Source organism: Lepisma saccharinum, chromosome 2 (assembly GCF_977018435.1).
Source record: "Lepisma saccharinum chromosome 2, izLepSacc3.1, whole genome shotgun sequence".
In the NCBI taxonomy this organism is placed as follows: domain Eukaryota; kingdom Metazoa; phylum Arthropoda; class Insecta; order Zygentoma; family Lepismatidae; genus Lepisma; species Lepisma saccharinum.
In genome coordinates this window covers 81,602,048-81,674,136 of record NC_139230.1, presented here as the reverse complement: position 1 = coordinate 81,674,136, position 72,089 = coordinate 81,602,048, and the positions used below count along the sequence as shown (strand labels likewise).

Here is a 72,089-nt window from a genome sequence, read left to right as displayed (position 1 = left end):
GCATGATTTAGTCTGCAGTGCACGTCAATGTGTAATTATCATTACGTTTTGTATGTTAACGTGATTTTATCTTATTACCGGTAAGTTATTTAAATTAATTTTAATTGTATGTATTGTAGAATGTTGTGTTGTTGTTGTTGTTGCATGAAGAACGGAAATGCTAACCTCAAATTTCTGTTTTATGTAATATAGCATATTGCCTCTTCACTCTCTCCTAATTCGTTTAGAAATTGTCATTAAATTAAACGCTTGGACAAAGCTGATCTCATAAATTTTAATAGTAATCACAGTCTCACAAGCTTTTGTTAAGTATTTGTCCTCAGTGGGTGTCATCATGTAACACATGGCAATTTCTAAAGCTTAAGCATTATACTGATTCAAGTAGATAATTAGAACGACATTACATATGCTGTTCGTCGTCTCAGTGCAGGTGAAAACTGGTTGTGAAGTCAAATTTCAGTTTTTTATGGTTTTGTTACTGAATAGAGAAACTGTTTCTTGAACGTACTTATACTCACTTACACCTATACCTAACCTTTTGGTTTATTGGCCCTGGTTCTGATTGTATAATTTCCATATCATTGCCTCATTCTTATATTTTCAACGTGAACAGACTTCTACGCATTTCTACAGGCACATACTGAACATGTTTTGTGTTAACGTACTGTGTTTTTTTCTGTAAGTCCACATTATGTACAGTAAGGCTACCCGGGACTGGACTTACAGTCCAAAGTAGGATCTAAACCACTATGTGAATTTATTATGGTGCACAGGCAATTTTTACATGGCTCGTTTTCTAATTCTGTCTGTTAACACATATTTCGGAGTGTTAGCATTTACTTACTGCATCATAACGGTTTTACCCTTCCATATAGCTAAATCTACATAATTCCTTTTTTGTGAGCAGCCATTCGTTCACTGACATCTTGGATAGGAACTGCTGCTGCCATCTACTTCAATTGCATGCGATGCAAAGGGGCATTTTGTCAGTAAATGCTTCCGTTGTTAGGCAGGTCAGGTTTAGTGCTCCTTGCATTACTATAATATCCCTTGAATCATTTTTTACTTAGATCATTTTCTTGTCATGTTTAGAGCTCTTAGCATTAAAATAAGGCCCCTGAATGCTTTATACACCTTGTACTATCTGATCTTGAGCACAAAACCCTCCTTCGAGTGGAGCCTCACATGAAAATACACAAAATCTAGTGTCCGAGTCAAATGTAAACCAACTTTTGTGCAAGCTACATTTGAAATCATATTTTCTGCAGGAAATAATACTTAGTAAGCTTTAACTATGCTAATTAGTTTCTCCAAGGTTTGAACTTACTCCCACAGTTTTTTCCAGTATTCTAAATCACTTTCTAGTACTTCTATAAAACTTGGAAAAATCATTGAACATTCAGAACCATTCCAAACAATTTTATAAGCTTGTGTGAGTAGCTAGTTGAGCTAAGTTTGGTGAACTTAACATTATATTTACTATCCTTCCATGATCAGGGGTTTATCCAAAACTTTCCATCTGCTCCGTGTGTAAGCACATCTTTAGGGGGATATGTGTTAGAGTCAAAGTGGCCATAAATTGCATCTTTGTGAAAAACTTAACGGGTTGTTGAGAAAATTTTAAGAGGTATTGGGGGTGCATGTAAATGAGTGACCATGCTAACAGGAGTGTTACTTATATGCTCTAGATAAGATAGTTAGATTTGATTGACTTAGTACTTCCACAGTTTCTAGCATCCACTCCACACACATACATCCTTTTCCATGTGAAATGAACAGCTGAGAAAGCAATGAGTTATAAACATGCTGTTGAACAATATATATTTCATGACATAATTACACACAAATCTCACATTTTTTAAAACACAAAAATTCATTTCTTGGAACTTCAAACTTACTTACCATAATCATCTCCCGTATTCCAAATGCAATGTAAGTAGAAGGGTTCATCATCTCGTTGTGCAAGTTGAGCAGGTCTCTTTTTAGTTATACAAATTGTTCAATTAATAAATGTGATTTGCCCATCTTGTTGTACATTTTGCTACACATTTAAGACTGTGAATGGATGCATCATTCCCATGTTGAAAATATGCAATGGGAGATTGAGTAGTATGTAACTTCAAGGCCTCTCGGATAGCGTAGTGGTAATATATAAATTAATACAATCAATCCCAGTATTTTTCCCAGCAATTTTTTAAATAAGTATTTGTACAAATAAAGTAATGAACTCTTATTTTGTGGATGTTCTAAGTATATAATGCTTTCTTCTTTCTTGCATAGGGCATGAGTTTACAATACCGGACCACTCTCCAATTTCTATAAAATTTCGCCTACTTACTAATTTCGGTGTCCTGATGACGTATCTGTAGTTCATATTTGGCGGTCACTTGTTAAAATTGTACATTTACGTGTACAACTTGTAAAATAACCTTGCGATTTACCACGGTGATTGTCCATACACAGCAATTCGGAACCATCTTTCTTTCGCATTTAATTAGCTAATGGTCTTCCTTTATGCACAACAATCTTGTTGACGACAGACGAGGAATGCCTACGAGGTTAGGTTAGGCCTGTTAGGTTAGGTTCCATTAGCATAAATACAAAGAAAAATTAATATTTTAGCTAAGAGAACTATACCTTATCTTGCCTGTTGATTTCTTCATGTTGGGAAAATGGCGTCTTCCGTGGAGCTATTGTTCTTATGGTAGGGTTACGTTACGTTTAGAAAACAGTTTATTTCATTTTTTTCTCGATTTCCATACTTGACCGCCAATTATTACATGCAGATTCGTGATTAGGAGTTCACAATTAGTGAGTAGGCGAAATTTCATAGAAATTGGAGAGTGGTCCGGTATTGTAAACTCGTTCCCTTGCATAGTTTCATTTGCTTCCAGAGAAGATGTGGTTGATGCTTTGGAGTATTGAAATGTGTCAATGCTTCCATACTTTTTTCCCTCATATTTTATTAGATAAAGTGTTATATATCATGACTATTAGTATGCATTTTTTGTTATTGATATGTGTCTTACAAATTATCAGATTACAGATAGATTTTTGTTATTTGTGACTTTTTTTTTCTGTTTCTTGCACTGGTTGTTAAGTTCGGTGTCCCTCTCAAATTTCATCCTATGCTATAAGTAGGTTAGGTAGCTATATGGAAGCTCTCTATAACATTATTTACTATGCTTCATTTGCAATGTTGGTTATATTACATACGGTTTTAAAAGCGAAATAGGTTGGGGCGGAGCCTGTCCATGGTAACCAGCCTATGGCAGGACTGCAAGGTCACCATAAGATGGGGCAAGAGAATCTGACTGTCCAAGTCAGCTGGCGTTATTGTTTCTTGAAGAAACACTGGGAAACAAATGTTTCAACACACACAAAATGACCCTTTCATTTTTCTTCTATCTGTTTTTTTTTTTTTCAAAATGCTGACACAGCTGAATAGTTGTGTCTTGGGAAAACAATGAATGTTAAATTCGTCTCAACTTATACAATGACCCTTCATTGTCGGGGGCGTTCTCCAACATTGCAAGTCTGAGTAAGTTTGAGTTCAGAGTTTTCATAGCAAGTGCGGTGTAAAATTATTTGCTTACTGTTTACTCTTATGCCACAAGGAACAGCTGTGAGATGATTCAATACAGCCCTTATGTTTGATTCTTGTGCAATAGTGTGTGTTCCGTGAGTGATATTTATTAATTCTCTGTCTTTCCCTTCCACTAACAGTTATAGTGGAACCACGAGCAAAACAACCTGCGCAGACCCGCGAGTCATGTGCACCGTACCCCCGCGAGTAGGGGAGGGGGAGAGTTCACCATTCTTTCTTATGGCCCGAGGTGGAGGGAAGAAGGGAAAGTTGCGCGGGGACTTCTCGTCCGAAGGTTTTTTTCCTTGTGGTCGATCTATAGTTTTGCAACAGCACAATGATGCTAGCTGTGTATGCATTGACCTTTATTCACATCTGAAATTCTTATTAATGTATATCTAATTGCTAAACTTCATGTTCTTGACTGTGATGACCAGGGGGTGGGTTACAGGAAAGCTGAGTGTGAGTGAAATAAACTTCTGTTGCTGTGATTTTTCATGATCACAATCAGGATCGTAATCAAAACAAGTCATTAATCTTTCCTGGTGATGAATGGTGAACAGCTATTCACAATTAAAATTACCACCTGAGCGCTAGTGTCGCTTCCAATATGGCCACTCTATGTAGAATATATATCTTTGTTTACATTGAGCAGTATGTACGGAATAGTAGCGTGTTGTCATGGCTGGTATGGTAGAAACGTTTCAATTATGCAATATTTTTAAACATTGCGAATATAATGTGAATTCCCGGAACTCTAATGAGGGTGAAGCTGTACTGAGAATGAAGCATTTAATTATGATAGGCAAAAATAACATGGAAAACACAGACAGAACTAATGTTACAGCACCTTGAATACTAATGTATACACACACTGGTTCTTCAAAGCATTGCTGTATCATTTGCACCTCATGTTGTAACTGGATTTCTCGAAAATTATTTGAAAATAAAGCATTGAGAAGCTGGGGCAGGAGAAAATTGCAAACATATCTTTGCAGTTCTTTCTCGAAAGAGGAAGGCTGGTTTAATAATGATATTCACGATTTCATGACCAGGGCATCCTCACTGAAAAAGGACATCATACTGAATGAAACAGCAACATTAGCATGTCCATTTTCTTTTTTTGGTTCCATTTGACATTAATTCATTCTCAAACTATTTTCATCTTCTCTCTTAATCGACTTGCACCTGTTTCAGATTTCACACATACATAATACATGCATGCATTAGGTAAGATTATACATGACTTTTTGGAGAAAAAAAAGTTTTATTTATAAAGTACAATTTAAAACTTAACTTTCACGGTAATATATATTTATCTCTCGAAAAATAAAGGGAGCAGACTCGTGAATTCTTTGTAATTTCCTTGCCGAATTACAGTGTTATCCCCCATGCCAAATTTCTGTCAATCAATTACATTATCCCTGATTTATTTACAAATTTCACATATTCCCCATGCTTTAAACGACTTCAACACAACGTATCCTACATAGAGTACTTCCTGAGAATCCCACCATATGACATACTGGTTAATTTTATTCACGAATTGGCAAGGCCAGTTCTGGATAGGTTTTGAAGCTTTAGACAGCGTACGGCACTCTCCTCTTCAGGCCAGAAGTGCAGTGCTGAGAGTCAACCCAGCATGGATATGGACCAATCGGGAGTCGTGTCTGCTGGATCTACACTGCTGGTTGATTATTGCTAGCAAGACTGGGCCCAGTTTGAACCCCATGTTGTGATTGCTATTTCCATTCATGGGGAAAAGTAGAGGATGGGCAAGAAGTCCCAGGACATCTGTTGTTCAGAAATGTTTTTTGGCCGCAGACACAGCAAATGAACAAATCGACACAATCGAATACGACACCATGTTATTTTATGCATGTTGTGGAGCATCATCAATGTCAGCCCTTGGAAGTCATCTTGAACAGCCGCATTTAAGGCTTTGTTGGAAACATATAGGCTCTGCCGCACCTTCTCCTTAATGATGCCCCTCAATGCATTATCTGGTATGTGGAGGCCAAGACAATGGTGCAGGTAACTGTTCACTGCCACATCCAATCCAACAGTGTGGAAAAGTTATGTCGAGCCATTGACAGACAACAATGGCAAAGTGTGTGGGTGCACCATTGTGTTGAAACCAGACAGTGTCCATAATGCAGGCTGCTTGCAGGTGTGGAAGTAACCAGGTCTGCAGCATGTGAAGATACAGCACTTGATTCACTGATCCCTCGAAGAAGTAAGGTCCAAACAGATGATCGGCATTCATGCCAGTCCACAGTACCCTGTTCACTGCCACGTCCAATCCAACAGTGTGGAAAAGTTATGTCGAGCCATTGACAGACAACAATGACGAAGTGTGTGGGTGCACCATTGTGTTGAAACCAGACAGTGTCCATAATGCAGGCTGCTTGCAGGTGTGGAAGTAACCAGGTCTGCAGCATGTGAAGATACAGCACTTGATTCACTGATCCCTCGAAGAAGTAAGGTCCAAACAGATGATCGGCATTCATGCCAGCCCACAGCACCACATGCAGAGGATTGGCCTCAATTTCCTGATAAAAATGTGGATTTTCCTTAGCCCAGAAGAAGACATTTCTGCTTCGGAAACTAAAAAAAAAAAAATAATAATAAATTGCACATTCATCGGTAAACAGGACATCCTCTTGCCTTGCTTGTGATGCAAATGTTTTCAGCAATGCTGCACATGCCTGTCCAAATCCGTGTCTGTTAATTCATTCACAGGCAGAGAGGGAAAGGGTTTCACTTGCAGGTCTTTCTTCATGGTTGTTTGCGGCACTTGTAGCTCAGCAGAACGTTTCCTTGTTGACTTCATGGCAATTGAGAAAGTGATTCTGCAACAGCCACGCACATTTCTCTCCGAGTGGATGCTCTCCCACTGTGTGGTGAGTCTTTCGCACTTCGTGTGCTAAAGGCTTCATTTCCCACTTACACAAGTTATTTCTGCTCAGTAGTGCTTTACCAAATTGAGCCACAAAATCCTGAATGATGTTCTTCATGGTTTTACCGGACTGTGCTCACATGGACCCACACGGCAGCTACAAGTCTCTCCTCCACACAGAACACACTAGTGTCCACCATTCTTATGTCTTCACAATGGCTTTGAGATGCTGTTTTGCTCAGCATCCACCAGATGTCTCCTGTTACTCACTTCCAACGTCTCACAATCTCTGATGAAGGTATCACGAGTACAATTTCCATGCATACATTTGTTTGCAGAAAAAAGTCAGCAAGAACACAGGTGTCCTGGGACTTTTCAACCACACTGTACAATCTCAGTTGCAGTATTCTCAATACCTTTCTTATCCTCCTCTAGAACTTGTAAAAAATCATTACTCAATTGGAACCATTACCTACAACAATATTAACAACAAGATCCATTGTTTGCCCCTTTAATTCAGTAATTTTTAAAACTTTTCATGGGAGAAACATAGATTCCCTCATGCACAGTAATAAATTAGTGGAGTTGTTTTTTCCCTTTGAATTTGTTGTTTGCAATAGTTCAGGCCCAAACAGTTCAAAAACACATTTTATTTAAATTTATTTCTGTACTTGAGCACATAGAAGGTGGTGGTGGAATATTCTCAACACTGAGCCTAGAGAGCACAAATATTAAAACACTTTTGGGATTGAAATTGAAAGACTTAAAGTTATAAAAATACTGTGTGCCTGAGAAGTTAGGCAATCGAAATTTTGAACATATGTGACTTTTGTACAAAAAGAGAGAGACGTGAAACTAAAGCTGATATTAACATTGTCTACATGGATATTTTTAAAACATTAAACAAGAAAATCATACTCAACATGAATGCCTAGTCTGAGGACAAATGTACTAAAGATTAAATAAGATTTTGTATGCAGTAAAAACAACAAACATGGATAAAAGGCAGCTGTGGAGTCGTTTGGAAACATTTTTTCATGTGTATTGATGGTCTGTGTGGATATTTATTAAAATGATTAAGGAAGGATGAATTTTTGGGCATTTTATCCATTACCAAAAATTTTATGGGGTTCATTATGAAATATTCACCAAAAAAGTATGTTTTTCAAAATCACAAGGTGCAGTGTCAACATTGAAACATAACCTACCCATCTTTCTGCATCATCTAAGCATTGATTGAATAGCATAGCCAGAGGTTGGGCATACCTGCTACTGCACTCGGACACCACCAATGTTGGTTTCAGGTACCAAATTCTATCACCTATATAGAGTGATAGAGGATTGGTTTCCCTGATTCCCTTTCAATTTCTCCAAGAAACTTTGGGAAACAATTTCAATATTTACACCACAAATTTTACACATTTTGTTTATGTACTTTATTATATATGAAATGAGAAAGTAAGTATTTTGTGTGTGGATGAATTACTGGAAGCAGTCCTTTTTTCTCTAGGAAGCAGTGTAATTATAATAACGTTAGATTCTGGTTTTTGCACACATGGATACAGATAATTAATATTAAGGTTTTGTGCAAAATTTTCACTTGCATGAAATATGTAAATTCTTTCGTTGTATTGAAACAACACTGCAATCAATGCACTTGTATGGGAAGGGGTGGGGGGTGCAATGCTTCAAAGATTACCCATAATCAGTTGCTTGTATTCGGTACCCCAGGTGCTGAGGTTTCTACATGTTATTGGCTGCAATGGTAGGGTTTGAAATTGTACCTGATAGATGAAGCAGTTTCGATTACCCACTTGTTGATAGTTATGGAGGAAAAAATATTTTGCATCGTAAAGCAAAACAATAATAATAATAACACAAATTAAATATTTCTGTTATTTTAACCCCGTTTCACTGGCATATGAGGCCAGCATCATCATTGTCATTACTACCCATGCTCATTATGATGTCCATGTTGTCTTCATCCCCCTCCCCCCTCAACCCAAATGTAATCTACCATGCTCATCTCAATATCCCTTGACGACAAACCTTGTGTTCTGCCCATCTTGGAGGAGAGCCCACGGTACACTGCTGATCTAGCACAATCACCAGCACCACTGCTATATTATGAAACACAGGAATATAAGAACGAATCTCACGCATGTTCCACATGGAAGAAAACAACAGTGGAGTGGTAACTTTGTCTGAAGAACATTTCCTCTTTAGTTCCCTGACTATGAAGAAAGGGGAAGAATGGGTGCCGGCTTTGTTTTTTGACAGGCTGTCAAAATTGCACCGCTTCACACCCTTGGCACCCCACCCGCCACTCTTTTCTCCCTTCCATCTCTTTTCTCAACCAGCTGACAATTGGTGGCTGCGAAAACATTTGACTTTTTTAGCTTTTCTGTTGTAGTAACAGAAATGTGACTTACTCCTTCACCCACCCCCTTTCACTTTGCACTCTTCCAAGAAGTTCAAATGCTAAGCTTTGTGAACATAGAGAAACAGAACATTATGTGGTAGAATTCAAGTACAGAAAACAATTTCCTGAAAATCCATGAGATTATATATATATAAATATATGTACGTGAGTTAGCATTTTATGCAGGACTGAAAATAGCCAGAATGAAACCACAGTTCACGAATTACATACTTGAAGACTCATGTAGCAATCAAGACATGTATATCTGAACATTATCCGATTCACAGTATGTAACAGAAGAAATATACTACGCTATGATGGCGACTGGTACATATATGTACTAGCTGGGCATTTAAGGGTTCCTCATACATAATCTAAGGTAAGAATTATATTAAATGTCATAATTGCAAATCTTATTCAGCACAGTGTGTCTTGTCACAGGAATATGCAGTGTGGTCATAATTAAATTTTTCCTACTAAGAGCCCTCTACAGCCTATTTCAAACATCGGATTGTGGCAAAACTTGATATAAAGACTATGGAGAGCATGAGGAAGCAGATGCTGATGAGAAAAAAAGTTCAGGTAGAAATGTGGCACTGAAATAGCAACGACTAGCAGTCAGTCAGGCAAAACTTTATTTTTAGAAATGTCACTATGCATGCTGCCAACATGAATAGCCCTTTGGAAGTGTAAGGCAGTGTTATTTATGGTCGCACAGAGCATTTCCCAGGATGTTTTTTTTTTATTGTGTACTAGATATCATCTCTATTTCTACCTGCTGGTGAAAATTTGAACTTTTTTTTTCTTCTTTTTAATCAGCTTTCACTTCCCCATGGTCTCCATAGCCTTTGTACTGAGTTGCACCATAATTAATACTTTGAAAAGGCTTGAGAGGGTTCTGAGTATGGAAAATTTAATCATGACCACCTGGTATATTCTGCAGTGAAAGGGTAGAAACATCTTTTCTGGGAGAAATCACATGGATTGTCTTTTTCATCTCTACACAAGCAATGAATGAGGTACAAGAAAACAGAACTAAGAACCTGATCTGACTAAAGTGGTGGCTCTGTTAATGCACTTGAATACATTTTTCTTTCTTTTAATGGGTGGTTCTACACTTCTGGACCATTGGACCACTTCAGATAAGGTCTGTAAAATTACAGGAAATTTATATAATTCGTGTCTTAATTTAGTTAAATTCATGTTGTTGGTTGGATGAGTCAAAACTTGAAGTGGGATTTTTCCTCTAAGATTTTGAGAGTATTTAATACTTGTGTGTATTTTGGTATGGACATAGATATATACTCCTTAACTCTTTCCCTGCAGAATTCTCTGCCACACAATATCCCTTGGCTGCGTAATTAAATTTGAAAATATTTTTTTTTTATAAACAAATAGTTTTCACAATTACATTGCGTTATATATGAGAGAGAACTTACAAAATTCATTCCTTGCACTGGAAAACCATTCTGTAGTCCCTGGTGGTATGAAATTTTGAAATTTTGAAAAAAACAACAACATTTTTTTAGAAACAATAATTTTACACAATTACATTGCAAAATATGTTATAGAAAACTTACAAAAGTCATTCATTGCACTGGAAAACCATTCTGTAGTCCCTGGTGGTATGATATTTTGAAAAATTTTGAAATTTTGAAATTATGAAATTTTGAAAAAAGACACATTTTTTTAGAAAGAATAATTTTAAAAAATTACATTGCAAAATATGTTATAGAGAAATTACAAAAGTCATTCCTTGCACTGGCAAACCATTCTGTAGTTCCTGATGGTATGGTATTTCTCAAAACACGGGATGACGCAGAGTGGTGGAGCGGCGTGGAAATTCGTAAGTAGTATCAAGATACTGGGTGGCAAAAACTTCAGTTTGTTCTGCTGTGTGTTCAAATACTGAGCGGGGGAGATATTTGATAATACAAGAAAATGGTGTGCTAAATACTGTACTGTCACCAAGTAACTTAGCACTTGCCTGCGTCGAACTTCCCGCACCTATATCAATGCTGTTTTGCACTCTGCTCCATGATGTTACGGACGGCGGTACAAATTCTTCATCAGACACTACACAATCACTGTCACCACTTGAAGTCTCATAAAAACTGTCGCTATTATCGTCACAACTTAATTCACCTTCTGATTCTAAGTCGGCAAATAACAGTTGAGTAACATCATTATCAGACAAGTGTTGACGACTTGACGAAGCCATGTTGTTTACATTCGAACATGCATTTGAAACTGACATGTCAGAGCACTCAACACTCGTATGTCAAAGAATTCTAAACGGAGGCGTAATTAGCAACATCATATGGATAAAAACAAAACTACAAGTTCAAATAGTTCCAAATAGTATCAACAGATGTCAGAAGGCTACTAAAAGCGACATACTGCGGAAATGTGACACCCGCAGTGAGTGGAAGTATGAACTCGCAATAATGCGACTTCCGCGGAGCAAGGCACCTGGCGTGCTGTGCATAAATGCGACGACCGCAGCGAAAGAGTTAAGCATAACTTTACTTTCTCCCCCCACCTGCATGTAGAATTCAGTATCACATTTTGAGCTGCCTTGGTGGGTATGTTGAGTTTGCAACTCAACTCTCACCTACCAAATATTTGGGTTTGTGTCCTGAATTGGGCATGGATGGGTGAGTGATCATTCATGAATTTCATCTGATAGTTACAATAGCCAAAACTTTCAGAAAGGAAAGATGAAAGAAAAAATCCACACCACAAGGAGAGAAATAAATGGTCATACATAACTTTATCTAATAAGTAATGTGATTTTTATTCATGCAACAGCATACCTTTGTGATGAATGGGGTGTACACTTTGCCCATGTCTCATATGAAGGCTGCTGCTTCTTTGATAGTAATAGTCCAAAACCCTATAAGTCAGCAAATATGGCACCTTTTCCACAAAATATAAATAGTGGAGTGGTAAAAAATTCCAGAGGATGCTGTGGAGTAGGTAGTTAGTGCAGGGGATTTGTAGAAAAATCATGGGTTTGTAACAGGTTCGATCCCCACCACTGGCAGGAAGATATTTGTTCCCCTCAAGATGAGAGAGGAGGAGCTCTCTTGAAACATAGTGTTTGAATAAGTATAGGTAAAAGCACTAGATAATGGATAATGTCCAAATAATATTGTATGCTAATAAAGAACAATTGTCATTAACATTCAACTTTCACTAAGTAGTACACTGTTAAGGATAATCTATTGTGTGTTTGGTGTTTCTTCATCATTTTTGTGATTGCCAAAAGTGAACCAAAAATAAGAAAAATGTGACAGAATACAAAAGTCAAGTTAATAAGTAGAGGAGAAGTTCTAAATATGGACGAAGGTTTAAATATGGGTTTTGGAGTTATCAGCACTCCCAGGTGCTGCAGCCTAGCACAGGCTATTTATTGGAACTGGTTATCTGTCAATAACAAAGGTTGTGCCACCAATTCACAAGATAATGTCGTGGTTAGTTTCGACCTTGGATGCTGTTATAGAATTGCAACCTCCGAGAACATTTTGCAGGTATTTTTTAACTCAACGTTTTCTGAATTTTCATCTGCTTTGTATAGGTTATGATATTAGTGGTACATAAAACAAATGTGGGCTTTCATAGTGCCATGATTTGTTTGTAAAATATGTACCACAGAGAGTGAAAATAAATTGAAGAAGAAAAATAGTGTGATGGTCTAAATATGGGCTATGACATGAGGTCTAATGTTGAGATCACATTTTCAACAAATATTTGGATGTTTTTCTTAATTTCGATTTTACCCATTCCACGTGATTTTCAAAACAACAGATTATTCATAAATATGAATTTTATAATGTTTTAGCTATGATGACTGTTTTTTAAAATTTTAATTGCTTTTTGTGATATTGCTACTAGTAGCCTAAATTTAGACCACAATTTTGAAATACATCATTTTGTCATTTTTTTGGAAATTGCTTTTTTTTAAAAAAAGAGACCTTCTTTTCTTTAACGTGCTATTACATTTAAGCATATATTTCATAGATATGCATTTTAAAGGCAGGTGCTTCATATATTAAATTTTTCCCTCTGAAAATGGCCTTTGAACTACCTATTTCATCATTTTCTCCCTATTTGCCTGCCTATTTATAAATTTTTAGAGCTACAAATCTGCACTTTTAATATTAACTCTTAAAGGGAGAATATACATATGTCTCTAGATACATATAATATAGGCCTCTATATAGCCAGCATATTGAGATCTCTCACTGGAGTGGCAATGGGTCTTACAAGATACTTGAATAGTTTCATACTGGTCAGTGGTGCCATCTTTTGAGTTTTTGTAGAAAATACAAGGAAGTATGAAATACTATTTGCTGCAAGATGGTGTACAACAATAAGGCATGCTGCAGCATGCATGTAGGTTTATTTCATTTGTAATTTCCAAATAATATTTTCATGTATTTTTTTATTGAATATTTAACAGAAATGTGCTATAAAACATAAAAGATAAAAAATATAGCCGCATCTATTATATTTGGCTAAATTCAGGTAATGAAAATTGAATGTATCTGAGAAGATACAATTCCCATTTTAGCACAATTTGATTTTAGGATGAGATTGTAATGCATATATGTGATATTGTACACATACAATATTATGTTTTTACTATCTTTCAATAAGAGTTACTTCAAAACTCTATTTTTTGGTTCGGGACTATATTATATGCTTAAATTCAATTATGTTATAAGATTTATAAGCTTTTCTGTATTACTAAAAACATTAGATATTTATAAAAGGACACTCTTAAAGGATTACATGTGTTTGACTGTGATTCAAATCCAGAACCTTTGATGGTAAGATAGTGAGCTGACCCCTCAATGGACAAGCTTACAGAAATGGCAGATTTTATATTACCCTACAGGCGTACAAAAATACTTTCAAATTCGAATTATTCTTTTTATTTTTTTAGAAAATTCAACTTTGCATGTTTTATGAGACTCTCAGAAGCCAGGAAAAATTTTGAGTATCATTCCACCTGACACAGAATTTCTGGCTTGGGTAGTACTTCAAGTGAAGGTGAAGATACTGCAAATCACTATGATCCTATATTAGTTGTCCCCATGTTTCATTTTTGGAAGTCTCTTGCCATCATCTGCAAAAGATATTTCGACGTAAATTGAACACAGAAAAAAAGTGTCCACCCAGCCTTTGTAGGTGTTCCATCACCATCAACTACAATATGAACCACAACCACCGTTGTTGTGGGACCACTTGGTCACTGGCTCATATCGATAGGATGATATCTAGATCATGGGGGGGGGGGGGAATTGGGCACGAAGGATAGATACAAAAACTGCCACAAATGACAAAATAGGGCACTGAGGTAGAGACTGCCCCAAAGGACAAACATACTGTGTGGGCACCGGAGCCACTTGAACAGGTGGAAAGAAAACTGGTTCTCCCTGACAGGGGTTTGAACCCAGGTCTCTTGCATGGTAGTTAGACACCATACTGACTGAGGTACCGTGGCTATAATTTTTATTACAATAGCATATAATAATAAAATAATTTCTAAATTTTCATTGTGAATAAATAAAAACAAATATATGTTCTTTTTTGTATTTCCCACAAAGGAATTTTGTATCTATCAGGATACAAGAAAATTGGCAACATTGGAACATGAATTTACAAATTTTATGGAACTTTCTGTCATATTTGAGTTTCAAGTAGTATGATTGTGTCATAATTTTTTGGAAATTGGAACATGTCTTGCTCCTTTAACGGTTAATGTAAAATAATTTTTATTTCTAATTTCAGTGTGCCGAGTTAATTGATTATATTTCAATAAGTTAATCCCAGCTACAATGTACCAAAGAATGAGTGCAGAAGAATTCCTAGAAAGGCAAAAGCACCCTGAACCAGCTCTTAGGTGAGTTCTTGGATTCCTTAATGGTTAAATGTTAAAATACTTACAAAATTTGCACTTTCATTGCAGAATAAAATGTACTATCTAGGTTCTCATGTCTGGAGAATTGCTTTTAGGTACATAATCAATGACTGGAATCATTAGAGTTAGTTAGTGGAAAACAGGCCACCATGTATAACTATGAAACTATGTGACCACCTTTCCTCATATGCATTGAGGCATTTGTCGCACAGTCCTGGCAGTAGCTCAATGGCAGCCCTGTAGAAGGTGAGCGGTTGCTGCAACAACCAATCACTCACTGCATGTTTCAACTCAGTATCTAAGTTAAACTGGTGACAATACAGTTCTGTTTCAGCTCATCAAAGATGGCATAATCTGAGGGGGGCATGTCCAGGCTATAAGATGGGTGCTGGAATGTTTCCCACTGAAATCTGTGTAACAGGTCATGGACAACATTGACTGTATGCAGACATGTATTGTCATCCAACACCACCAACCTGGATGACAGCAAACCTATTATCCTTTATTTCATGGTCTGATGCAGATGCATCAAAGTTTCTGTATACCTCACACCAGTAATGGTTGCACCTTTCTCACAAATTCGATAAGCAGGGGCCAGCCCCCTGTGGTTGAAGCACAATGTGAGAAGCATGTGACCACAGGAACTCTGCATAGCCTTCAGTGGTGGTGAGTGAGGGTGCTTTCACTGCTGACTTTGCCCCTTGGTTTCCGGTTGATGCAGATGGCACACAGATTCATCCCCCATGACAATTCAACAGAGGAAATCACTGCCTTCCTGGTTGTATAAATGGAACATCTCTAGTTCCATTTCCATACAAAGCAGCTTTTGTTCTGTGTTTGGATTGTGGGAAACCCACTGTGTGCACACCTTACAATACTGGAGGGGGTGTTTCATGATGTTAAACACCATGCCGTGAATTGCCCCTGTGGTCTGTGCAACATGCTTCACTGTACACGATCGATCCATCCTGTTGGATGAGGTCATCATTTCCGACAGTGACAGATTGTCCAGGTCATGGATCGTCCTGCAGTGATGTTCTTCCTTTGCGAAACCTCTGACTCCACTCCTTCACCTGCAACAGAAATAAACAATGTTCCATTTACACTCCCATCATTCGACCGTGAATGTCTCACATACTAGTGCCTTTCACCACCAGGAAAAACACCACTATCATCTGTTGGACGTCAATGGAACTCCCTTCCAATGGCAGGAGTTTCATGGAGCCTTTGCATCTACATATAGAGATATATATGAGGTTGTCTGTTTTTCACTCACTGACTTTTTATAAATAAAGCTTCATGCAAATAATTTACTTTTTTGTAGTAGTAGTAGTGCATGCACTTTGTCTGGCTGATGAATGATACTTTTGTAACTATGAAAAAAAGAGGGGGAAGTTACTCTTTTACATTTTAATTGCCTTTACAAGCATTTGGTATGTCACCAGGGACAACCTTGAGTATTGAAACACATATATTATGCCACTGATGTGCATTTTCAGCATTTAATTCCAGGATTTTGTGCTGTATCAAGGTTTTCACTGATCTGGAAAAGTTAGGCAAAATCATCTCAAGTGAAAAAAGAAGACACTAAATTTTGTAAATATATTAGAAAAATCTGGGAAATTGGATTTCAGTTATCATGATCAAAATGGAAAATATGTTTTATTCTTTCCACCAACTGGAATGTTTGGAAAAAATATATTTCATTACAACTCTTATTTTATGTCCACTAAACTTTATGCACATGAGAAGCATGCATAATTGATGCACGATAATTACAATTACAGGGTGTTAGTGCCTCCGGACTTCATAGGTGCTTCTTCTTCCACAGCCAGCAGCATTCAAGATGATGAATGGTAAGATTTTTTTTACCCATTTTTATGTACTATATTTGTAATATTGTTTGTAAATGTTTATATATTGTGCATGATTTTCTTCCTGGTCATTCACTAGTTGAGAACTACAGAAAGGATTTAGAAGTGCATAATTTTAATGTAATGTGACAACAAGCTAATAATCTACACATAAAATTAATGTTCAAAATCATTTCAGTTACAGCTCTGATTAAGAGATTGTGGTTTATACAACTTATGGACAGATTTAATATTTTTGCCTGTACTGGGAAAATACAGCTATAAAATTTAGCAATACCAGTAACACATATTTCTATCGATCAGATATAATTTTATACATTTTGCATGATGAACCTGATTGGAACCTTTTTAATGCACAAAACCAGGTTATTGCAATGGAATATGTGAGAAAAAAAGAACTTCATATTTAGTTTACTTTACAAACTTATGTAAATTGTATCTTCAAATTACACCACATTACAGCATACAGTGGAACGTTGGTTATTTTTGCAGGAAATTATTCTGAAAAACAAGCACTAGGTCTATGCATCACACTGTTAAATTTGTATGTAATTTTGCTGTATTTTGCTTGTATTGGCCTGTATTAGTTAATCTGCTCCAACTTGAACACAAGTATATTTTGAAGAATGCTTGTTTTTATATATAGCTTTTGGTAACATATACACCAATTTTATTGGTGGTGTATGATGTTTAATTCAGCACTTGTTGCAAGTTACAATGTTTACTAAAATAGGATAACATGTGAAGGAAGTTCTGAATTATTCCTCTCCTCCTGAAATATCACTTCTATAAATTATAAAACTTAGAACTGACACAAGTGAAAAATTTTCAAACCATAATAAAATGTAGGTTTAATCTCTCCCATTCAACACCGTAATATTCAAATATTGATAAATCTTTTAGTGTGGTGCAGAGTTTTATGTGATTATAGCCAAGGTAAGAAGTATGGAACATTTAGTGTGGCATTTTGCTTTTGTACAGTCCAGGTGTGGCTCATGCATAATTTTCCTTGGGGTTCACCAAAATTATGCAAAGAGGACTTATCTAAACCTTTACAGACACTACACGCTTTGGTTTGGCTGGTGGATTATTGACAAAGTTAATTTGCTTTATGTTAAGATAACAGTGACAGCACCAAGGAGTGCGTGTATAGGGGGAGGCGATCCTTTTTCATATGGTATTGTATTTAGGGGTATCTCAGAGTTCAGATAATATTCTCGCCTCAATTTTGCTTCTTCCACTAATTTTTCCTGATGCCACCACTGTCAAATAGACCATATTATTGGAACTGGATCCTGAACCTGCAGTTAAAAATACAAATCTACCTGCTAAAATGAGTATGCATCGGCAATCGAACCCAAGACCCCTTGATTACAAGATAAGTCTTAGAGAATTATTCAAAAGTATATCGTTAATTAAATGCGATTCTATTCTATGCAATATGTTTCTTTCTTGTGTTTAACAGAATTAAACAAGAATCAAAGCACACAAAAAATATTAAAACAAAATATTTTTTTCACCTACTTGCATTACTGTGCATGCTTGTAGAGAAAGTCCATTCTCCTCTCCTTTCTTATTGCAAATTTATCAATAACAGCCTCATTGAATGCTACCGATGAACTCCTTTTCTATCGAAAGCCAGGCACGTCACCTGATAATGTTTGCATGAGCATGTGAACACTCATGTATATGTTTTAAATTACGTACATATTAAATGCACACACACACACATATATATTTATTCGAAAAAATCCTTCTTTGATGCTCGAGTATATACACACAATTTACTTTTGACACACCGTCTTTCACACGTCTGATAACTTTTTTAGATAGTTGGTAACACTTACTCCCACGTGTTCCACGGATTGCATTGAACACAATTGCTGTGCGTGTTGCATCAAACTAGCAGCTAAGGGGCTGTTGGCCACTATACCCCGAAAATGTTCACTGCGCTGTGCGAACGTGAGCCCTGATGCAAGCGGCAATACTTCTTGCATTCAGCACCAGAGCGCAGCATATACAGGACATGTCTATGGGGACTTGATATGGTCTGTGCTACATAATTGCATATGTAGAATTTAATTTTAATTATTTTTCTTGATATCGTTATTAAGTGCATTGTGCGTCAGTGTGTAGCATTCAATTACTTCACACACAATGAGAATTTTATTTTCTGTGTAATATCTAAAGCTCAATTATAGGCTTCGGCCTGGTCATCCTTCTGGAGCAAGTTTACAAGGAGATGACAGGTAAACATGTTAATGATGACGATGAACAGATGTTAGTTACTATATGCTTTAAATCAGTGGTTCCCAAAGTGTGTTCCCTGGCACCTTGGGGCGCCGGGATTGACTTACAGGGGCGCTGTAAAATGTTCCAATATTTTCACTGAATTGTTAGTCAATGCTATGAATGTTTCAAATATGTGCTTATTTAGTACATTTTTACATATGAAATGTTTTTGAATTTGAAATACATGTTTAATTTTTAACTTAAGGCATGCAATCTTACAAGTAACTGAGCGTTGCAAGTGTTAGAGAAGGCTACATTATGGGCGCCGCGGAAAAATCTTGAAACACTAAGGGCTCCATGAAGCAAAGAAGTTTGGGAAATCTTGCTTTAAATGGTCGAAAATCAATCTCTCTGAACCATGGCAAAATGATGCTAGGAGGAAAAATACGAAACACGAGCGAAGAAGGAATATGAGCAATGTCACATTGACTGACACTTCAATCATAACCATTGCAACCAAGTTATTGTGAGAGGGGGGCATTCTGTATAATACCCAAACATATTAATACACAAAATACATTTTTTACTGAACTGGATGCATCCTCCTCTCTGTCCCGCTAAAGATGCACGTGCTTTCAATACTAAATGAATGTCGTTGGTTAACATATGGTTGGTGTAATAGAAAGTAGATTGCGAAATATGGTAGTCTTGTGTTGTACATACCTGAGATTGCTTGTTATACTGATTAGTTTGCATTAGCCATTACTAATTGTAAATTACATAATTAAAAGGGTGTTAATTGAATAAAAAAATCTTGTTACTTCGAATATAGCGTGATTTTTGGGGGAAATTGTTTCCAGATCAGAAAAGTCTTCTCATGTTTAACAGTGTAGAAACAGCATTCAGCTTCTGCAGTTGTCATGGGAATGATCACAAATATTCTTAGTAACTTAATACACTTACTGAAAGTTGTATATAAATTGTTCCTCATCATGAACTGTAGTAGTGCTAAAGCTCCCGTCACCTCCCGGAAGTCTTGACGCATGTAAAGGGTTTCCAGTTCTGTTCGAATTCGTAAGTGGCAAATTTATTTGAGAGAAAGAAAATTGCTGCAAGATGATGGTTCCTTTCGTGTGGTCAAATATATTTCAATCACCAGCCATGCACTTCAAAACAAACTAACAAGTATGGAGACAATGGCATGTAACAAAGTCAATTGCATGCGTCCCCTCGAACACCCTCTCACACTAGAGTACAACTTTTGGGTCGTCTTCTGACGTAAGTGCTTAAATGCCTTCATTGTTAGGTTAGACTTGATAGGTTTATGAATCTTCGCAGAAATAGTAAGTAAATACTACGTTTTTGGTCAAGCACAGTAATGCCCCAAAAATTGCATTTTTATATTCTAAGAGAACTAAACCTAAAAAGCCTAACATGACAATGAAAGAATTTAGCCTGACGTCAGAAGACCACAAGGTTGTTTAAGTCTTGTCGGATAAGTGTGACCCCTCGCCCTCGCACTATTGTTTTTGACCTTTCAGTTGCTTTCACCTGAAGTGTTTCCATCTTGAAGAAAAACTCCATTGAATGTGTAGACAAGGTGTTTTCTATCATATTTATCTTATTTATCCCATCATCTTTACTTCTTGTTTTCATTCAGTGTCACCTCTATATTTATATTACCCCCTCTCCATTAATCTAATAAGTCTTGTAAAATATAAATAATACAAAGTAAATGCCAAATGAATTCAAATTGCAACACTGAAAGAGAGTAGAGTATGTTCACTTCAGCTCGCTGGTAATCCTATAGCTGTTGATCTGTGCATGTCCATTTTGAAGAGACGATCCTCTTGGAGTATCTGTCTGCATGTATTTTCACCATATGCAACTTTGGAGCTTCTGCTAACAATCCTATTTTTTAGCATGGTAGAGGTTGCCTTGTGGAGGTTCAATGGAGGCTTTGCACCAAATAGAACTAGAGGGGAGCTGAGTGGCTCTGACCCGCGGTTTCTCCTTCTCACTAAGAGAATTTGCCACCCTATGCTTACAAACATCTCAGTTATTTGTAGAATTTTAATTAATTATTGATTAAGTTTAATTAAAAAATTCTACAAGTACATCTGTGTGTGCCTAATTTAAAGAAATCTCAGTTATTGTTTATTGTGTATATTACTGAGGGTTCACTGCACATTTGTGCTATAGAGCAAACCACGCCTGGTACATTCAGAAATAAATTGCTATTATGGAATGATTTAAACACCCTGAATGCTAGCTAATAATTTATATACCTTTCTTGAAAGACAAGCAGGCCCATCGCGTGATAATGTTCGCATGAGCACGTGAACACTCATGTAAATGTTTTAAAATACGTACATATTAAATGCACACACACACATATGTTGTTGTTTTTTTTTAAAAAAAACTTCTTTGATGTTCGAATATATACACACAATTTACTCGGAGTCGACGTCTTTCACGTCTGATAACTTTTTTAGAGAGTTGGTAACACTGACTCCCACTGTGTTCCACGGATTGCGTTGAACACAATTGCTGTGCGTGTCGCATCAGACGGACAGCTAAGGGACTGTTGGCCTCAAAAATGTACACTGGGCTGTGCGAACATATGGTGCTGGGAGCCCTGATTCAAGCGGCAATACTTCTTGCATTCGGCACCAGAGTGCAGCATCTACAAGGCATGTCTAGGGGGACTCGAGACAGTCTGAGCTACATAGTTGCAAACTTTACTGAGAAATAGCTAAATCTGGCGGATTTTAAATTCCAGTGGGCGCTAAAGTTCACGGAATAGTGACGAGCGACTTTTCTTTAGAAACTAGTCTGCAGGAGTTACATATCTTTCAAGGTTTATATGATTTGCACATGTGCGTCTAAGGGCCATTCAGACAATGCAACTTTTTTTTAGTAATCGACATTTTTAATGCAAAAAAATTACTCTCACCAACTTAAATTGCAAAGGAAAGTGCGGACTATATTTACATCAATTGAACGCACTAGAGATGTTGCTACACATAATATTTTCTTCTTTGAAGTTAGAAAATTAAAACGAAATATGCATAAAATTATCTCATTTGAAATTAATAATTTTTCAATCTTGATATAAAAACACAAACATTGAAATTTAATTTATTGGTTGGAATAAACCTGATGTAAGTTGTTCTTTACAGCACTTTTTAAAAATATATTTTGCATTTTTCACCTGTAAATTTGATTCAGCAATTTTTAGCGCATGTTGAAGATTTAGCAACTTCTGCGTTTCAATTGTTGGCAACACTGTTGCTGTAGGAGAACTTCAAGGGAACATGTTATTTTTGGAAAGGTCAAGTTCCGTTCGTTTTGCGGGGCAATAAAAAAGCCTATGCTCTTTGGCAGGAACCGGCAAAACACTGTTAGAGTGGTGTCGACTTTTGAGAGCAAGATATCTATTGGCAAGCGGTTGGGTGAATTTATGTGCATTGGCTTTTAGTCGTGTGCGCGTGTGTGTAGTGTAGTGTTGTGTTTTGTACACTATGAATACTGTTAGGAGTTTGAAAGAAACTTCATTTTCGCGAATGAACGAAGCAGAACGAACGGAAGTAAAAAGGATGGGCCCTCACCAGACAAACCTCTGCATTGTTCAAGAGGTAAGTACTCCCAACCGAGTTATTGTGGGTGGGGGGCGAGGGCATTCTGTATAATACCCAAATATCTTATATACACAAAATATTTTTTTCTGGACTGGACGTGTCCTCCCCTCTGTCCCGCTAATGATGCACGTGCTTTCAACGCTGAATGAATGTCGTTGGTTAACATATGGTCGGTGTAATAGAAAGTAGATTGCGAAGTATGGTAGTCTTGCATTGTACATACCTGAGATTGCATGTTATACTAATTAGTTTGCACTAGCCATTACTAATTGTAAATTGTGTAATCAAAAGAGTGTTAATTGAATGAAAAATCTTGCATTACTTCAAATATAGCGTGATTTTTGTGGGAAATAGTTGAAAATAAGTTGAACTGTTATTCTTACTTTTTCAATTGAATATGAAGTTACAAGGGGAGAGGAGTAAATCTCCAATCAATATAAAAATTTTATTGTGAACACCCGTATGTGAACCGCATGCGACGTCACTGAAGACAAGTGATGAAAACAAAGAAGAAATACCTGATGCAATGTTGTTATTCAGTAAGTCAGTGAAATTATGTTCTCACTACATTTGAACATTCAGTATGTTACCACCATTCCTGATTCTTCTTCTTCTTCTTGTGAAGTAAAGTAAAGTCCTCCCCTTCTGATGGAGGTCCACAACCTTCCTCATGTTTGAGACGACAATGGCCAGTATGGAATTTTTCGAACCACTTATACACTGAATGATAAAAAACGCTTCCCCCACCCCATGCTTTAGTGACATTTTGAATTGCTTCCACATGTCTGTGACCAAGTTTGAACTCATGAAGCAAAATGATGCCCATTTCTTGCTTTTACAGTGTCATGGTAACTAGAATCGAGGTAAATCAAGTGTTAGGAAAAATATTTTAAGGCAGATATAGATTAAGCAATAAATAAGGTTTAAAATGATATATAACATGCATTATAATGAATGAGATGTATTAGGAAAAAATATTTGCAAAACCCACAGCAAAACAATTGGGCCATTATTTTTGCATCAACCTGGCACACACAACACAGAAATAGATAATGAAGATGGCGCCGGTAGTGCAGTGTAGCCAGAAAGAAGTAAGAAGTCTTATTTTATTCAATTTTTTCAGAAACTTGTGTACTTTATCAGTGTGAAGATACATACTTCTACTTTTTCACATAGTTTCCATGAATTTTAAGACACTTACTGCATTGCTTTAGTAGGCTGGAAAAGCCATCAACATAAATCTGTGTCCTGCTCATAGATGAAGGTACAAAGGCCATATACATCTTGTCTCATTGCTGGTGTAGTGGGGCAGAGACAGTGACTCCTTGACAGCTTGAAGGAATGGAGGTCACTGGTAGCAAGATTAGGACTGTAGAGGGTGGATAGTCTGAGAATTGCCAACTAACCTCTCTAGAAGAACTGCTGTTGTTGAACCCACTGCTGTGTGGGATCTTACAGAACACCAAATCTGGTCTGTTTCTTAGCAATGGATTTCAATCTTGTCAGTAGTGGAAATCTGCTTGCTTCACCTTTCATAGACATCCATGTCTGTAACATGCATCTGTTTGATAACATTCATGAACATTCCTCTCTTCCACCTTTCACCCTTCATGGACACTCTTGCCCTCCACCTACTCCACAAGTACACCATATTTTCTGGAGACCACGTGACGCTCAATGAGACAGTACTGTAAATGCAGGCAGTACAGTGTTCCCACAAGTTCAATATATCTGAAAATATCATGACATGAAACTTATTTTCAGAATCTCCCTCATACATTCATAATTCACCTTGTTAAAAATATAAATAACCTGTTGCACAACAGCCTGTGAGGGCCATTGGCTACCAGTGAGGTATTCTGATAATTTGACCTGGTTTACCAAAAAAAGTGGGTTTACTGCTGTTAACTTAATGCAGCATGGTAGAATACACCACTGTGGCCTACTGACCAATGGCCAGCTAATCATCCAACTAGTTGTAGGGTGACATTGGTCAGCATGATGAACCCACAGTCATTGTTGTAGCTCTCCAACTTCATAACAATGGTGATGGCCATTGGTCCCACACACAGGCTGAAATCTCAGAATAAGAGTTATTACGCTTCGCCCAGGAGACTCAAACCTGTGCACGTCCTGTAGCCAGATCACAGAGTAGAGATGCAAAAAAGCTGGCTTTTTTGAATGGATGATGTTTTTCTGATAAAAAGCTAGCTTTTTTTTAAAAAAAAAACAACAAGAAATTTCGGTGTTTTTCAAATTGCAGATAACCTATTTCACTTGTGGTGTCAGTTAAGGGTGTCATATTTTGGAACTAGACTAAAAAAGAATTAGACGACATAGCAGCTAGAAGACAAATATTGGCAATTTCTTCTGCAAGGTGTTCGAAAAGTCACATGGCTGAGACTTGGAATGTGCATATCGTTTGTACAAAAGTGATAGAGCCATGAATCTTGCATTGGGTATTAACTTTGTGCATGTGGATATTTCTAAAACATTAAAAAAGAAAATGACTCTCTGCATTAACATTCAGTATAGAGAAAAAGTTACTAAGGTGTAAAGAAGTCTTTGTACAAAGTGAAGAAAAACATGGATAAAAGTCAAATATGAAGTCACAAAATTTTTTGATGTGTGTCGCTGGTCTCTGTGGGTATCTATGGAATTGCATAAAAAATTATCATACTTTTGACATAATTTATGATGTTATTTATGGAGTTATTTATTGCATATTCATAATAAAGTATGTTCTTTCAAAATTACAAAGAGTACTGGCAACATTTTTCAGAGGACAGTGCTAGGTGTGCCCGACATCTGGCTATGTTATGCCATCAATGTTCAGATGAAAGAAAATATTTGAAATTTATCGTACAAAGAACTAACCTACCTATAGTATAAAATGAGTAAAAATTTATCGTTCCTTTGCCAACATGAGAAATACCTGCGGAGACCATGAACACACACAGAAAATTTTGCAAGTCTTTCTTTTATCCACATTGTTCTTTACTTCATACAAAACCTTTGTACACCTTAGTAACTTTTCTGCACACTGAACACTCTTGCAGAAAATCATTTTCTTCTTTAATGTTTTAAAGAAATGCACATAGTCAAACTCAATACCCTACGCATGGTTCATGTCTATCACTTTTTGCATGAAAGTAATGTACATTCAAATTCTTGGTTGCTTGACCTCTTTGAACACCCTGTATTTATTAATTTGTTTTTGTTGTTCATGAGTTTGTGTATGTGCCTACTCAATACATAAAGGTAAGACTGCTATCTTGCAATCAAAGGATACCAGGAGACATATGGCATAATGATTTGGATTCCATTTTAAAAATGTAGGACCTTCTGATTAGCCTGTCAGAGTATAAAATGAACTGATAGAGGCATAAAGAAATAAATAAATGTTAATATAAGGGGTTTCAGGACAATTAAAACATTATTACTATTCATAATTTGTATGCAGAACTACATATGCATGTACTTCATTAAATAATTAAGATTAGTATGCTATTACAAGGGATATTCAGAGCCCAATGTAACTATTATTACAAATACTGTTGCTGGAAAATGGCCGGATTTTTGGTTGAATGTTGTACGTATATAAGAATCAGCATCCCTGATGGCATAAAGTAATGTTGCCACCTTGTAATCAAGGGGATCTAAGGGCAATCGCCAATGTGGGCAAAGTGGTTCAGGTCCCATTTTAGCTTGTAGGTACAATCAAGATGAGCATATCTGAGCATATAAAGTGGTCTTAAGCAAACAAACTTTTACTGACATCAAGCCAGATTATTTAAAAATAAAAAAATTGTGTCATTTTTGGCCAAAGAATTTGAGTTTCTGCCTCAGTTGTAGGGCCACGGTGTACTAAGGCAATGCTTCTCAACTGCCGGGCTGCAACTTGGCACCAGACTATGAGAATTCATTAGATCCAATGCTTGCCAACTATTTGGTACCCAGTTTTATATTTGTCAAACAGCCTGGACATGTACACTTCTGTTCACAGAAAGTGACCCACTCGTTTGAGTTAAAGTCCAGCTTCGTCACCGGAAGTACAGCCAAAGTAAGTGTTCGGAAAGGAGCACTGTTGCTTACTATCAATCAATTTAACCATATGCAGGGAATTTTGTGTCTGTGAGAGCCAAAGAAAAGGGCTAACAGAAAGATAGCAGCGTAAATATTAATTAACTGGAATTTCCACATCTACAATCAAAGTAATGTAAATGTGAAATATTCCTTAAATTTATTTGAAAAAGAAACGCGTTATTGACGTTCATGACGAAGTAGTTATCACAATTTGTCAGAATGCGAGGGCACCGGGTTCGAATTTGGCGTGAGGATGGGTGTTCTTTTTGAGTCTCTCTTCATTGTGGGGAGTAGCCAAAAATGGAAGAAAGCAACGCTAAATAATGAAAAGCAAAAACATGCAATAAGAATAAGCGAGACAGAAATAGTGCTGTTGCAATTCCTGAAAATTATGCAAAGATTTTTTTTTTTTTTTTTTTTGGAAATAGTGTTATCCTAGTCCAGGAGAAGGCTGGAAGAATAAATATTCCTCATACACTTTGGCAAACAGAATCGCTAAGTTGGCACTGAATATGCGATGGAAAAATAATAGAAATACTAAAGGAAGAAGAGCTTATGTCACTGCCAGGGAGCACATGAGAAGAGGTACTCCCCTACATCAGTCATCCAGGCTATTAAAAATAAGTCAATGGTTGTCCTCTCATTTAACTTTAACAGTAAATCGATTTTTTGTAAAATAAAAATTTTTGGGCTTTACTTTTTTTACACGTGCACGTTGGTTTCGTAATGGAACATGATAATAGAATTGTGACACTCGTAAATCATAAAATTCTTACCGAATGGATGAATGCCTCTTTAGATTCCAGAATAATGACTCTTCATTTTGAAATAAATAGTTTAAAATAATATAATTTATGTGCCATTGGTTAATGAGATTTGTCATCACATAGCAGAATCCGCACAAAATCTTCCACAAAAGCACAATATCCCAACGTCTTCATTAATTTTCATGCACAAGCTTCACTTGTATTTTGTCAGCAATGTGTACAGCATATGCACCCTATCTGATGAAGCGTATTGCTTTCAAATTAATGTAATTAGCGAGAAGCAACATCAAAAGTTTCGAGCTGGACAGGAAAAGATGCAATCGTATGGATAAATTACTCAACTTACTTCACCATGGCTTGTGGCCATGTCAGTTAAGGGCCAGCTTTGTAAGCTGAAATCCTAGGTTCGAATCCCCGTGTCTCCAAAATATTTTTTCTTACCAAGTGAGTGGTGCTACATAATGTATTTTATTCTCGTCACACCAATTACAGCCTGAAACTTTGTTATTGTTTGCGTGCCAATAAGAAAATATGTATTGAATCTAATACCCATTCAGAGAATGTGACTGTTACTCGAGACTACTTGAAATTGAGATTTTTTAGTTGTTGCTAAGCCTCAATATTTACAAGTGCTAAAATTGAAAATTGTTGAGAGATAAAACACACCTTTAATACTCGCAAGAAGAAAACCACTGAAATTAAATGAGTAAGTTGTGAGGAACATCAGTAGATGTATTTTAAGATGTTCCGTCATTCGCGTGTCACTCTTCTTGTTTTATACATAGATAGATATTTACAAGTGACCCACTCGATGAATGCTCACACCTGAAGAGTAATTTTCTGATCGAAAGAAGAAACCCTGGTCCAAATTGTAAAGTCGAGACATGCGCAGATTGTAGATGTTATTATCAGAAACAAACAGAAACAGCTGTTACACATGTGGGAGAAGGGGAAAAGTGAAGAAATTTGAACCCATTACAAGAACACAGTTTGAAAACCACATTATCAACATTTTTGCAAATTCCAATTTAGCATTTTTGTCAGATATCCATAGAGTAGAATTCAGGTATGTTCCATAACTGGTTCACATGGTGCAGCATCTAACTACAACATGAGAGACCTGGGCTGGCCTCCATGGAAGAGTGGGTAGCACATCACGCTATGACACCAGGGATCCCAGCCTGGGGATGGATGTATGTGAGCGTCCATTCATCAATTTCATCATATCATCGCTCATTCCCATCTTCGCAATTAGTCTAAAGTGGCACAAAAGCAAAGTAAAATAAAGCAAATTAATCAATCAAATAAATATGAGAGACCTTGGTTTGATTTCTGGTGTGGATAATCTCTGGCATGAATTTTTCCAACAATGTGGCTCCATAAATAACTTCTGGGACTCTCATGCAGCCTACAATCAATAATAATTTGGGGAAGAGGAGTGGGAGGGTAAAGGTAGTTAAAGTATGCCAATGATCACATCACCACAAATATGACCAATATTAAGAATGCATGGAGGAGCCTTATCTCCACAGATACTCGTGCATTTCTTTGCCTTTCATCTTTCACCCTGAAGAGTAATAGGTCAAAGAGGCAGAAAAGGAAAAATAAATTATTTCCTAGCTGTTAGTGTTTACTTGGATTGATTTGATTTTTTTGTTTATTTCAGGCAGCGTGCATCACGTTCTTGTAACTTGAGGGTGCTGGAAATCAAAGGCACAGAAATTAGTCGGGCAAGACAATGTTCCAGGATTGTGGATTTGCTTAAAAAACGTGCAGAGAATAGGGGTGGAGAGTAAGTGAGCAGATTTTTATAATTTTATCAGAGTTTTCTTCTTTACCTTTAGTAAAAAGAAAAGAACACTTACATTTTTGGTTAGTAGTTGTAGATCCACAGCATACATTCAAAGAATTTTAAAAAATAAACCAAATTGCTTACATGTATAAGATACATCTACATGTACCCACAATTGGCTCTATAATTAATATAAGTATGTACCTGTGCTGTGTCTAACTTATTTCTTTATCCGGTGTTGTAACATCCCTATACCAAGGGCTGTAAATGTCCATTGCAGATAGGTTTTGTTAAGAAAATGTTGTACCATGACTAAAACATTAAAAATGACAATCATTCTTTATAGTTAGTAAAAATTAATCTTGGTGCTAATTTTAATACCTGAATAAAGAAAATATTTATACAATAGATATCTAAAATTAGTATTTTACTGTGTATATTCTTTTTTGAGAATGGTTGTATTCAATGTTTATTATATTATTTTTTTGAATTTTCAGGGCTTTGGGTTTAAAGGTTATCATTCCTGAAGATAAAGTTTGGCCTTTAACAAACATAAAATTGAAGCTCCTGATGAGAAAGACCCGAACAAAAATAATCGTATCGGGGTTAGTACTATATTTCTTTGAAAATCTTTCATTTTTTTAACTGTGTATAGGCAAGAGTATATTTGAAGAAAGTGGTGGCTAAATTTACTTGTTGCATGCAATAAGGTTGAGAGCTGTTAGAGGTGAACAAACATTACTCAGTGGTGTGCAATGGGGAGTAGTGAGTCTAGCATTGATAGATCAATCCATCTCATCTCTTTGAGTATTTTCAAATCAATACATTTGTTGTCTTGTTGAAACCGCAGTTCATATGCGACATGTCCTTCTCACACATTGGTGCCATTGACAGACAGACTGGCAGGAACTACTCTAGGAGCTTTTTTTTACCACCTGACCAGTTTCAGTTAGAGACTACCACCAAAGGAAAATGGAAGATTTCCATTTCCTCACCAACCCAGCAGCTACTTGTAAGGTCAAAAGACTGAAAATTTCAGGTACTCCAGTCTATCACCTGTAGTAACCAATAGAAGATTTATTTCCCTCGATCCCCTTTCATTTTGGTGGATTGAGGCAGTAGCAACTGGTGCTCTGGCTCTATGGATGTGCACTTCAGTCTCGCTTCCAGAAGTGTTATACCACACCTGTCGAATATTCGCACCTGTCTTTGCATACATAGTGCTGCTTAATATATTGGCAACCGAAGTTTTGATCACCTGTCACTGAAAATGAGGCTATGACAGAGTTATATTTCATGATTTTTTTAGCACCTATTTTTTTTACAAATTAAAAATATTTCAGAAGTTATCCAGCCAATCACGATAAAAGCGATGTTATTGTGCAATATGTAATTCACAATTCGATAACCTGACAAATCACTCAAAACATAGAAATACGGATCTATGATATCAATAATATTACCGATTTGCAAAATATTTGCAAAAATTTCGGGTCTGGCCTCATAATACAGCATTTTTATCTCTGGTCTGCGGTTTTTATTTGTTTTTCAAAAAATCATAGAAAAAATATTTTTAATTTCTTTTTATTTACCACGTATTTCTTCAATTTTCTACAAAATTTCCTCTTTTCAATGAACAAACATTTTTTAAATTTTCTTTTCATTTTCAGACATTTTTTAAATTTTTTTCAGCAATGTTTTGTGAAGAAAAAAAGTACAACATTGTAACAAATGTTAATCAGGGCTTTGGGTTTAAAGGTTATCATTCCTGAAGATAAAGTTTGGCCTTTAACAAACATAAAATTGAAGCTCCTGATGAGAAAGACCCGAACAAAAATAATCGTATCGGGGTTAGTACTATATTTCTTTGAAAATCTTTCATTTTTTTAACTGTGTATAGGCAAGAGTATATTTGAAGAAAGTGGTGGCTAAATTTACTTGTTGCATGCAATAAGGTTGAGAGCTGTTAGAGGTGAACAAACATTACTCAGTGGTGTGCAATGGGGAGTAGTGAGTCTAGCATTGATAGATCAATCCATCTCATCTCTTTGAGTATTTTCAAATCAATACATTTGTTGTCTTGTTGAAACCGCAGTTCATATGCGACATGTCCTTCTCACACATTGGTGCCATTGACAGACAGACTGGCAGGAACTACTCTAGGAGCTTTTTTTTACCACCTGACCAGTTTCAGTTAGAGACTACCACCAAAGGAAAATGGAAGATTTCCATTTCCTCACCAACCCAGCAGCTACTTGTAAGGTCAAAAGACTGAAAATTTCAGGTACTCCAGTCTATCACCTGTAGTAACCAATAGAAGATTTATTTCCCTCGATCCCCTTTCATTTTGGTGGATTGAGGCAGTAGCAACTGGTGCTCTGGCTCTATGGATGTGCACTTCAGTCTCGCTTCCAGAAGTGTTATACCACACCTGTCGAATATTCGCACCTGTCTTTGCATACATAGTGCTGCTTAATATATTGGCAACCGAAGTTTTGATCACCTGTCACTGAAAATGAGGCTATGACAGAGTTATATTTCATGATTTTTTTAGCACCTATTTTTTTTACAAATTAAAAATATTTCAGAAGTTATCCAGCCAATCACGAGAAAAGCGATGTTATTGTGCAATATGTAATTCACAATTCGATAACCTGACAAATCACTCAAAACATAGAAATACGGATCTATGATATCAATAATATTACCGATTTGCAAAATATTTGCAAAAATTTCGGGTCTGGCCTCATAATACAGCATTTTTATCTCTGGTCTGCGGTTTTTATTTGTTTTTCAAAAAATCATAGAAAAAATATTTTTAATTTCTTTTTATTTACCACGTATTTCTTCAATTTTCTACAAAATTTCCTCTTTTCAATGAACAAACATTTTTTAAATTTTCTTTTCATTTTCAGACATTTTTTAAATTTTTTTCAGCAATGTTTTGTGAAGAAAAAAAGTACAACATTGTAACAAATGTTAATATAGAGATTTTTAAGTTCGTAATCTGGATATTTCAATAATTAAGTACATAAACTATCAATACATCTTTTGAATCTTGCACAAGACAAATTACAAGTAATTATCTTTTGTATGAAAAAGTGGCTGCAGGACAGGACCAGACGATGTATCAGTTGGTTCTGCATCATCTGTAAAAATTAAACAAATAAATAAACAAACTAAATAAATAAAATAAATCTTCATTTGACATGCACTATACAAAATAATAAATGGAAAAACTAAAAATACATCAGTGCATGTAGGAGAATCAAGCAAGAGGCAAGATGAATAGACCCAAAAAAACTACGTCTTCTCACGTCATTCATAAAATACTAGAGTTTGCAACACTGTTCATATTGTCGACAATATCATTTTGTAGGTTAGTTGCGTGTTACTCACAAATGCAAAATATAAAAAAGAAAGTTAAAAATTGTACTTACGTATGTGAATATATGTTCCTACCGTAGAACGACGTTTCAGAGATAGACTATCTCCTTCCTCAGGTTCATATAAAAAACTAAGTACTTGGCATAGTACTGCGTCACAAATGTAATATGAGAATAGTGGTTAAGGGTTGGTTAAGATACATTTAAAAATATTATGTTTTTGCTATTAAAGGTTAAGAGGATTAAGTTGAATAAGGGTTTAATCAGGATTAGATTCTTAAAACAATGCAGGAAAATGGGGGTTTTACCAAACTTTTTAAAATGGGGGTATAAACCTTTGAGTGTAGGCATGATTGAACAAAAACAAGATATACAGTTTAAAATACTAGGGAAATGTATTAGGGAAGCACATGGACAAGTCGAACGTCTTAATAAGGAATGCTATAAATTACATTTGGAAGTTAGTGGGGAACTAGACGAAGTGACGTGGAACTGCATTGAAGAGAGACACTTTAGGGCTGTGGAAAAAGCCAAATTCAGGGATAGTAATACTATAGAGATAAAATTGATGAAATTAAAATTGATTTTGAAGGATAATCTAGAGAATAGGGAACAAAAAACAGATAAGTTGGGAAATGAGAACATTTTAAATTTAACCACCCATGAACCACCTAAAGAGTTAATTAGGATTATGAACAAAGGGCAGAAATTTTCAATAGGGGTAGAGAAACTTGAAAAAGAGGAATTCATAATAGCAGCAGAAACAATCGTAACAACTATCGACAAAAGGGAGGATAAAACTGAGGTTAGACAAAGGATACGTAATATTGTAGAACAACACTTGCAAAAAGAAATTGAAAAGGAAATGAGTAAAAAAAATGGGAGATAGAACGCAGAAAGAGAAAGTAAACGAAAATCTAAGATGCGATTTAAAAAATGTAAAACAATGGGTGAAGGCGAATAACGTTTTTCTAATTAGGTCTGATAAAGAAAACAAGATGGTTATCATGGACAGGGAGGAATATAACACCATAAATTAGAAGAAAGCTTCAAAGGTAACGATTTTGAGAAAATAGAGAAAGACCCTATTAATAAGATTAGAAGAGAGGTCAAAAAAGGGGTAGAGACAAGCATTACATTGGGCACAAGCGAAAAGAAAATCCTTATCAAGGAAATTAAAGATGGCAACATACCAATAGCTTTCGGAATATCCAAGACACACAAAGATGGCATACCGCTTAGGCCTATTATACCAACATACAAACATCCAGGATATGGGCTAGCAAAAATGCTGGTAAAAAGAATAAGGAAGATAAATGAGAACACCCAATATAGCATTAGGAATGCCGTAGAAGTTAAAGAATGTATAGGAAATCTGGAAATTGATAACGAGGATACAATAAGTAGTTTTGATGTTATTAACTTATACCCAAGTGTACCGAGGGGGCGGGCGGGAGATTGTTTACTAAGGTGGCTGTTAGAAAAAGGAATAGACATCCTAACTGCTTGGGAGTATGTACGATGGTATAACCTTGTAACGGAATATAACTTTTTCTATGTCAATGACAATATTTATAGACAAATAGAAGGCTTAGCGATGGGAAACCCCATTTCCGGTATGGTAGCGAGCATTTTTATGCACTTCATTGAGAAGGCAGCTTTGGAAAAAACGAGAATGCGTATCAAATATTATGGGAGATACGTTGATGATATTTTGATTATAGGAAAGGCGGTAGCACTGAACAAGGTATTTGAAGAATTAGAAAAACAAGACGAAAGAATAAACTTCACTAGGGAAAACTTAAGCGATGCAAAAATCAATTTTCTGGATCTTAGTATTTTGAAAGAAGGGAATAGGATTAGAACAGGAGTACATCATAAACCCCTATCGGGGAACTTATATATTAACAAGGAATAGGCGCACCCCGAAAAAACAAAGAAAAACGTATTCCTAAACTTTTTTATTAGGGCTGGTAGACTATGCAATAATGGAAAAGAAAAAGACAACGAAATCCAATGGATAAGAAAAACAGGATTAAAAAACGGGTATACGAATAGGGAAATGGATAAGATCGCAGGGAAGGCACAGAAAATTATTAGGAAAGAAAACCAAAAGGAGAAAGGGGATCAAAATGGGGGGGGGGGAAATCGAAAACAGGAAGGAAAAGTACGTTGGTATCCTTTACCATCAATTCGTATCGGAAAAATAACGGGAGATTTTGGAATTGTTTGCGGGATGAAAGCACCAAAGAATGTTGAGAAATACTTTACTGATTATAAGAAAGGAAAGATAAATAGGGAAATACCGGAAAAACAGAAAGGGGTTTATCGAATAGAATGTCAATGCAGGAAGGAGTACATAGGACAGACGGGTCGAAACATGGGTAAAAGATGAAGCGAGCATGAAAAGGATATAAGGGAAAAAGTTCCCAAAACGGGTCTCTCAGAACACATTTTGGAAAGTGGGCATAGAATCGCAAAGAAAGAGGTAATTAGAAAAGAAAGGAGGACGTTAGGAAGAAACGTGTATGAAACAGCGAATATTTGTAGGGGGGGGGGAGAATAATCTTAATAGGGATGAAGGAAATTTGGAAGAAGGGTGGATCAATTTCCTCAAAAAATGGGACAAAGCATGGAAGATTGAATCCAATATTGGTTTCCACTTCACTCCGGAAGTTATGCAAGCTGCACGGGAGGAACATGAATTTACGTTGGACTTGTGACGTAATAAGGGGAAACGAGAAAATTAAGGGGAGGGGAGACTTTCGTGGGGAATTGACCTTCATGCGGATTGTGATACACAGTTGGGTAGGAATGGCTAAACCTGCAAGTAGCATAGTGATTTATGCAGGTTTTTTAGATTTTTAACTTTTTTAAATTTTATACCTGTGAATAGGTCTATAGTACAAGTCTTTTTAGGGAACGACACGCTTTATACATACCTTTAATAGCAAAAACATAATATTTTTAAATGTATCTTAACCAACCCTTAACCACTATCCTCATATTACATTTGTGACACAGTAATGCCAAGTACATAGTTTTTTATATGAACCTGAGGAAGGAGATAGTCTATCTCTGAAACGTCGTTCTATGGTAGGAACATATACTCACATACGTAAGTACAATTTTTAACTTTCTTTTTTATATTTTGTCGACAATAATTATTACGAATATAACCTACCTTCCAAATCTTCAATTTCATCTGCATCATCAAAATCGTCGCTAACTTCAAACTCTGAGGTGGAATCCTCATGCAGAATTTCCGCTATGCAGTCTGGATCTAACGACGCCATTCTAAACAATTCACAGTACATCAACCCGACAATAAACAGTCACAGGTGTGAGATAAAAATAGCACATGAGTCTCCTAGCGGTCGGAATTTCAACAGAGGGGCTTGAATGAACAGGCGCATGAGACGAAATACGAGCATAAGCCCGTCGTTCAATCGGCAAAGTGATTACATACCGCAGAACAGGCTATGCCCGTCATTCGTCCAAATTGACTTTAAGTGCACTGCGGGCTATGCCTGCCGTGAGACGCCATTGTGTTAATGAACAAGGAGAATTATCATACACCAAAGAAGCCAATCCAACTACCACATGGAGGAATCTATCTAGCTGTTGTAATCTATCTAGCTGTTGTTTATTTCTAATGACAGACTGATCAAACCAAACAAATCAAGCAAAAGCAAGAGAATAATAAATCTTAAAGAAAATTACAGTACTCACTCAGTCCACAATGCCCTGCTTCATACTTCAGAATTTTTCCTTCCCTTCTACCATGTCCATGTATTGCTGCAGTTGCTACAGACTTTGTAGCTAACTTCCCTCCAAAAATTCAACAATGCTAAATATTAAGTTTCTTCTTTCGCTATGTACATTTTCCTATTCATCATGAAATCAAAACACTTTCCACTGAAACAGGTAGGACCATTTGACAACACTACACAATTGGGCAAAACAGTAAACAGTCACACAATACAAAACAGCTGACTGATTGATGCATGCTCCCTCCATGGTGGTTGATAATTTGCCTACTGTGCCACAGAGACTGTTTATTTTGGCTAAGATGCACTAAGCAAGGGCAATATCAGGAATGTTTAAAACACCTGTTTTACTTTCCGATGTCCTTCTTCCCTTCCCCCTTTTCTTCCCCTGTCATGCTCGGGACAGAATGGGAGGGACAATATACCATCAAAATTTCCCTTTTCTAAAAAATCTCCAATGGAATAGATTTACAACACTACATTTGCTAACACACCGATCGCTGCATTCGTGGCTTTCCTAAATGATGCAACCTCCCCAAGCCAAAGAACCCAACCAGCATCCTCTACATGACTGCTGCAACAGCATCATAGGAAACTAAATTGACATTGTTCAAGCCCTGACGGTGCCTCGGTCTACATGGGTTGATATTACTGATCCCACGCTTCTCCACCACCTCTCATGGTGAAGCGATGTGGGGACAAATGTTGGTTTGGTCTAGCTTCTATTCTCTCCAGTTGAAGACCATGCAGTCTGTGTCCCTTGAGATAATGCATTAGCCTTCTTGTAGGCTGTATGTGGGACATTCTCAATCTTTCTCGGGTGTTCAGGAAAAGTCATGAAATCTTCTGCCTACTGTTGAATTGTCCCATTCTTTTTGCCATTGTTCAATGAGAGTGTTTTTCATGTTTTTGCTTGTTGGGGCAAAAAATTTCCAGAGATTCTATTAATTTTTCTTCTTGTCCATGTTTAAACCAGTATTTCACCACCAACAGTTTTATCAGTTTGTTGATGGGCCAGAGACCAGTGACTATGAGAAGAGCAAGAGCAAAGTTTGTTTTGAAAGCTCCTGTCATGAACAGGAAGATTTTCTTCTGAGATGATCCTAACTTTCTTATCATTGTTGTAGTGAGATTGTTGGTGCAGACGAGAGCTCCACATGTGATTATGGCATTTTTTATTACCATGATATACAAAGTCTGACAATAAAGTAATGAGATTCTTTCAACTTACCTTTGTATGTATGTTCAAACTACAAATGAACTTTATCTCCTTCAAAATAGTTCCCTACACACCACTGAATACATTACTCCCACTCTTCATATCAGTGCTGGAAGTCAATGACTGGAATCACCGTTAGTTAATCGGTTACAGCTTTGTCCACTGTAGCACATATAGCCTATATCGGGACTGGCTCTAGAGTTTAAAGTGGGATCTGAACCACTGTCAAATGTGTATCCTTAGAATTTCTGAGAGTCATGCACTACATGACCTATGTTAAAGCCATGGTCTGGTCAGTGCTGGCAAATATCCTCAGAAGCTAAAATCATTTGAAATAAATTTCCTTTAATGTATGAATGTATTTTATTTCTTTACTTAAACTGTGAATTTCTAGATACTATACTGCACTGTACAACAGGGAAGATTGGTTATTGATATTGTTGCAGTGTAGCACAACAACCGGATATTTTACCATGAAATTTCATAGGTTTTGTTAGTATTTTATAATTATTTTCATATTAAATATTTGAACATAAACAAATAATGTTACCCTTAATTGCTTCAAAAATGCACATTCCATTATGATCTTTACAAAAAAGGGGGAAACCTGTGAGATTTCACAGTATAAGTCTAGACGTTCAGGTTGACGTTGCAGCACCAAGCAATGGCATGATTTCTACAGTGAGGTGTATTGGAGCAAGATTCAATGCGGTTGTTCCTATCCTCGTGCACAAGCAGGCTCAGCATTGCAGATATTGTGCAACAAACCAGGGTCACCAGGCAGGGAAGAAGACTTCACTGCAATTCAACGGACCAGCAGCAAATGCTGGGATGCTAATTCCTTTTTATGCCATTAGAGACCAGCAACATGTGAACAGCAGGCAAGGTCTTACTGTCCTGTGTCATAGAGTAATATGAAAATATAAATATTTCCTTTTTGGGTAAATCGTAAACTAATTTAGTAATGATACCACCAATATACGAGGCTCATTCAATATATAACCGAAAATATGTTGTAGCAAATATTTATTACAAGCACCAAAAGAACTAAAGTACAATGTTTCAACATAGTCCCCCCCCCCTAGTTCAATGTACCTATGCCAATGCTTAATAAGGGCACTGATCCCATAGTAAAAAAAAAAAAAAATTGGATTCGTGCATAACCACTCATGCACCTCGGACTGGACTTAGTCATCATCCTGGAACCTCGATCCACTTAGTGCGTCTTTCAGTGAGCCATAGGTGTGGAAATCAGAAAGTGTGAGATCGGGTGGATATGGAGGGTGGGGTAAGCACTCAAACCTTAGGTCCTCAATGGTAGACAATATGACATGGAGCACAAGCACACCAGTGGACACCAGACCACGTTGTCTCTGCAGATGGCTGGTTTAAGTTTTTCATGGCATGTTGAAGTATGTGCTGTTTACATGACCTCTGGGCATGTAACATTCATGAATTGGCCCCTTGTGGTCCCAAAACAAAGTTATCATGACCTTTCCGGCACTCCATTGAACATGCACCTTCTTCAGTCTGGGAGATGAAGGATGCCACCATTCCAATATCTTACGTTCTGGTTCATGGAAATGAACCCAACTTTCATCTCCAGTGACAATACGGTGAAGAAATGCCTCACCATCAGCTTCATAACAGCGCAAGAGCTCCCTGCACACATCAACACACCTCTCCTTCATTTCTGGTGTCAAACATTTCGGAACCCACCTCACACAGACTTTCCTGAACCTCAGTATGTTGAGCTGATCCTACACTTGTTTCCATCTGAGAAGCAATTTCACTGACAGTAATATGCCAGTTCTCCCATATGAAGTCCTCTACTTGAGCAAAGTTGCTTTCCGTGACTGGAGCAACCTGGACACGGAGAATCTTCAACACTGGTTATGCCCTATTTGAACTCCTCAGCCTATTCATACACTTGCAATTGACTCATACAGTTGTCACGATATGGAACTGTCATGCGGTGATGAATTTCTATCGGTTTCACAACTTCACTCAACAAAAATCTCATAACACTTCACTGCTCCAATTTGGAGCACTCCTGTAAGGGTGCCGTCATTTTGTGTAACAGTTTCAAGACATCCCGTGAGTGAGGCCGGCACACAGGCCCCAGCTATGAACAGCTTACAGATGCCTCCACAAAATAACAAATATATAACAATCATGGTCATATTTTAGATTATTTTATACTACTTTTCTGGTTATTTATTGAATATAACTTGTATATCACCAATCCTAATTGAGTTTAAAATGTAACTTCTCATATGTAAATGGGGTACTCATTACTTGCTCCTGATGGTGTGGCGTGGATGATGGGACTAATTGTCTATTGTCATAGTTGCAATTTTTTTTTGTACTGTTGCTAAGTCGTGTTCCCACTGATACCGATACCAATGCTTGAAAATTGTTCAAAATACTGATTAATATTGGTGGGTATTCCAGTCCAATTACAAGCATAGAATTATCAGTTTTCTGTCAAAATATTCAACAATTGAATCAGAACATTAAAGTACTTCTTACGTAACCACAAAACACAATTCTGCACATTATTGTTGCCGAATAAATGGGAACTTCAAATTTTGCATGATAATTATATTAATTGTACTTCATCAAAGTGTGATGTCGCATTTTGCAGAGCCTGCAAAAGACCAAAATGCCTGAAAGGTATCAGCTGTCGGCTGGAACCAGTGAACAACATACAACTGAGGTTTTCTGATACCGATACATCCACTCAGACCAAATATAAATATACATAACATTTTATATACATATAATATAATATATAAATTAAAATTAAATATAAATATATTACATATATATATGCTGAAACACCAGTATTCCAAACCACGAGCTGCCACTGCTGTATAAGCAATATGCACGAAGTAGCAATTGTCAGGCTTACTATGTGAGGTAACTGAGAATTGAATTTAGAAATGCTTTTATTTTCGGAAATGAGAGATGCAGTAGTAAATAAATACAGAGAAACTTATTTACTCACTTTTCTGTGAGTCTGTTTTTCGTCGTTTTATTTATTTCAGTGGCCACTACCATGATCTTCATTGGAACTTGCTGCACTATTGTTTGGTGTGCTTCTGATTGCCACTTGGTGGGCTGTTGTTGTTTATTTGGCTGTACCTGTGTTACCTTCCGTTTCTTTGTGTTAACTGATGTAGAAGTGAACCCATGTATGATGTGCTTGTCTGCTATCAATGTTTAGTTCATGTGGGAAGTGCATTATGCAGCAAGTTCCTTCAAAGATGGTCACAGTGGCCACCGAATTTAATGGAATAATATCAAAATACAGTTTCATGGAAAAGGGAGTACATAAGTTTCTCTCTATTTAATGTTGGGGTATGTTGAGCATTAGAGAGAAAAACCTAATATTACAGAATTTCTTCTTAAAGCAATATCCTAGTAGATTTACACATGAAAGCTTCAATGTAAATATCTCAGTAAGAAGAAATCTGTTCATTTTTTTTTTTTTTTTACAGACCCATGAATGTTGATAGGCCTGTATTGGAACGTGTATTTACCATTACTGGAAATAGTGAAAATGTGGTTAGAGCAATACAATCGATAAGTGACGTGCTTAGAGAGAATTCTATCATGGAAACCATGACCGTAAGTATCTTCCCTTTCTAATCTTTAGTAGGTTCAAACAACTGTTCTCAGGTTACCAGCCAAGTTAAGTCAGTGTTAACTTCTCATATTTTGAGTGCAATGTATGCATCTCTCCTCATCAGGAAATGTTCACTGGAGACCAAGTGTAAGGTTGAATGTTTGTGGATGAGGAGTCAATGCTTAGAGTCTGTACAGTGACTGGTTTCTTCTGGAATACAGTTTTTCATTGCAGATGTTAAGGATTTTTGGAGAAGAGGGTAGTGGGTTTCAGGAGTGACTGAGTAGGAGTACCACATCCCTGTTGACGTTTGTGCTTTTTCCGGCAATGGCTATGGCTTCTTTTATTTTTTCTTCTCAGTAACTGCCATGTTTGGATATTGTTTAGGTGCCTGGAAATAAAATTCTGTAAGCATTCAGTGATGCTGTGTTCTGTTAGTCCTGTCATTTTGGGTTAGAGCACTTTGATGTTTATTTCGTTGCTGTTCTATGGCTCAAAATGGTTGTCCAATATATGTTGTCCCACATGTGCAAATTATGTGGTATACTTCTGGTATTAGAAGTTCCATGTCATCTTTGAGCAGAGTAGGGACTGGTGAGAATTCTCATTAATATTCCAGATGTGTGTCCAGTGAATGATAAAACAATGGTAATGAGACATTCCTCTCCTGAGTTGCCCCAAGCAGAGGGTTTATGTGATGAGGATTTAGTACTTGTATAGGCAACATTCCTATGTGCTGCTAGTCCGAGTTGCGGAGAATTGGCTCCCTTAAGGACCACACTGTTGTCCATGGCTTGTCTCTGATGTGATGTAACTGCGTACTGCAGAAAGAATTTTTTACTGCAGCTGCAGTAACAAGTTATATACTAGGGTAAATCAAAAAGTAAGTTACACCCCCCTGTATAAAACAAACAAAATACATTAGAAAGAAATTAATTATTGTACAAAAATGTATAAACATTTAACTTTTTTTGACATAGTCCCTGTATAAAGGGGTCTATTTTTGCTTCTCAAATATCTACAGCAGAATGCATCAATTTTCCATGAATTGCATAACTCACAGGATAATTCTGACTTGAGAAAGTGTTGTGTCGGTAAATAAACTCTAAATTTAATGTTTAAGAGTCTACTTTGCATTTTGCAGTTCATTTTGCATTATTTTGTAACAAAACAGGGTAGGAAAATGCACCTCACACCTTTCAGAAACATGAAAAATTAACATTACAATGTGTTATTTCACATTTTTTTTCGTCAAAAACGAAATATACATGCCTCTACTCATTCCTATTTTTCTTGATGTTTGCTTTACATAATCTCTTGAACATGAAAAAATTATGTTGCATATTCATCTGGATTCCACATCCAGCATTGCTCTTCTCATTTAATATTCATTAGATGTATATTTCAAACCATTCAGTGTTTTGAAAACAATTCTGATGTTAAATTCCCCAAATTTTTTGCATTCTGTGTGACAAGCCCTTGTGGAATTGAATACAAACAAATTTCATTGCAACATTTCATTGCCCACTTTTCATGCATCTGTTTCTTCATTTGGTTCATTGTATTAGTGTTGAAACACACTCGAATGTTCCCTCATTATGATTGAAAGGTTTTTCCTCTTCTTTCATAATATCTTCATTATTTGATCATAATCTTTGTCCTTATATGAAACAGATTAGAAACACATTGTCCAATGGTATACAACAATGTTCTGAATTGACATGGATGTGTTTTTCCTCAGCTCATTTATTTTTCTGTGGATGGATATTTGAATTATTTCAGTTCCAGATCTAAAAAGAAATTGCATTTTTTTGTAAGTTCACTTTATACACAGAAATGCTAATTCAAACTGAACCTACAATTTAAAGTAGAATTCAAACCACCAAGTGCCTCCACTGGTATTGAACCTGCTACGTCATTATTATAAGGTGACGTTGCAGCACACATTTTAAACATTCACAGTGAACACAGCAGAAGCCACACAAACTGCAAGCTACCACAGCTGGATGTGTACTGAGTGAGGGGACTCTCTGACTCCAAGATGGTGGCATTAGCCCCACCCCTCGCCACACATAACTTTTTTTACTTTCTGGATAGCACTCCTAGAATGTTGTTTTCTCCCAACATTTTGATATGAGTTCCCACACCTGGAGAACCTGTTCAACGTGGAAATTGTGTGGAATTAGAACAAAATATAAATTTCAGAGAAAATCTTCTAACTTATCAATTTATACAAAAGAAGCACATCAGAGGAACTACTATATGCTGCTGGCTACTGATAATAACAATTACAACTAATAATAATTCCTTCTGCATTAACTTGCTTTACGCAAGCTACACGGAAAATATTGGCTCTTAAGTTACCATTATTTTGCATTCCAAGCTGGAAATTCTGTGTACTATTTTCAGTACACCAATAAGCATTTTGAAACATCTACTGTGTTTAGATTTCTGCCTCAGTGTAAACAAATATGGACAAAAATTCATGAACTTATTTCTGAACAGTTTTATAATTTGCGGTATTCTTTTGTATTTCCAGTTATGGATTTGATAAATTTTGCCATGCCCTTATGAATTAATAATAATAATTATTATTTAGAGAGTGTCGATACTAATTGTTTGTTACTTTTCATTGCAGTGAATACTCATCAAAGCTGATATGTGATAAAGTTCTGTTGTGGAGTTAGACATTTTTAATTTTTTTTTAATTTTTTTTTTTACATAAAGCATTTTCAACACTCTTCCAACATCATGTAGTGTGTTTTGAATGTTAAGCCATGAACCATACTAATATTAAGTGTGCAATATAGTTAATTGTGTTGGATTAACTGTATTTCATTATAGTAGTTTTAATAGTATATTATATTATATAGTGTTCTAGTCATTAAACTGTTCTGATTATAATATGTTCTATGTTCTATGTTCTCCATTTATCCAGTATATACAATTTTTTTCTTCAGTTTGGATATATTTTTTGATATATACACAAATTTGTAAGTACATGTGGAATTTGCATTGTACTATTGTGTAGACTCTTATTGTGAAATAAAATTGTTTTGAACTTTAATGATAGAAATTATTATATTTTACAAACAAATGTACCTTACGTAATAGGCAATAGATAGATATCTACTTGCTGACTCCTGAAACTAGAATCGTTACTCTGCTTTTTAAGATTATGTACACTTCGCAACATCTTATTTGACCACCCCGAAAGAATTCTAAGTCCCGAAATCGTAAACTTAGCAACATTGCACTTCAGCTCCAGGTGAGAGTAGCCAACTTTGAGTAGGTCCTTCCACTAGACGATAAACTCTGCGGTGATAAGTTTTCAATTTAACACTTTCCATGAACTTAGAAACTATAAACCGCTATTATAATACACAATCAAACAGATATAATAAATTGGAAAAAGAACCTTGAAGGATATTTACGATTCTGCTTGCTCGACTTGAAATTTGGGGGGTTTGAAACACTGAATAGAGTTTTTCTCCACCTGGAGGAAATTGCCATCAAGTTTGTGCAGAAAGAAGCAAATTTGTGAGGAGCTTATGCGACATTTTATTTACAATACCTTGCATAATATCGAACAGTTCTCAAAAACATATATTTTACACGACTTGTCAAGAAAATGTGCTTGAAACACAGGAAGGTTGGAGTCTGTCAACATGTTTTTAAGTATATAACGTCATTAAGTTAATGTAGAGCAGTTGGTTGGGCGCTGCTATCCTTATTTTTCATCAAGCGTGAAAGGTCGGGGGTTCAAATCCCACCCTCTCCTCTTTCTGTTTTTTGTTTGCTGAACAGATACCGTTGATATTAGAATATTTAAAAAATGCATCCGATGCACACTTGAGGGACGTCCCTTCTGTGCATATTTCCCCTTAGAAGTTGGAGATTTCCAGGATTTAAAGTTAAAACTTTTCTTTTTAGTTATTGTTCATATGTTGTGTTAACACACACATCTTGATTAATTCACAAATCACATATATGTATTCAGGATGCAAAACGTAATGTTATTTAAGTTATGTATTGTTTGTTCTTCACTGACACCTAAAATATTGATTATTTAATTTCGATATACTAAAAAAATATATACAGTTATGTTAAGTAGTGATGTAGTGCAGTACTGTAACGAAGGAGAGCGTTTGATGAGTTCAAATTGCTAAGATTGGTAATTTTATGTCCGTTCCTTCGTAATGACTGTTGTCAATCCCCTCACCACCATCTTACCAAGCGTCTAAAACTAATAGTAAATCGCATATTAACATAAATAAATTGTTATTGCGACGAAGGCCGATTCGATAAGAAACTACTAATAAGTATTTATATAGTGAGTGACAAACAAAAAATTCAAAACCTCATAATGATCGTTAATTCCTCACTGCTTTGTATCTAAAATGTTTGTCTTCTTTGAACAGAAAGTACGAGTATCAGATATAACAAACTTTCTGCACTAACTTTGCAATATTCGAAACCACCATTACAGACTTAGCTCTATGTAACTTGATTCTGCGCATTCCACGTGGCATGTGACTTCCTCCTATCATCGAAATAACTTTCTCTTACTATTTCCTTTCCTCTCGTGAAATACAGAGACCAATGTTAACTTCTTAGCACGGTGGATAAACTTTACAACCAACGATATACTCCTGAAAAAATCCTGCCTAGGTGGAGAATCGAACCTACGACCTCCCTTGTAAGAATCAAGCATGCTACCTCTTCTCCAGGTAGCTCATGTTAAAATTTGCTACCAGTTTGAAGAAACCAATTCGCACATAATGTCATATCTATAATTTCTTCATGGCAATTTTCATGAGGAAATGAATTCAGATAAAATTGAGATACGCTGAAAGGTAAAAATGATGAACATGTCTATTGGCGTTTTGTCATATTTTGTAAATTGTGTAAAAATTCCGTGTTTTGAACAAGCAATCTTTTAGTTACGAAGTATTTTGTTGTTTGTTTAAAATAGGAACAGGAGAGCGAAAAGGAGTCATTTGAACCAGACCCCGTTTGACAAGAAACTTCAGCTTTTTTCCAAAGACTGTATGAAAAGAGAGAGGAACGTATGAAATATAAAATATGTGTGAAATTAAAACAATGGAAACCTTGAAAGATAATACTAACGAACTTCAAACCATGAAAAACATATTTTCGTAGTGGAAAACTCCAAGTCATTTTTGAAATATCAACTTGATGTTTTTCTTTATTATGAAGTGGAAATATGGGACGATACGATCCCTCAGCAAGAAAATTTTAAGTAAGCTACCTCCAACTTTTTCAATGGTCATAATTACTAAATTAGGGTTCAAAAGTTGATGAAAAATCAACTTTTTTTCTGACCCTTAAAAACAATGCTAAACCTGATATCATGTCAGTTTCCCTTCAGTTAGAGCCAGAAAACACTTTCTATTTTACATTTTTTTTTTCATTTTTCGGCCTTTTTTTGTCTTTTAGTTTATTTGTCAGTATTTTTAACAGTTTTTGTTGCATTTTTACTTATTTTTGAGGTTTATTTTTCTCCTCCCCTGTTGTTTCGTGCATTTTAAATGCATTTACTAGTAAAACTTACATATTTAGATTTCTTGACATGGTCCTTTTAGCAAATTCACCATGAATCGAAAATACGGTCAAAGGAAAAGCATAATATTATTCTTAACTAAAATGTTTGTCAATGGATTAAAATACTTTGTGTGAATATCTACTTTGAGGTTCTTTTTCTGGACACTATTATCGCTTTAATCTGTAGTTTTAAAGTAAAATTAGTCACAATATTAAATGCAATTACACTCTGGTATACGCGAAGCAGAACTGTATTTTCGGATGCTGGCCGACTACAGTATCATAGAAGGCCCACTCTGAAAGGAGATGAATTGGTTGATTTGGTGTTTTAAGTCAACTTTATGCATAGTAAGGCTAATCGGGACTAGACCTGCAGTTTAAAGTGCGATCCGAACCGAGTGCATAAAATAACGTGAACCGTGTAGTGTAGGGGGATCGTTTGCTTATGAAATGGACATAGGTTCAAACCTACTTCCTTGCAAAATCTTTTTCGGGAAGTAAACGGCTTTGGACGAGAATGCGTATCTACATTTCTTGGATATTTCCGTTGACATTTATGCGATTTATGTCCAACATTTCCGGATGGAGAATGTTGACATGTAAGTTCTTAATATGTGTTAATTTATAACAGCTGAATGAAAGGAAAAGTATTTCCTAAAATCCTGCCAATCACTGAAAGATTAAAAACAATAGTAGAAGCATTACTTGAGGCATGCACAGTGGCGACGATTATGGAGTGCGGAGGGGCGATGACCCAGCACTATGCTAAACATTATCTACCAAGGGAAAGAAACTGTCCTTGCCCTCCCCCTCCCCCACCTTGCCCCATCAGTTTTGATACCCAATCACTGCCACTGAGCATGCATTGCATAAATATTTACAGTAACATCATATAATATTATATTACGTTATTAGAACACTTCGTACTCGGTAAATGAAAAAGAAAAAAATAATAACGAAAGGGTGGGATTTGAACCTACGATGTTTCGATCTTGACGAAAACAGTAAAAAACGAAAGTGCTGTCATCTAACCAACTACTCCAAGAGATTGCTAACAGAAAGCTCAGTAAAACACGTTAATCTCAGTTGAAGCAACATTGTGCCGGAGTTTCGAACCATTTTTTGCCAAGAACCAAGGAAAATACACAATTTGCAGAATCGTTTGGTGTTGTGCAAGGTATCTTTACTAAACATTTTGCATAAAATCATCATAAATTTGCCTTCTTGCATTCAAATGTGACCGCAATTCTTTCCAGGTGGATGAGAACCTGTTCATTGTTTCACAATGCACATACATTTTCCTATTTTCAAATTCAGAACTAAGAATCTTGAAATATTTTCAATTTTCGTATTTCTACTTATAATGCAGAAGGCCTTAGAAAGTTGGCTTCGCGGGCTTACAGCAGACAACAATATGGGGGTGTGTCTGCGAGAACCAATCAGGTCCGCGAATGAGCGAGCCCGGTTGCCACAGCTAGCTCTCGCTGCACCCTTCTGGAAGGGTGAATGACCTCTGCCTCTTGCTACCTCGGCCTGTTTGTTCGGCTGAGGAGCAGACGACACGAGAGTATCGGCAATAGTGTGCGAGCGATGTCTGCTGTTAGCCCGCGAAACGCTCTTTCTAAGGCCTTCTGCATTATAACATTTTTTTTGTCTACTCATATATTTTATTACTGCTTTAGGGTATCTTTACTTTATGGAATGTGAAAGAATGAAAAAAAAATCACGAGCGTTTTCATTCAGGAAGAAGAAATGTTGCAAAGTTGGCTACTCTTAGTTGGCTCTGAAGCGCTATGCTGCCAAATTTACGAATTCCGGACTTTGAAATTTTTCAGGGCGGTCAAATAAGATGTTGCGAAGTGTACATACATGTACAGGGTGGTCACAATGTGGGCATACCCCCACCCCCTCCTTTATTTTCAACACTAAGATGGTAATAGTCAGATTACTTGATACATACGTGTGTCACTGATTAAACACCTCTGGGACTTCTTGGAGGCCCTTCAGAATGTATTAACCCTTGGGTATTCACACAGTGTACCGCCACAGCGTTACTCGCATGGGCTACCACTGTAGCCCACATTTTTTTTTCATGTCAATGCTGTTAATATTTGTATATTTTGATATTATTTAATTGCCTTGAAGCTTTTCACTTCATATTGACGCAAAATAAAAAATATATTATTATTTTTATTTGAAGTTACGAATGTGAAATCTAATAATAGTAATTTTTCAGGAAATGAATTAATGAAAAAAGAAGCTTATCTAAAATCTTATTTTCTTTATTTTTTACCAAGTTAACAAATAAAACAAATTTACTTATTTGGAAAATAAGATTATTGTGAACATATTTATGAAAAAGAAAATACTTAGAAACATGTGTATAATAGCATATTTGCCATCAAACTAAAAAAAATGTCATTTTTGTGAAATACAAGGATTTAAAAAAATAGTTATTTGGAAAAGAAGATTATTGTGAACATATTTATGAAAAAGAAAATTCTTAGAAACATGTGCGTATAATAGCATGTTTGCCATCAAACTAAAAAAAAGGTAATTTTTGTGAAATACAATGATTTAAGAAAACATTATACATAATTATACTTTCCATGTTGATTCTCCTTCTCAATTCTACCCATCCAAGCATGCTTGACATACAAATGAATGATCCATGCATATTTTCTGTCCACATCTTTCACAAGACCTCCTGGTTGACTTATCTCTTGCCCTCCCACACAAGTAGCACCACCCGACTTTGTTATCTTGTTCTCGAGGTGGAAGTTGCTGTTCTTCGATTCCAAGAATTTCTTTAGATCCTCTCTTCTCGTGCAGTGGAAGGCTTGATGTTTTCATTTGTTTGGCAAATTGGGGTTTTATTAGCTTCCATGCTATGTTTGGCAGGAATTCTTGTCATGGGACTGGCTCTTCTGTGGTATGGCTGAACTTGTAAATGCACATAGAAATATTGTCCTCATCATCACTGTCCTTTTTCTGAAAATCATCTTCATCCGAACTATTACACTCTAGTAATTCTGCGCGAACAGCAGCATCAGACAAATAAAGATGTTTTGAACCACCCATAACAAGTTTACTCACATGGTCTACAGCTGTACCCCAATGAACTTTGGAATGAAACTGTGCAGTCACCTTTTCCTTGTGACATGCAAACACACCCTCACTAAGTAAAAGTGCAACTGATTTGAAGGTACTGAAGCTCAGCCCACTGTCAGTACACAGGGGGTGGTGCTAATAAGCAAATAATGACATATGGGCTACAACTGTAGCCTGCGCGAGTACCCGAGGGTTAAGGAGAACTTCACCGCCCAGAAAAAGGTCTTATTCACACTTGCATCGTCAATTGTGCTAAAATAGGGAGCAGAGTTCGGCCGTGTTACGAAAAAGATAGTCTCTATACCAATGTCTCTTGAACCATCAGTTATGCGATCATATCAAGCATACAGGGGAGGTACGCCCACTTTGTGACCTCCCTGTAGAGGATGGTCAATTGGTAGACAGAGAGAATGGAAATCATGTGGTCAATGCTTCCAAATGAAAATTGCTTGGAAACCTGTCGATTCTGGTCTACTACTACGTACAAAAAGTACCAGGAATTTCTGAATAAAACACAACATACATGGTTAATCATCAACATTTATTTCAAAATAGGCACCGTCAGATGCAAGAGACATATGCCAATGCTTAACCCAGTCTTCAAAACACTTTTCAAATGCAGAAGAGGGTTATCGCCTTGAGTTCCTTCTGCAAACTTCTTTTAATGGATTCAATTATTTCAAAACACCTTCCGCGAAGTGGTAACTTCAATCATGGAAAAAAAAAATCACACGGATCCATATCTGGAGAATATAGGGCTTGGGCGAGGACATGTGTTGTGTTTTTGGCCCAAAACTCGTGAACAAGAGTCGACGTGTGCGACGATGCATTATCGTGATACAAAATCCAAGAAAATTGTTTATCCATAACTCTGGTCTTTTCCGGCGAACATTCTCACGCAGACGCCTGAAAATGGTCACGTAAAACTCTTTATTCACAGTTTGTCGCGCTGGAAGGAATTCTGACCACGATAATCAAAGAAAACAATGAGCATGACCTTAATTTTTGATCGACTTTGGCATGGTTTTTTGGGTTTTGGTTCATATTCAAAGCGACATTCCGAAGATTGTTGACCTGTTTGCATGTCATACTCACACAACCATGTCTCATCACCAGTTATGATGCATTTCATGAAGGTTGAGTCACTAGAGGCTCACAAAATCATGTCTTCAGCAACATCCCTGTGATGTGTTTTTGCAGGAAATTCAGCTCGTTTGGAAAAAGTCGTGCCGCGATGCATTTCATGCCTAACACATCAGTCAAAATGTTGTGAAAGGACATGTATGATATGCAAAGCTCACACACCGGTTTTCAAGCACCTTTGTCCTAATTTTTCCGATGTTTTTGTCAGTCATTGACCAGAACGGGGCAAATCAGCAACAACTTCTCTGCCTTCTTTGAAAGCCTTGTACCATGCATACAGTTGTGTTTCGACAGATACGAATCACCAAAGGCCTTTTGTAGCATTTTCAACAATTCAGCACACGACAGTCCATTGGCAACACAAAATTTCAAACCAATTCTTTGCTTGATATTTGTCTCCATTCTGCAAATCGCAGGACACTCGTCAACACAAGTAACGTAAACAGCTGCTGTGCACAAACTTATTGATAGATTACTCTACCCCTCTGTGTGGTCATTCAGTTCAGTGCTGCCATCCTACGGACAAAATTAATTCTGGATACCTTCAATGTGGGACTATTACCAGCCAAATTCCGGGTATTTTTTTTTACTGAAGGAGAATAGCGAAGTTATATTTCATGAAAATTTATAAAAATAAGGTTTCTTACAAATTCGAAATACCCCAGTGATTTATTTAATCAATCACGAGAGAAGTTGTGTTGTTTGGTCTCTTTCGTGACCTGCTGTAGAAAATTCAGCATTCAACGACCTGACAAAATCACTCAAAACGCTATACCGATAAACTGCTATGGTTTGTAAGGTATAATAATATCTCCACTATTTTGTGCAATTACCATGTTCTAATAATTGATATTATCTTTCCTCAATATAAATGTCCCATCAGAAACCCAAGTTTAATGCGACATAAACATTTCATCATACCCTTATGTTAATTACCATTTTCAATGTACTTATTCAATTTAGTCATTGTCAAGATGATCCTTGAACCTTAATCAAATGCAATTAGTTCTGTCAGCTCCTTTGCAAAAATTATGTCAAATCTGTGTCATATAGTACAAGTTACAAATTCTCATATGAACTTATTAACGAATTGGATTGACTGTTCTGGGACAAAAATACTTAACATTAAACTCTGATTATTTAAAATATTCATTGAACTTCCATTCAGAGCATCTAAATGACACCAATTCCTATGACATTATGAACGTTTTTAATTCAAACTGCTGACATTTTCTTTAAATTATTTTTCCAGCACCTACATCAACGTATTCCACTCATCGCATCTGTCCTTGCATCATTGAATATGCTTGTCAATACACACCACGAATGAGCATATATCAAAGTTCTATTGTATTTGCAACCTGTTGATCCCACTCTCAACAAACAGACTAAAGCAATAATCCTCTCTCTCTCTCTTGGCTCATTTTCCACAGGTGACTGCAAAACATCAAACTTCTGTTTCTTGAGCTGATTTTTTTTTTTGTTCTTGTTTTACAACATTCTTCCTCCCTCACAGACCCACCTGGAACTTGTCAGCAAATACATTTTTTCTTTCTTTATACTGAGCAAAACATTGCAACACTACATGATGAAGAGGGAAATCAGTGAATGGCTGTAGGCACTATGTCTCAATTCTTTGTGCGAAGAGAGTGTGAGAACCCAACTGATCCAAGCCGTAATAGTCTTTCTGCTTTCTCTACTTGCCATCAAAAACAGCGCCTTTTCCTCTTTTCAATTTTGTTCATGCTTATTCGACATGTGATATTCAGATAGAAAAGCTGACATTAAGGAAGTAAATGGAAGTTGATGTGGTCTGGAAACATCTGATGTTTTGAATAAATGGTGTTTAATTTATATATACTATAATAAAAATTAATTACATTGCACATGCCAGTGCACGAATAGGCAGCAGCCACTACTGGGTTAAACTATACAGTCGTGGACACATTAAGGGGTTATTTTTTAAATTTTCTAATATAACATGAAAACTATTTGTAGCAGAATTATTAGTTTCTGCATAGGTGATTTAACAAGCTTTGCATTTGAAATTGTGCAAGTTTGAACAATTTCACTTGATAAATATATATTTAAAAAAATATGTATTGTCTTTTGGAAAACCTATAGTAATGGCCATAGGTGTGTCTAATGTGAGCACTTTTAAATACAGTAATGGGCACACACTGATACTGATAAAACGTATGTTACAGAATTTTTGGTAGAAATTTCATCTTGGAACTGAAGTGTGGATATTTTGCGTTTGTTACTTGAAAACATGACAATGTGATCCAATTGTTTGCATATACTGATGTTGATAAGCATAATCATATGTAAATTCCTATGTCATAATAGGTAGTGATATTATGTAATCATAAATTATATTGGAAGTGTAATTACTGTAATGTATAAACTCAAACTAATTCTAAACCCATAAGCTACCTATCTAACCAATTTAAACCTTTCAAAAGTTATTAACATAGAAAGTTGCTGTTACAGTTGTCGACCAAACTTTGGTTAACTTAATCATTGTTGCATGCATTACACACAGAGAAAGACACTTTCATTACTCAAACTGTGTTGTTAATCTGTGCTTCCTGGTCTGTCATGGACACTTCTGGATTGTAATGATTCAATTGAAAGTTAATGGGATTATTATAACCCAGAAGTGTCCATGACTGTACAAGACATTTATTGTGAATGATTCTCTTGCAAGTATTATACCCCTTTTTGTACAGAAATCACTTACAATAACACCACACTGATAACACAAGCCAATTAATTTAAATTCAAATGGGAGAGGAAAGAAGAGTTTACAGGATTCTTGTTGGGAAACCTGATGGTAAGAGACCTGTAGACAGGCCAAAATGGAGATAAAGGGATAACGTTAAGATGGACGTAAAGGAAATCGGCAAGGATGGAAAAGATTGGATGGATGTTGCGCAGAATAGGGACAGATGGAAGGCTTGTGTTGCTGCAGCCACAAACCTTCATGTTTAAGAATGCTAGAGAGTAAGTTAGTCAGTTTTGCTATCAGAAAACAAATTAGCAAAAATTAGTATGAAATGTTTGCTGATACTGATAAATTATGAGAAAAAATGTACTAGCATTGTTAATTAATATTGTACTCATCTGAAAAAAATGTAAGTGTTTATTCACATCTTTAATGTATGTAACCATGTGATTGCAATGTATTTTGCCTTTGAAAAGGAACTGGGTATTTACATTATAAAACCATGACACATGCCATAAAAACTATTGGTTTTTATTCTTATAAATAATAAAAAAAATGCAGAATATTGCACTAAATTACAGGATATTTATAAATATCTCAGATCTGTAATATTACTGAAAAAATCGATACACCTGTACTCTGCTCCAGGCATCATTGGAAGAAGCAAATGAAAACAAGTTCTGTGTAAGTGGTGACTCAAGAGGGATCTACCAATGAACATGTGTGAGAGGAAAAGGGATTGCATTCAGGGGGCGATGCAGCTCCATCTACCAGCCATTTGCAGCAGCATGCACTGGTTTTCTCTGCCCACTCACTACTATTATGCACAGAAAACCTCAGACAAACTATATATTGGCCAATAATGAGTATCAATTAATGTCCCATTACCAATGATAATAAAAGTGTATACACACACCTGAAATCACTGGAAATCTCAGGCAATTTGAAAAAAATATACTCAGGGAAAATCTTCTCACTGATCAATAAGTCACAATGAAGCTCATCTGAGGGACCAGAATATGCTCCTACCTGCTATTAGTAGCACAACCAGAATTTGCACCAGGGCTGCTTGCACATGCATTGTATCAGGTCAGCACCCCTAACTTTCATCTCAATAGTAATAACAAAATGAATTAATAAATTATTATGGAAGCAAATTTATTATAATACACGTTGCATTAACATGACATTTCAGTCCTATCTTTCTATCGCTTGTGTGTCAAATTTCTTCGAATATTTGTCACATAGTGTATTAGACTGTGCTCGAAGTGAGGAGAAATGTGGGAGATGGTACCCCAGCTACCAAAATTTTGGCAAAGTATCCCCCAAGTGTCTCATTGCCACCGTGTTAGGAGCATCCCTGCAACTAATCCAAGGATCCACCAAACATACCCCCTTCCACTTCAACTGCTGATGGTAGAGATGGTAATAATAAAAGATGAAATTAAGGACAATGAATTAAAAATATATATTAGCAAAATAACCCATTCATGTATTCAGAGACTTTCCTTTAAAGGTAGAAACACTTCAGGCTAACAAAAGTAAAAGAGTAAACCTTAGACAAGAATTGAAGATGAAACTAACCGTATCATTGTCTCAAATTTTTTAGTTTTTGAAGTGCTTGGGTAGTTATTGTGTCGAGTGAAATTAGGGGTAGAATGTCCTTAGGTTACAACCATGTTCATATATTCTAGGCTAGATAGGCCATCTCCGAAGCCGAAACAAAAATAGAGGAGATAATCAACTATCAAATGTGACTGATGCTTCACTCTCACAAAACGACCGTGGGAGAAAACAATTGTTTATGGGAGCCTATACTTTAATCTATCTCCAGAATTATTCCTGAAGATTCTTCTCCGGCTAACGTCTACTCAGTGAGCTACCTACCCGTGACACATTTGTGGTAGTTTCTATCCCAAGCACTGGATAGAGAAGTCTTCAGTTCATTCCGGATATACCCTCAGTGTTGCCTTTCCATGTTGACAAAATATTCATGTAAAATTTTGTAACTTTGTAAGGAAACATTACACAAACTTTAACTAAATGATGTGTAGCACTTGCTGCACCAGATTCAGCAATTTTATGATTAAATTGGCAAATTGTTCCTGCCGCCTCTTGCAATTCTGATTTTGTTGACAGACAAGTCAAAAAGCAGATTCTTCCCCTCATGGTTGAGGTTCCTTTGATAATTGGCCTTGGGGGACCCTTTGCTCTGTGGTTTTGAGCCTGTCCACAAACAGGAAAATGTAAATATTCTTCCATGATAAGAAAAGTTGAAGTGTCATATTGGGTACTATAAAACTGAATGGGGATGAATTTTTAAAATATCTGGTATGATAAGAGCTCATGTGTGAAATATGTCATGTGTTGTACTGGCCTGTGCTCGGAACATGTGTGGTAAAGTAAGAAAAAATGGATTTAGTTCATGAATTCATGGAATAGACACCAATCTCTTGCATTCTTTATGAGGATAGGCTTGAAATAAATTTCGATGTAGTGTTTAGCATGTAAAAAAAAAGACCTCATCTGGAGAAAACATTGAGAAAAATTGACCCAGAAATTCTCACACATATTTCTAATTCACATTGAACGAATTCGTCTTCCCTTATAATTATGCTGTATGAAGGAACGAACTCGTGGGGTAGTGGTTATTGCACTGTGTTGTCACTCTTAATGGTCATAGGATCAAATCCCCATGTTGGCAAAAAATTTTCATAAGCTTTATTCGTTCCCCATTGTTACTATTTGAATTAGTCTTCTTTGAAATTGACAACGAAAGATTATACAATAAACTCTCCCTCTTTCAAAATGAAAAGATGAGGACAGGTTTCTTATTATAAGAATTGGTAATTTTAGTGGTCTAAATGCATCTAAAATCTTAAATACTAGATCGATGTTATTTTCATTCTGAATTCTAAGTCCACTTTATGCACAGATAGGCTAATTGGGCCTGGGCCTACAGTTTAAAGTGAGATACGAACCACTATGTGTCTCCACCAGGTATACGACCTGGAACCCTTGCTATCCTGCACTGAACTTAAACAAACGGCTCCCCGTCACCATTTCTAAAATAAATTTGCATTAAATATGGTATTTATAAGATAGTCATTATTGAGTGTTTCCATTACTGAACGTCAACATAATATTTTCTACAACTATATAATTGAAAAAATGGGTTCAAATCTTAGTTTGGAATGGGATGTTAGTTTATCCATAGTACTTCAAGGAAAATACACGATACAAATTCATGGCATGTGTACAATATCGAATAAGTGTATTTTATGTTAACGGCCAGTAATTCGGCTAGCGAAGAAGGCCATTCAAGTCCTTATTCACTGGTCTTTATTCACGAGCCAAGTTCAGTAATCACAATTATTGTTACGAGTTACAAGAAATTAGGACACTGAGACATACAAAAAGAAATTATTTAATGAGCTGTCCAAATACTTACATCGTCTCATCACACTACATACGATACCATAACAGCTGACTGTCGCATTGAGTCGACAGGCCCATCATGCACTGGGTGAAGACAAGAGACGGTCACGAGCCATGCTTGCGATGTTCCGTACACATAAACAAATACTAATACTACAGCACCTTGAATAAGGTAGTGTGGAAAACAACCCAAGAAACTGGTTCCCCAGACGGATGAGAAACATAGATGGCAGTGCGATCAATGTCAGTGCTAATTTTCTTATGAAAGTAATGCGGATTTGTTAGTTTTTGGAATATATTATGTAAATTTGTTTGTCTTGAAAGGCGGTACATGAATTGATGGAAACAGTTATATTTGTGGAGTGATTTGCAGTCACGAAATGACATTAATTTGGAAAGAAAAGTAAAATAAAATGAATAAATAACTAGCATGCATAACACAAGAACAAACATCGCAAAGTGATTCCGGACGTCAGGTGTTGGATTGTGTACTAGAGTTTTATTTTTCTATGTTATTAGAATATAAATAGTATCATGAGAGATATTTCATACCGAGGTGACAAACCACAAGTGTCGCTTGGAAGTGAGCAGTCTGTAATCAATGCAGCCTTTCGAACCGTAGGGACACAATCTCTGAACTCACCGTTTCCTCAAGGAGATTTTACACCAAAGTGACACACGACAAACGATATAAGGATTTCACACCAAAGTGACACGGGTCATTCGGTCCAAGGCAACTTTCACACCGAAGCGACACATGTTGCTTGGAAACTAGCCAATCAAGAGCAACATTTCACATCGTAGCGGCATGACTGGAAACACAGGCCAGCGTTCGGTTGGTGAAATCCTCAAGCGATAAGTGTCGCGTGCCGCTTGTTGCTTTGGTGCGCAATCTCCCTAAAGCAAGACACTCATTGCATCACGCATGCCCGAACAACAAACCACGGCAACATGTTGCAAGCTATTGAGGAAATGGCCCAGTTTGAGCGACGCACAAGCCACAAAGCGACACGTGTGACTTATCGTGTCGCCTAGATCTGTTGTTGTAATGTGCGGTTTTCATGTTGCCTATCTATTGTTCGCACAATTAGCAGCGAACGCTTGCCAATAGACTGAAGGCACCATGTCACTTGTCACTTAGTTGGGAACTTCCCCTGTAGCGCATCGCTTCAGTCTGAGCACCCTTCCATGAACGTGTTGTTTGCTGTTTGGACCCTTATGTGCAATGAATGCTATTTTACAGTCTGGAAGTGTGTGTCACTTGTGTGACAGTGTGAACATCCCATGTCGCTTGTCCCATTGGTTTGAAAGTTGCCTTACACTTATGTCATTGGCACTAAGAAAGTTTTGTGGGGTTCCCCTTGTCGTTTCATGGAATCATCATTATCATCATCGCCGCGATTAGTTTAAAGCGGAAGAAAAGAGACAGTAAATATCCAAAACACAAATGCTTCAGTGTGTATATCTTTAAAAGAAATGATGATGATGATAATAATAATGAACCTAATTCATACACAAAAATTTAGTTGACAAGAGCATTCCACGCGTATTTTTTCTCCCGTATTATTAACGAAAGTATGACGATAACAGGACATGGTCGACTGTCTAGAATGTTCGTTTATATCTTCGCGATCACTGTACCAAATATCATAGCAATTATCACATTCATAGAAATGCTTCATGTAAAAGAATCAGAAGTTGCAGCAAAAACTCCATTTACTTCCATTATAAGTAGACGAATGCCAAGCACCGGGTTCAACACCAGCGCTTCTAGCGGATCATTTTCGAGTGGAACCAGCCAGAGCACGCAGACCTGTGCCGTTTTCTACACTACGTTATTCAAGGTGCTGTACTAATACTGAAGTACTTCTTAATAAACAATAACATTTGACTGTAGATCAGAGAGCACACGACTGTTCACACTGAAGTGAAGAGGAAAGTCTCTTTTGGAGTCTTGTGTTGAAGCTTCTTTTGGGTTCAAGCAATGTACCAAAAACTGTTCGAGCAAAGTTTTTCTCTCCTGGAGAGTTGGAAGCGATGTATTGGAACTGTTCTCGATGTATACTGGTTTCACCCTTGATTCTCCGGCTACGCTGCCACTGGGGTGGAATGCCTTCTTCGTTATTGGTCAGTCTACTATAGCTCCACCCCCATGTGACTTAAAGTTTGCACCGAAGGGCGATAATCACATATCAAAGAAACACAATATACCCTTCTTTGCGGGTTGATTTGGAGGGCGAAAAGTATCTTGCTCTAATTAATTTTAACTGATCACAGCTCCGACAGTTCGTGGCAGTTTGTTAAAGTTATGCTGACAGTTCGTTAAAGTTATGCATTCTGTGGCTGTCTAAACTTAACTGAGGCGAAGTTATATTTTCGGGCAGGGTTGTAGTTCAAATTTTCATATCCGTCACATTGACAAGGAAATGTCCAAACTGTAGACAGGTTGGCACGCTCACAGAAGTTATGTCATCTGCTTGAGTCTGTTATGTGCAGAACTATTGTTTTGACTCCGGGCCTGGGCAGCTGCATACTCCCTTGAGAACAGAGGGTCATTGTTCAGGACGAGGGCGAGAGTCACGTTGGGGTTTTTAAATTTTAAATTGCTTGAAGTTTCGTGATTAGCTGCATCTCACCATTGGCCCCCTGCTTCTCTAAATGTCAACCAAGAAGCTGAACGTGAATTGATGGTGACATGAGCCAAATGTGGACTGGATGGATATCAAAGTTCATTGCAGGAACACACTGGCTTTCTTCTCTTGAATATCAAATATAGGCCAGGCTTCATGGGAAAGAATGCTGGTTCGTTTGAGACAGCTGTCCTTTTCTCAGAGAGGAGAAAAATGAGATCTTGGGGAAGTGCGGAGAAAGACCGATGGTAATGGTAAGTGGAAATTGGTGCATCGGTCATGCATCCCTCTGCTCCCGAATAAAATTTGCTGAATGGTACTGAAGCAAATTTTTCAGTTTGCTGTTGTGATACCTCATGCAGGACTTTTGATGTTTCTTGCTTCATGTTGTTGGCTTAGGTCAGAATGTAACCCTAACACCCATAGACTTAAGTGTTCGGGTCACATCTGCCTCTTATTGGCAAGTCTGCCTGTCTCTTTCTGTCTCCCTTTGCTGTTGTTCTTTGCTGCTGTTCCTCCTCCTGCCTGGATTGGCTCTCGGCAAGTGAGTGGTGCCCCCACTGCTTCATCTGGTGTCCATGGCATCATCTTCCATCTTCCGTACGAAGGTCTGCTAGACTCATCTTCTTTCTAACTGGCCAGCTATCCTGGAGTTCTCATACTGGAAAAATGGGTCTGGAATTCCCTTGCTGCATCTTCTCCGTCTTTTTTTGCTGTAGTATCCCGTGCTGTTATATGTGGCTCAAACTATTGATGTCCAATTCTGTGACACAACTTCAAGTCTCTTGACCACTTTAAGTTCCTTGTCTTCATGCACTTGACCACTATGTCTCTTGAGCATTTACTTTTACCCCTTATTTTTACATTTGTTGGTATTAGCAATGAAAATTACAAAACAAATTGTAGCTTCTCTATAGTAAGAAATCAACCCTAGGGAGATATATATAAAACATAGAGGTTGGTCTCCCTTTTATTAAAAATTATTATCTATCATCAGGCCATCCGACGCATTCAGGCATGTACAAGTAAGTATGTTTCATGAGAAAAATATAAAATTTATGATTGCAAAACCATTTATAATGAATTGTTACTTAGTAACTATTATACTGTATGATTACACAAGTCACAGGTATGCTGGTCCAATCAGTACATCGAAGAAAGGTGATTTTTAAAAAAAATTCTCGGAACGTCGAAAATTTTCTAAAAAATTTGCTGGCAACACCTTGCAAAACATATTGAATACTTATATTAAATAATTAAACAAGTTTGAAATAGATATCATGAAATAAAAGTAAAATTTTTACATAAATTCAAGATTTCTCGGTTTACGAACCTCCGAAAACGACACCTTTGTATAAAAACTGGGTATTTAAAAATAAAATTATGCAAGTTCTGGTTGATATTTAGTGATTTTCTTCAAGGGTAGTCTATTTATGACTCCACTAATTACTTTTCATAAAGATTCAACTGTAATTAAGCATTTTAGGGTTGATTTAAAATTCAAGTTTTGTGCAAAAGTACTAATTCAGACAAAATTTGGGTTTTAAGTCACAATAGTTCAATTTGAAGAAATACAAGTTTAACTCTTCATATTTAAGTAATTTATAGTTTAATTGTTATTATTAAGTTCAAAATATATAAAATTTTTACAAAAATCGTAAGTTTTATGCTGAAAATTCATTTTAAGTGCTTTATTTAACAGCGTAATTCTTTTAAGTTTAGAAAATGAAAGATAAGCCAAATATTGTTTTTAAGAACCAATTTTTAGATTGAAGAAGAAATAAAGTACAAGATTCTATTCACTCCATCCTGAGAATCAAGTGTTAAAGAATCTCCCAGCCTCCAGTCCTTTATGAGTACTTCCCTTGATGTAAAGTATGTGTGTTATGTAACATGGGTATCGTTAGCATCCTGTGGAAAAGATCCGGTCTCTTACCCTTCAACATCCTGAGGTACAATGTCCTTTTACCTTCGGTACAATGCCACAACTTCATGTTTTCCACATGCTGATTGGTTACCATCTGGCCGGTACAGCAGTCCAACACCGTGAAGACATCGGTTCGCTCCTCCTGGTAGCAGTAATAAGGACCTGAGTAGGTGTTGCAGTATTTCCTGGTTATGGCATCCAATAAGCTACTGAGAAAGTGTGTTTTCAGAAAGATTAGGTTACCTACAATGACATTCTGCCTTTGGGCAGTTGTGCATTCATCCTGGCATTTCTTTTGTTCCTTTCATCTGTTGTATTAATATTAGCCATGTACAGCTTGTGTTCCCAGTTCATTTCTTCACCAGCTGGCAAGTCAAAGTGTGTTTTACTGCATTGTTAATGGGATAATTTAGCTGAAGCTGAAGCTCTATGGGTGCAAAACCAGTGGAATGGTTGACACTTCCGTCAACAAGTTAACAACTTTGGTGACATGCTCTGGCCAGGCATTATGCGTGCCTTCACAGACCACTTGCATAAGCCGGTTCAAATCTTCATGTATCCTCTCCACTAGGTTACTGCTAGGTTTGTATACTGGGGTGTAAGCAACCTTTATGCCTAGAGAGGCTAATGATTGTACATATTTATTTGCCTTGAACTGAACTCCATTGTCGCTCACTATTAAATTTGGGATCCCGAAATGTAAGAAATAAACATCGATTAGCTTCCGTAGTATGCTGTCGGTAGTACTGTTACGTACAGTGGTGAAGCATTCTATGAGGCCAGGAGGATGGGCCCACCCACACCATTACTCTTTTAAAGGTGTCCTTACTTATTTCTTCAAAACATATGTAATGAAATGCAAGAGTTTGGAAATTTCATTTATGATAATATAAAAAGATTCTAACCCTGTCCAGTATACGAACTTTCCATATTTGTGGTGTACCAGCATTTTATATAAACATTAGCCTGTGTTCGTGCAGAGAGATTTTTATTTCAATTGCACATTCTCCACATTTTGTACGAAACTTAAGTTTTCCTTCCTTTCATTGACAAGAGTAAGGGAAATTGAAAATTACGGAGTACTGTAGTTCTGACTTCGTTTTCTGGTCAGAGTGCTGATGGTCTTGTCGATTTACCCAACACCGTAGCGTAAACAGAAAGTCTAAAAAACTTATATTTGTAAAGTAAGTTTCATACCAAATTATGTAAATTAAAATGCTAGTTACACCCTATATTTGCAAAGTAGTTTTACTTTCACTGGAAATAGAATTATTTATTTTTATCATGAACGGGGATTCCCTTGTTCCCTGCCTGTAAAAACTTGCATCTGCTCACAACGCTACAAGGCAAAGTTCATGGCGGTAGAGCTTTGGTTGAGAGTCGTGTCATGTGCAGCGATCAGATTTATGCAAGAAAGTGCTGGACTGAAATGCAAGAACAATTGAGTTCTTGATTGAGTGAAGATGTAATTATCGTTAAGGTAAGACCCACTTTTGTTCTTTCATGTTTCCATTTTATAACAATAATTTCTAAAATGTTTTCAACTCTATTTTCCTTTGCAAGTAGCAGTGGCAAGTGGCAGCAAAATATGAAATATTTGAAAGTTGTTGAAACGTTATTTAATGCGTTAACACTGTCGTTGAATAGATATTGCAAGCAGAATTTTTTTTTTATGCAGCCGACACAAGCGAAGAGGTAGGCCGTTTCGTTTACCCTGAAGAGATAACAAGAGGAGAGGGGCTTTGAGAGTACAATGCAAGAGAAGACTTTTTTGGGGTTTAGGACAAAGAGTGCTATGGGATTATTCCGGTTCAAGTCTGGCGGAACAGGCCAGTGTTGCCACATTGGATTGGCAGAAAAGAGCTAAATCACACCTAAAAATTGGGATTCTATTTTCTCAAGCAACTACAGGGTGGCGCACGAAATGATCCACCATTTTGTTGTTGAATAAATACTATATTATAAAGAATCTCTCAATGAAACATAAATGACACAAAGGTTACACTTTGGAAAAACGTACTATTGAAATACATGCTCAATATGGCCACTGTTTTGACTTTTAACCTCAGTCAAGCGAACACTAATATTTCCAATTACCCTACGGCACATGTTTTCCGTAATTTCACTGCAAGCCTGAACAATAAGTCTTCGCAGTTCCATTAAATCTTGAGGGTTTTCTCCGAAAATCTTGTCCTTAAAAAAAAAAACAAAGAAAATAATCACAGGGGTTGAGATCTGGGCTATATGCAGGTCAGGATTGTCCACCAGCGAAACAATCAGGAAATTGTTTGAAATTACACGAAGATTGAAAATGTCGTGCAAAAAATCCAGCACAATATTTGCTGTGTGTGGCCTTGCACCGTCTTGCATAAACCACTGCGCATTGAACAGTAAAGCTGTGGCAAGAAGGTGTGGAATAAAACTATTGCGGAGCATGGTCAAGTAACGTTCACTGTTTACTGTCTCCTCAAAGAAAAAGGGTCCGATTAGACCATGACTGGTGATAGCGGCCCAGACCATAACCTTCGGTGCATGGCTATTTTTTTTGTGAAGCACTTGTGGATTCTCAGCTGCCCAAAAGCACACATTTGGTTTGTTAACCTCACCATCCAAATGGAAGTGCGCCTCATCAGAAAACCACATGTACAGTGTTGCATTGTTACCCTCGGCCCAATTAGCGAAGGTCAATCTCTTCTGTTTCTGTTCATTTGTGAGTTTTTGCACCAAGGTAATCTTGTACGGATACATTTGGAGATCACTTTTAAAAATCCTTTGAACAGAACGTCTTGATATCCCAAGTTGTGTTGCTGCTTTTCTGGTCGATTTGCCAGGACTTCTCTGCACAGCGACGCGGACGGCTTCAAAATTCTCAGGCGAACGCACAGATTTACGACCATCACGCTTTGATTCCAGTACTGTTCCTTCCACTAGAAACTTTTCATGCAGTTTGTGTATCGTTTTACTTGGGGGGGGGGGCGCACCGAGTTTGGAAATGTGCACGAAAGCGCCTCTGAGTCCCCACAATGCTCTTTGTTTCAGCGAAAAATAGCACAGTTGCTGATTGCTGTTCCGTCGTAAGTCTTCCTTTGTCCGCCATGTTGTATACTCTAGCCCCCTGGGGACAGGTGTATGCACTACACTTCAGTTTTCATCACACGATATTTCCAATGACTACTGCAACTGCTGTTGGCACACATGACGTCATTCCTCATCTCAGATCTGAATAAAACAAAAAACAAATGGTGGGTCATATCGTGCGCCACCCTGTACATTTATTATATATAACCTGTTTATATGTTACATAGTAACCTGTCGTGTTGCCATAATAGAAGGGTCCCAAACAAGGATCCTATGTATCCTATTATCACGTAAAAGTGTCTACTCACACGAGGGGCAGAACAAACTACAATACGAAGTATAATAATTCCCTTTATTACATTATTACATTACATACTGAATTTGCATTATCATATAATTTAGACAATTATCAACTATAAGCAACAATCATACACAAATATACAGCTATTCAATACATGTAATAAGGGGGGAACCCCCGAAGTAAGCCCGGCTCCTCCCGCCTACATTCGAGGGTATGGTCTTATTGTCCTGGTTCCTAAAAATATACCAGGACGTCAGTTGCTCCGAATTTGACGGTTCCCCCGACTTTATTTCCTCTATTTATTACTATTTGCATTTTAAAGTAGGTATAATAATAATAAATTGCAATGTTATACAGGGAATATATACATGATATAATTGATGTATACAATACTTTATGTGATATTATTTCTGTTCTGGAATCCAGAACAGATGACATGACATTACATTACATAACAATATTAATAATATTATTTTAACAACATCATGAAGAACATCCTCAATAACAATTTCGATAACGTTTCCCTGGCAGTGAGACAAGCATGCATAATATTGGAGTCGCAGAAGATTCCGTTCCGGCATTCCAGAGCGGTTTGATGTACAAGATTATTTTCCTCATCAAACCCACAGAGCCCAACTCACAAGTCCAGAACCCCAGTCTGGCATACCAGAGCAGGGAGCCCAAAGAAAGGCCGCATCCTGCGCCCACACTGATTGCTATTCATTAATTAGAAAGAAGAGATAAAATTAAAATTTTGGAGTGTGATATTTGTATTTGTATTTGAATTCTTTAGGGTCGTTACCGCCGCATGCACAACTGCTGATCTGGCACACGTCCATGCAAGAGTGCAGCGCCTGCATTCCAGGGAGGGGACAAGGGATCACGACAGACAAGGAGCAATGTCCGTGTGAAGAACGATGCTTTATTGTCGTTGCTTCTCTACATTATAAAATGGCATCCTATCACGCCCGTCTCACTACCAGGGGTCATAACTTTTTGTTTTATTACATTATTATTTAATTATTTAATCAATGTAACGGGAGTGATTAATGTTTATGAAACTAAAAATATCCCTTTATTACCTTCACCTGTTAAAATTATATATGTTTAAAGTACAAGAAATATAAACATTAATATATTACATAAGAAAAATAGAATATGTTTAACCATGCTAGGCGTACAAGTTGTGTAAGTTAATTGAACGCAATGAACATACATATATTAGATGTTGTTAAATTATAATCTTAAACTGTAATTCTAATCCCAGTGCCGAGCTCAACTCCCAGGGAGTCCACTGGCTTCCAGCGGTGATTCATTTATTTGATCTAATTTGATCAGATAAGCTTTCTTAAGTAAATTAAAAATCTCCAGAAGGGAAGCTCCCGGGATGTCAGTTTCTTGTTTTGGGATTTTTTTTTTTATTATTATTTTTTTTTTAATTAATTTTTTAAATTTGTTTCTTTAGCATTTTTTGGTCCTCCCTGGGGATCGAGCTGAGATCATTTACTTAACACTGCTGTTCCTCCCAACGCCGTTCCATCCGTCTCATGTTCTTCCTGTGTCGCTCCCCAGGCGTGCAGGGTGGGTGGATTCTTCTTCTCTCGGCCGCCTCCTTCGTCCAGCGGCGACATCGCAGCAGCGACGCCCCGACGCACCCTCCGGCGACTCCTCTTCGGGGAGGGGCTCGGGAGGGGGCGCAGGGATTCCTCTCCTCGGATTCCTTCTTGGTGTTTCGGCGGGGGCTGGGCGGGGCAGGGGGGCAAAAGGTCGCCGGCGATTATCTCGCATGAATATCTTCAGCTCCGCATCGGACACCGTGTCTGCCAGAGCATTTAGTTTATCAAAATGTGGACTCCTTAGCAGATTGTAGACGTCCGTGTGGGGAAGTTCCCGCCTCGCTGCGATGATAATTTCGTCCGAAGCTTGGCAGAAAAATACCTTGTGCTCTGGGGTGTCGATTTCCGTCGTGCAGGACCTGCAGAGATCGTTGTCTCGTCTCTCCGTTTTTAAAAGATGGGTGCCGTATGGGCCGTGGCCCGTGAGAAAATGGATCAAGCCCCTTGAGAACCCCTTGTTTTTATGCACCAAAGGCTCGTTCGTGTTCGGCATGAACTGGTAGAGTCTCCTACCCTTCTCGGAAGAGCTCCATTCCCTCTGCCAATCCTCTCTCACTCTATGCTTTATGTCACGGAATGTTGGGTAGAAGTTTGCTAGCATCTCGGTTATCTTTCTTTCGTTGCCCTTCCTGAAAAAGTAGGAAAGGGCCCGGAGCTTTATAATGTAATCCAACGGCAAGGTGCCCGTTACTGTGAGCAAGGCTTCGGTAGATGTTGTTCTGAACGCCCCGGTTAGCCTGAGCAGAACCTTTCTCTGCGACGATCTGAGTCTATGCACGTATGTTGATTTCCCCAGGGATGTCGATGCCCACGCAGATGCACCATACGATACTATCGAGTCATAAATGGAGACCAAGTACGTTTTCCAGGTTGAGGGTGGCAGATGGAATTTGTTGGAGGCTATCGTGGCCACCTTGTTCATTATTAGTTCTGCTTTAGAGGTAATGGTTTCGATGTGCCTCTTGAAAAGCAGCCCCTCGTAGAGAGTGACTCCGAGATATTTTACTTCCTTCACTCTTTTGATGGAATTATTATTTATTTTAATTGTAGGGTTTCTGTTAAAACTTAATTTTCCTTTTAGTAAAACATAGTTGGTTTTATTCGCAGAAAGATCCAATTTGGCTTTGTTACACCATTGCGTCAATCTATTAAGAGCAGTAGAAGTGCGTGATTCAATCTCCCGTCTGGAATTTCCAGTTATCACCAGCAATAAGTCATCTGCATACGCAATACACTTGTGTACTACCTGTAGGCCCTTCATGACTTGGAGACATGGTTCGAAATTAGCATTCCACAAGTGTGGACCGAGGACCGATCCCTGTGGGCACCCTTTAGATATAAGTTTGTTGATTTTTCCTTCTGGAAGAGATAAAAACACTCTCCTGTCGGTGAGGTAGTCAAGTAAGATAGTGTACAGTGTCCCAGGACAGTCCAAGTTCCGCAAAGTTTGGAAGAGGTGGGGCCACCAGAGGTTGTCGAAGGCCCCCGATATATCCGCCAGCACCGCCACTGCATATTTCTCATCAACCAAGCCAATCGTGTTTAATAGATTGTTTATAGCGTCTTCGGTAGATCTGCCTTTCGTGAAGCCGAATTGAATGTCTGAGCTGTTTGTTAAAGCTGTGAATTCCAAAAGTCTTTTAGTCAGTAATTTTTCGAATATTATTCCCAATATGTTGATAAGACAGATCGGTCTGTACGACTTGGGGTGCGTTTCCTCTTTTTTCCCGTCTTTTTTAATAATAATAAGTTCAGATTCCTTCCAAATTTTCGGAAATTCCTTAACAATGAGACATTGATTGTACAGAGACGTTAGGAAAGGGGCGATTGCCGGGATTGCCATTTTAATGATTTCGGCAGGAATTTTGTCTGGACCAGGCGATTTTTTGCTTCTTGTGGCCATGATTGCAGTTATGACCTCCTCCACGCTGAAGGGAAGAAGGGGTCTGTTGTTGTTTTTTTCTTTATAATTACTTCTGATGTATTTATGGGTGTCGTTATCTTCATTTACGTTATCATCGGGAAGTAGAGTGTTAAGTAGCAATTCCGCTGTGTCTTGCAGGTCCTTGGTGTAGGTGCCGTCCTCTTTCTGCAGAGTTGTAAAACCAGTTCCAATCTTTATCTTGTCCATTGCAACCCTATAGGGGAGTCCCCGTTTGTCATTTTTTAATTTTGATTCGACAAAGCGTTTCCAGCTATTGGTTTTAAAGTTCTTCAGCTCGGTTTCGTATCTGCTCTTGGCCCTCCTGTAGAGATCTAAGTTTATTACCCTCAGAGCGTGTATTCGCGTCCTCTGGTACAGCTTACGCGCTTTCTTCATGACTTGCTTTAGGTTTTTAAGTTTTTTGGGCCAGAGCTTACCAGATTGTCTCCCGCTGGACGATAATTTCGGGGTTGATTGATCTTTTGCATTTTTTAGTTCTTCTGTCACGTATTTTGCCCATTCATGCACGGTCTTTGTAAAGTCCACCTGCGGTGGGAGATTTATTGCTTGCATAAGAAGCCTATGATTAGTTTTTCTCCAGTCGTACGTATTTTCGGCATTGCTTGTGGGTTCGTTGATGTCGGTTAATAAACAGAAGGTGATTATGTTATGGTCACTCGTGGTTTCCATGTCGAAGACCTTCCACTCTCGCACTTTTCCTGAGAGTTTGTTGTTTGATAAAGTGACGTCTATGTTGCTGGACGCCCCCGCTCTTCCCCTGTACGTTGGCGGATTTCCAGGAGCATTTTCGACAAAGAGGTTGTGGCTCGCAATAAAATCTTCCATCAACTCTCCGTTAGGATCCGTTGTGTCGCCGTGCCACCAAGGGGAGGAAGAGTTCGCATCCGCAGTTATCAGTAATTTGTGGTTGTTGTAGGCATCGCATGCTTCCCCAATCTTGTCAAGAAAAATTTTGAGGTTAGTGCTGAATTGACAATAACTATTTATAAGGATGAACGTAAAGTTTTCTAGGGAGAGTTGTACACAATTAATGTGCGAGTTCGAAAATTGAGCGATTTTGGTTGGAATGATGTTCTTGTTCATTAAAATTACAGCAGCTTGTGGTTTCTCGCTGTCATGTAACACTTTTATTCCTGACGGTACGTATGGTATTTTACTATTAATAGTATACGGTTCTTGAATGGACAGAATATCAATTTTATTTATATTTGCGAATTCAAATATTTCCTGGGTAGCTAGTTTTGCACCATTGAGGTTGGCCTGTAAGACTGTTATTTGGCCGTTCATGGATGCCTGACGATCTGGTAACATTGAGGCCATTCTTTATGGTGGATAAACGCGACTCTTCCGTACGCCCTTGCGAAGTCAGCATAAATGTCTTCCAGCTCGAAGGGCACTTCCCTTCATGAGAAAACCTTCTCAAGGAGTTCAAAGAGTTCATTCTCCGTAATTGGTATGTTGTTCGACGCTAGAGTTATTTTGTCTATTGCCTCCGGGTATGGAAAAGCAATGTTTCTGCCGTTCTTATGTTTATATCTGATTATTAGTCTCAGTGCGGTTGCCAGGTTATCTTTCTGTTCCAGCCGACTGAGGCGTAAAGACGTTTCGAAATCTTTATATATTGTATCTGGGTTTATGTTATTGAAAGTGACTTCCGGTGTAGGTGGGTTTAGGAGTGTCGGTTTGCAAAAATTAGGGTATTTACTGGAAGGTTGGAACTCAGGAGCGTTGGGGTTGAGGTTCTTTTCTGAAGTAGAGGTTGTGTTTACAAGGTTTGTTCGCGGAAGTTCTGAGGGGGTGGGCTCCAGGTGCAGTTGCGCAAGGATGTTTGTTGGCGAGGGAGGGGAGGGAGTAGTCCTTTTGAGTTTAAGAGAATAGTAGATAGTGTGAGGTCTCTCGGGTGATTCCGATGGGGAATCGGGTGGGGTCATAGGCAGAGTTAAAAGATTGTTTGTATTAGGTTCATGGACTGGTGAGGCACAAACTGGTGATGGCGGGGTGGATGAGGAAAGTGGAGAATAACTGTGTGGCATTTCCGAGTAGGATGACTCCAGGGAGCCATATGGGGGGTTAAGTGTGGGGAAAATGCAAGGCAATGCGGTGAAAACGCTCATGGGTAGTCCGGGAATGTTTCGACTAATTATTTGGTAAGGTAGTCTCGCTGGAGGGGTGGATTGATTGTTGGTTAGGTAAAAATTTGATAATGGATTGTTATTGCAGTGAGTATTGCAATGTTCTGAGTTAAGTTTTGTCGATTTTAGCAGGTTAATAATTAGATCGTCAATCGGTTTCTCTTCTTTAGTAGCTAAGATTAGTTTCCATTCTCTTATCTTTCTTTCTCTGTATGCTGCCGCCCTTGCTGCATCGCAGCGAACGCGGCAGGGTGTTTTCCTGTTCTTGGCCCTGGATGACTGTTTGGAGTTTGTCTTATGGTCCATAATCGGTTCTTTCAATTAGTCTTTGTAAATGAATGTTATATGTGGGGCAGTCTTTGCCGTCACATTCTTTTTTCCTTCTGAGGCAGGGTATACACTTCTTTGGTTCTTCGATCCTGGGGCACTTATTTCTGGTATGCCCCTCGCAAGCACAGTGAGTGCAGATTTCGTTGTCCTTGCAGTTTTTGCTTACGTGTCCTAAATTTCCACATTTATGGCAGTTTGACACGGCAATGTAGTCTTTTATAGACAATGACTGGAAGGATATGAAAACCTGGCCTGTTTTTAGTAGGATCTTTCTTAAGTCAGGGGTAGCTTCGAATACGCAATGACAATTTGCCCTGTTGCGTGGTCCTGTTTTAAATCTGAGATTAAACTTTTTGATGTAGTCCTCCCATGATATATGATTCTCTAAATTCAACAAGAAAATCTCCTCATAAAGCTCCGTTTCGGATTTATTTGAAGGGACATCGTAGACAATGAGAAGCGGATTTCTCTTTTTAGGAAATTCGGCCCTGATCTTGAGTTTGGCAAGTTCGCGATGATTTATTATCTTCTCTGCCTCTTCTCTGGTCTCCGTTTCCACTATAAGCATTTTGTTAGTCGTCCGCATTTGCTTTATTTTAATACCATCCCTGGGGGGGTTATATTAAAATACGAAGTATTCACACTGAATGAGAGAGGTCACCTTTACCTTTGTTTTTTCTTTAACGCTTCCGCCCCGTACTAGTCATCCTAACAGGTTACGAAGCCAGGTGACATAATTGTGGGCATGTCAATGTTTCTTGATCTTTAATTCATTCTCCATACATTCTCATGGTCACGATTAACAGATCAGAACAAATGAGACGAGAATATAAAAAATTTAAATTATGTATATTAACTTGGTGTCAGAAATTCATTTATCTGGAAAGCCAAGACTGGAATTAACTACAACC

General features: G+C 37.3%; 1 protein-coding gene across 1 annotated transcript; it reads left to right on the top strand.

Moving 5' to 3' along the window:
- The first annotated feature begins 14,753 nt into the window (after positions 1-14,753).
- On the top strand, positions 14,754-66,066 carry LOC145982752 (uncharacterized). Its single transcript, XM_083116121.1, has 5 exons — positions 14,754-14,818; positions 16,624-16,692; positions 29,103-29,228; positions 29,726-29,833; positions 65,949-66,066. Exons 1-5 carry the CDS (start codon positions 14,754-14,756, stop codon positions 66,064-66,066), a joined length of 486 nt encoding a protein of 161 aa, XP_082972247.1.
- Positions 66,067-72,089: the final 6,023 nt, after the last annotated feature.

Bases quoted from the DNA above. Each gene is read 5' to 3' on its own strand.
- LOC145982752 (XM_083116121.1), top strand. From the start codon at position 14,754: ATGTACCAAAGAATGAGTGCAGAAGAATTCCTAGAAAGGCAAAAGCAC. The intron at 16,693-29,102 runs GTAAGATTTTTT...TGTTTATTTCAG, and splicing joins AGCATTCAAGATGATGAATG to GCAGCGTGCATCACGTTCTT. The intron at 29,229-29,725 runs GTAAGTGAGCAG...TTGAATTTTCAG, and splicing joins GCAGAGAATAGGGGTGGAGA to GGCTTTGGGTTTAAAGGTTA.